General features: G+C 41.8%; 3 protein-coding genes across 4 annotated transcripts; 1 reads left to right on the top strand and 2 right to left on the bottom strand.

The window, feature by feature from the left end:
* Positions 1 to 8788: 8788 nt before the first annotated feature.
* On the top strand, positions 8789 to 12238 carry LOC306737536 (fibrinogen-like protein 1; the record flags this gene model as incomplete). The annotated part of the gene is made up of 7 exons (XM_079219269.1): positions 8789 to 8845; positions 9928 to 10096; positions 10711 to 10870; positions 10973 to 11070; positions 11141 to 11229; positions 11708 to 11913; positions 12004 to 12238. The coding sequence occupies 7 exons, from the start codon at positions 8789 to 8791 to the stop codon at positions 12236 to 12238; spliced, it is 1014 nt and encodes a 337-aa protein (XP_079075395.1).
* On the bottom strand, positions 12212 to 37489 carry LOC306737800 (microtubule-associated tumor suppressor 1 homolog A-like). 2 transcript variants are annotated; one of them, XM_079219593.1, is made up of 12 exons: positions 37457 to 37489; positions 26066 to 26184; positions 25111 to 25458; positions 19848 to 19914; positions 16813 to 16936; positions 16569 to 16659; positions 16043 to 16148; positions 15776 to 15849; positions 15060 to 15158; positions 14688 to 14804; positions 14419 to 14516; positions 12212 to 13759 (listed from the first exon to the last, which is right to left on the bottom strand). In XM_079219593.1, exons 3-12 carry the CDS (start codon positions 25249 to 25251, stop codon positions 13546 to 13548), a joined length of 1131 nt encoding a protein of 376 aa, XP_079075719.1. In that variant the 5' UTR covers positions 25252 to 25458; positions 26066 to 26184; positions 37457 to 37489; the 3' UTR covers positions 12212 to 13545. The 2 variants fall into 2 exon arrangements, with proteins under 2 accessions (XP_079075719.1, XP_079075718.1); XM_079219592.1 differs by lacking the exons at positions 25111 to 25458; positions 26066 to 26184; positions 37457 to 37489 and adding an exon at positions 21065 to 21184.
* On the bottom strand, positions 36468 to 48544 carry LOC306737534 (uncharacterized protein; the record flags this gene model as incomplete). Its single annotated transcript, XM_079219267.1, has 6 exons — positions 36468 to 36532; positions 37457 to 37624; positions 38646 to 38870; positions 39610 to 39810; positions 44439 to 44664; positions 47813 to 48544. 6 exons carry the CDS (start codon positions 48542 to 48544, stop codon positions 36468 to 36470), a joined length of 1617 nt encoding a protein of 538 aa, XP_079075393.1.
* Between the last annotated feature and the right edge of the window lie 13333 nt (positions 48545 to 61877).

The raw sequence follows: 61877 nt of genomic DNA, 5'->3' as shown, positions 1-61877 counted from the left end.
ATTATGCTGAAATCTGATCAATAAAAACATTGTGTAATTAATAATTCTGTTTAGTAAAAAAGGATAGTCAGAATATCCCCAACCATGATAAGTTATAAAAGTAAACATGGTCCACTCCATGCCTGTACGGTAGACACAAGCCATCAATGTATTGGGTCTTTCAGACAAGGGGTTATTTTTAACGGGCCAGGGACCTGGAGCTGAGTTAACAATATGAGTCTTGCTGCAGAGGAGTGAGACACACTATATTTCCAAACACACAAAAGGGGTACGGTTTGACCTTGAAGTGACCAAATATAGCTGCTGAACTTTGACAGTACTGCACACAAGATGGAAAGAAAATGAGACGTGGTCCATGTCAAAAAAATAAATAAATCCTGTAACAGGTGAAGAGAATTTAATGATTTATATGTTGTACTACTTTACTTTGACTAAAGTTTCATGTCCCACTTATACTAAAGAATGTGTCTCGAAGCTGAGCGAAGCTGAGAAATCGTAACTGGTCAAGTTCTCAGTCGCTCTTGACCTTGGCTAAACAGATTAGATACAGACAGACTGTCTTTGCTGCTGATGTCAGCTAGATGTCTGAATTACAGACGGACTCAGCTCCCTTTTTCACTACTAAGACTGAGACAAATATGAAAGTCAGATAAGGGGGAGTCTCACAGAAATGGGATAAATATCCATTGTTCTTAGAGAACGGGGCCCACTCTCATTCTGGGGGTGTGCTGGCTGTGTGCAGACTGTATGCAGAGCAGACCATCAGGGGAGCTGAGTCCAAGGCCTTGTAGGTATGCATTTCATGTATGTGTGTAATTGCTAAATAAATAACCTTAACTGTAATATAACCTGTTCTGTCAATTCTTGAACACTCGAGGAATATCCTGACGAGGAGGATTCCTTTTCACAGGGTTCTGTTAAGGGCCTTCAAATAACAAACACATTTTGGGCAGTGCAAGTGCATTAGTTCAATGAATGTGTTGGATTCAAGTAGTTCAAATAGCTATGACAAGAAGCTAATTTAATTTAAGATATTTGGGACTGAGCCACAGAACATGGAGCTACATCATTTATTATTGTGGCTGTTATCATACAATTATTATTATTATTATTTATTCAGACTAGTGATGATCTTTACCTTACAGACCTAGAGTCTAGATTTATTCAGTAGGTGATATTTTTTTGATCTCTCGATGAACTGTCATGTATTGTTGTCAAATTGTTACATATGTAGTTTAATATAATTATAAAATATAATAATAATAATATCAATATAATTATATTGCTATTCTCACCTGAGCAGACCACTTGCACAGTGGAGGAGGAAGGCCACTTCTTCACGGTCCCACAGTCCATCAGTGCGTGTTCAGAGCCGTCACAGTCAGAATAAAAGCGCCACGCAAGCAGAGGTGCAGTATTTTCAACTTTCCTGGTTGAAACAGCGGAGCCGCAGCTGAGCTGTCTGCACACCACAGCTGCCTCCTTGAGCCTCCAGGAGTGCAGGTGGCTCACTGGTCTCCACTCTTTGTGATGCTCCACCTCCAGTCTACCAGCGCAGCGGCTGTTTCCGTCCACCAGCCTCACATATTCGTTCTCTGCAATTAAATCATCAGCCACAAGCAATGTACAATCCATCAACACCCACAGGATATGAAAAATACAGCATAATGCACAAAGATCTGCTGTTCAGACAGGCTCCCACAGCATCCCAGATCCGGTTTGGTCCCGGTGCTGACCGTTTGTGTTAGTAAGTTATTATCTTAAGAACTACTACTGAGAAAATAAATGGCTAGAAAATGGCTTTAAACCAACGTTCTGTGGAGCAGCTACAGACGGGCTCTTCTAATTAACAGGATACTTTGTCTGTAGGATTGATGAATTGAGGTTAACCTTTCACATTGAGAGACACAGTCTTTGGCCAGGAGGACATTTCTGAACTGACATAGTTGTAACGGCATTGATAGGCCCCTCTGTGGGCATCCTGTGCAGCAGGAAAGATGAAGATGGCTTCCCCATTAACAGGTGACTGGGTCTGCTCAGTGGGGTGTTCGCTGAATGCACCAGCTCTTAGGCTGATGGAAGATACATTGTAAGGCGACTGATGGAAGCAAGAGATGGCAAAGCGATGGCCCTTTAAAATGTGTGCAACATTGTCAGAAACACGCCCTTGCGAGGAATACACGGTGATACTGGGCGCACGCGGACGTTCTGCAAAGAGATACAAAAGTTAAGTTAGATTCTTTGTTAATTAGCCAATATGCATGAATGCTGAAGTTGTACATTTCTGCAATTGCAGATTCATTACCTATACAGGTCAAGTAAGTATCGGCACATTCGCTCAGTTGCTCTTCTGTGGCGTTGAGTGGAAAGGAAGGACAATCTATAAGGCGCTTCTCTCTGCCTTCACACCTAAAGACCGGATTCCAGATGTGTTCTGTATCTTTCAAAGAGGCATGATTCGTCCTCCCATTGTATTGATCAGGAAACCCACAGGCAATATCTCTACAGGCAACTAGTGCATCCGCTGCGTTGAAGACAGACAAACATACTGAAGCCCACGACTGACCAGACTTCACCTCTAGCTTGCCTGAGCATCTGTCGGGCCCTTCCACAAGTCTCACAGCCTCTGGGGAAAAAGAGAGACAGAGATTGATTTCATGAATTGCATAGTTTCCTGTCTGTATCATCTCATTATTGCTTGGTCTAATACCAGCAGCTGATACAGAGCAGGTACAGCACATTTATGGAAAGAGATTGCAAACTGTGGCAGTCACAGGTGGTAAACTAAAATGACCCTACTTTGGATTATATATAGACAACAATCTTTTTAATCATAACCAATGCAGTCATCTAGTGTGTGTGTGTGTGTGTGTGTGTGTGTGTGTGTGTGTGTGTGTGTGTGTGTGTGTGTGTGTGTGTGTGTGTGTGTGTGTTGTACAAATAGATACACACTATTACCTGAACAAGACACAGTAATGACTGATGTTGAAAAAGATCCACTCCACAATTTACAATACGTGGAACTCGTCCGAGCACAGCTAGTTGACAACTCCCACACATGCTGACTTTTTGGAAGACGACTCCTGGATGTTGAGATGACGTTTCCGCAGCCCAGCTGCCCACAAACCTCCGCAGAGTGCTCTGATCTCCAGAAATCCCACACATCACTCAAGGGCTTCCACTCTCCGTCAAGCTTTCCCTCCAGTGTACCTTCACAACGGTTTTCTCTGCTCACCAGTCTTACACCAAACAGATCTGGACAGCGATAAGAGAGTCATTGCACATGGGAGCTTTCACACAGTTACATTCAGTCTGCCTATGATTTGCATCAAACACTGCTAATGTGAACGCTTTTTTTAACCTGGATGAGGACCAAGAGTGAGGTCTCAGCATGAGTGTTGTGATCTCTCCACACAAGATACCTACCTCCTAATTTCTAGTGGTTTTATTAGCATGCCGGAAAACCCAAGCAATGATCTAAATTAAATAGACGTAATTTGTAGAGCAGAGAGAAACTGCATCCGTAATTGGGTCAAATTACATAATGTGAAAAGGGATCACTCGGTGACAAACACAACCAAACTTTAGAGTTCCCCACTGCTCTGTGGAACCGTTTAGTACTCCAGTTCATTGTTTTGGTTTTAAGAATCACACATTTGCATTATCAACTATTTCCAGCCACAGCAGGCATTTTTTTCTTCTTCAACAAACCACATTATAGACCGTTTTAACGAAATGGAATCGCTATGCAACAGCTTGTGTCCATGTTTACTTTCTGTCAGCTTATGTCTGCAACAGGACATGAACTACACCAGGACATGAACTACAACAGGACATGAACTGCAACAGGACATGAACTACAACAGGACATGAACTACACCAGGACATGAACTACAACAGGACATGAACTGCAACAGGACATGAACTACAACAGGACATGAACTACAACAGGACATGAACTACACCAGGACATGAACTACAAAAGGACATGAACTACAACAGGACATGAACTACACCAGGACATGAACTACACCAGGACATGAACTACAACAGGACATGAACTACACCAGGACATGAACTACAACAGGACATGAACTGCAACAGGACATGAACTACACCAGGACATGAACTACACCAGGACATGAACTACACCAGGACATGAACTACACCAGGACATGAACTACAACAGGACATGAACTGCAACAGGACATGAACTACACAGTGATGGCAGACGTTATCTTTTTTGTTATGATTCCCCAAAGAAGCCAAAAATGTAACGCAGCTTAACGGACAATCACTGCTGAGAGAGCAATGAGCCGGGCGAGAATGGTTGTTATATTCTTCATAACAAACTATAATTAATTATTAGTCTACTGTTTATTCTGTCTATACTGTACAATTTCCCAATTAATGTTACATTACAACAACTAAAATTGAAGTCAAGTATATATCGACCTCTATTGACCTATATCAAAATACGTTGATTTACTTAGAGTTACATTTAGAGACAATGCAAGCTTTGTATTGTATTGTGTTGTCAGTTTGGTGTTGCTGTGCAGGAAGTTGTGCGTTTTGTGCTCTGGTGGGGGAGTTTAGTTAATCACAGTCATTTTCTGCCTTCTTCCTGATATGTAATCCTAAAGTTGAATAGTAAAAGACGCTGAAATAAGGCAAGTATGTTCCACCACAAGAATAAGTTGACACTAAGGTCTTCCCATAGATCTTAAAAAAGGTTAGAAAGATGATAGATATATTATACATACGTGTGCATGAAATTCCAGAAGCTCGTCTGCAGCCGTTGTGGGTTGAACTAGCACAGTGCTGAAGACGAGCCTCGTTGCCTTCACACTGGAACTGTTTGGATAAGACCGGTCCTTCTCCTTTTCTAAAGGACTGCAGATGTGAACGTGGAGGCCCACAGACGAGCTCGCTGCAGACCACCTTTTGAGCCTCAGGGTCAAAGCCATCCTCACACACTGAGGCCCAACCCTGATCAGACTTCACCTCCACAATGCCTTGGCAATAACCTAACGACCCAACAAGCCGCACAGACTCTGAAAACAGAGGAGATCAAAGTATACCTTTAAAAAGAAATCTGTGTGGAATCCTTTTTTGCAGAAAATGATTGCTACACTGACGTCTATGAGTATGTTTGTATAGTTTTGACCATACTAGATGTTGGGATGAACATGGAAGCTGTGTCCCAAGTTGACAGTTTGCAAAACACCAATCATAGCTTTGCAAACGTAACAAGGCTCAACAGGCCTGTCAAGCTTTGGATTTGTTCATATGCATATGGCATTCCTGCACGGGGCTGCAGTAGCAGAACTTGTTATTCTACATTTAAAGAGTTGAGAGGGTGGTGTCTACAGAAAGTGTTTTTAACGGAGCTAAATGTTTATTCATGTTTATTTAGGGAGCTGCAGTTGGTAAAATATGTAATTTCCTGAGGTCTGCAAATGATACACATGTATAATAATTAAAGAATGCTGCATTTCTCGATTGGATCATGGGAGCCCTTGACATGTTATAGGCCTTATCTGAGCATTGTAATGTATGTATGTGAAGCATGTAACCAGATACAAGTAAAACAGCAATATATAAGTTACCCTTTAAATACTACATTTTAGAAAAATAATGCTCTAAAACCGTTATAAGAAATGTGACGTCAAGATACGTGCTACATGTTGTGTAGTACCTGAGCAGATCACCTCCAGACTGGAGGCAGAGTTATCTTTCCCCTGCACTCTCCTACGTGTTATTTCTCTTTGGCACTCCTTCAAGGTCGACTCGGTGCCTTGGCAGATGAAATTAACTTCCCACGCCGGTTGCTGGTGAGTTGTCCTGTGTGTTATGGAAATGACAGAGCCACAGCCCATCTGCCTGCATGCCACTAGCGCATACCTGACTTTATCTATGGCTTCAGCCTCTTCGTCCTTGATGTTCAGAGCTCTCCACACTCCCTGGTGCTTCATCTCCAGCCTGCCAGAGCAGAGGCTGCCTCCCTCGGCGAGCCGGGCATCAACAGGCACTGAATGAAGAAGATGGACAAGTGAAGCTCTGATTCAGTTTTATATTGCGCAGGAATCAGCAAACACTCCAGAGTCTTTTTTCAGAAATGTGAACATGAATAAGGAGTATTTGAGAGTAACGTAAAAAGTCAAATCTATTCATTATAAACAGCTGCCTTTTTATTTCATATTATACATATATTTACATTTAGTGGTTAAATGTGAACAAAACCATTCCCATAATTTATATAATCTCTGCGTATATGTAAATGCCATAGTGTCCATGTTTTTCTACGGCTGCACCAAGAAGAAGAAGAAGAAAGTATCCTTTATTAATCCCCTTGGGGAAATTCTTCTCTGCATTTGACCCATCCCTGGATGGGGAGCAGTGGGCAGCCCTGAGGGGCGCCCGGGGAGCAGTTGGGGGTTGGGTGTCTTGCTCAGTAAACCACCAGTTCATCAAATGAAAAATACTCTAAATGTCTTTTGAATCATTTAATACACCAAATAACTAACTTATTACGCTAAATTCTGTCTGCAGAATTTCTTTGAAAACGTTCGGACATTCAGTACATTCCTGCACGGGATCATAGGATTCAACATGTTCCACCGTGGGGTTAATCAATAGAAACATGTTTCGCAATGGATTTCAGGAGTTTAACTCAAAATTGCATTTTGAGGCCTTCAACCTTTCACCTATAGGTCACAACAGCTGTACTTTCTGAGATTCTGGTCATGTAAATGCTTAAATTAATTACGACATCATACTGTATGTAGGCTCATCTGGGATTTTGGAAATTTACATGAAAGGATTTTGAATCACGTGCCATGCTCTTTCTGTTCTACTCATCATTTTCCTTCCTGATGCACAGACGTGAATAAAAGACTAAACTGATCCTACGTTCACATCAAAAGCGTCTTTGGTGTGAACGTAACATGAAAGAACAATGACTGCTTAGTCCAAACGGCCTCAGCAGTCAACGGTACTCACCAGCAGACTGGCTCTGATGTTCTGGTTTAAGACTGGAGATCGTCAGCAGAAGAAAATACCAAAATACCTCTGATCTGAAAATTAAGCTATGCTGGATGGAGAGCATTTTTCATTTAGCTCTGGTTTCATGTAAACACAAATATGAGCCTACACTCACTCTTGGTAGCTTGCTACTGCAGGTCTGGACTCTGCACTCTTTGATGCACGAGTTTGTTTGCACAATTGTTTCTGTATGATCCTGTTGCTTCACCAACATGATCATACAGATATTTGCTCCAGCATTAAAGGTTTGCTCTCAGCTCGACACAGCTTTGCAGGATCAATCTAAAAGGTTAACTATGGCTGGGAAAGTGATTAAATAAGTGTATAAATCTGTAAATAATCGTAGGTGTGCTTTTCCACCTGAACAGCTTCGATACCCACCTTTGGTCCACTTCAGGCAGAGTGTGTATCCAGCCAGCTAAGGAGACTCATTGTGCTTTAAAAAAATATATATATATATATATATATATATATATATATATATATATATATATATATATATATATATATATATATATATAAAGAAATGCAAATTCACTTTAATATACTTAAATACTGCGTTGTATGTATTAAATAAGTATAAATGAACGTGCCACATGCGCCTCCTCAAACTTAATTGCCTCTGCCAGCAGTGTGCTATCATGGCTCTGTGGCTGCGTCAATGGACACAGATGGGTGGGTGACTTCCTTGCACATGCCTTGAACAAAGCTACAAAAACAACAAGAAGGACGAAAAGATTAACATGGTTATTGAACAGCAATAAATAAATACTAAATATAAAAGAAAACCAGCCTTTTCCCAGTATTGCTCAGGCTTTCCTTGTTAGGCACCTTCCTAACCGGCCAGAGAAGAGAGGTGGTGTGAGTGTGCTGGTGGTGTACTGGGCAGCGTGTTCAGTGCTGGGGATTCTCACACCACTTGTTGTGGGCGTGGTTTTGTGAGTCTTTGCTGCTTCCTTTTGCGTGCCTCTGTGTTGCTGCCACCAGGTCCCAGGGCCACCTGAACGTTGGCCCATGAAACACACAGAACTGGATTCAAAGAAACTCAGCGGGTGTTTTCTGTTTGATATCCATGAATCCATGCTGAAATGAAGCATGTTTGGCCTTGTCCAGCACTCCTTCTGGGGACATGGGTCCCACGGCTTTCCTTTGTCCTACATTTTTCACAATTTTTGAATTGTCAATTTTGTCTGTAAGGTTAAAACTGCCATCAGCACTTCTCATCTAGATTAAAACAACAACAGAGAACCGGATGTAAATACCACAGCTGTGCATGTCACACTGTGGGGAGGATGAAAAATGCCATGTGAAATATATGCTTGCATATTTCAACCTAAAACATACCAAAATCAATAAACAAATAAACATTTATAAAGTTGATTGTTTCTGTATTCATTACAGCTTGTATTTATTAGCTCATTTTATTTCATTGAAATGTTGAAATGTTATATATATATATATATATTTACCCTATATGTATTTTGTAGATGCTGTTAAGTAGGAGGCATTAGACATAAACAGGAGACAATGACTATTTACTTCAACCACTAGATGGAGGCAATTTTACAAAGTGTCAGTCCATGTGCAGTCGAATAATCTCCAGCCATACAGAGTCATGTGAGAAAGAGCAACAAACAACATCAAACATCCAAACAGGACAGAGGGGAAGTCTGTAAAACTCTAAAGACAATGTAAGACCAGAGTGTCCGGCAGTTTGATTCAGTCACCAATCAGATCACTGATTATGGGAATGCTGAGGATATTAATGGCCTTTCTTCTTCACATGGCTGCCACTCTGGCGGTAAGAAACACCAACTCATACTCATACTGTACTATGTGCACATATTTTGAGTAAGATTTCTGCCTTCAAATCAAAGATTTCTTTTGTGGTTGACCATATTAAAAAGTATAATTTACAAAACAGCAACAATCTCTTTTCTCAAACCATGTTCCAGTTACCTGGCTATCCACAAAACCCACGATGGACCGTTTTTAGGACTATTTATTTGGTAAATTACTAGTTCCAAACTGGTCAGAGATTATCCAAAGTAACAGGAACTTTGTTTCTGGAAAGATGTGTTGCTATTCATGTTTTTAATGTAGTTTTTCAACGTTAAATCAATTGCTGAAGACAAAGCACACATGGTCAGCCAAAACACTCAAGTGGTACCTTTTTATGTACATTTCTTTCTGTGCGATTCAGTACATTGATGCTGGTTTTATGTTCAGAGAGATCAATTCATGTCTGCTCTCAATAGTTATGCTGCTTTTGTGTCAACTGACCCATGTAATTACAGCTAAAACTGTATTTAGCAGCTTTACTGGGTAACTCTGGATCCTTGATTAAATTACATACTAAAAACATGCCTCTGTAACAATGCAAGAATACATCTTGAGGGCAGCCTTGACTATAATAAACCGTATAACACGTGCAGCCCTGTTGTTTTTCTGACCTCCATGCCTTTTTCACCCGTTTGGTCTGTGATTGTTTGAAAACTGCTTGGCCTGCATTGGCCATCTGTAGACTAAATCATGTTAATTTATCAGAAAAATGCTGGAAGCTACCGTCTTCGCTCTGTGACATATCTGAAACTTTGTTTAATGTGCTAATGCTGTCTTGGCCAGGTAACTCTTGTTAAGGACATTTTTAATCTCAATTATGCTGGTTAAATACATTTAAAATTGTTAAAAAAAATTAAAAAGAAAACTGCAAAGATTATAGATTTTTTTGGGTTATCACCAACTTATTTTTCCTGACCAAGAAGATTTTAGAGGGTTCATTTTCTTTGCGTAACAGTTGCGTTTTTTTAATCCAAGAAACCAGTTGTTGACTGTAACCCTGGTTGTGCCAGTTACTACATTGGTCTTTCTCTCTCTCTCCAGGCTCCTGTGCCTTGTGAGGAGAAGGTGATCCGTTTGGAAGCAGAGATCCGGGGTCTGATGAAGGTGATCAATGACCAGCATCGCTACATCCAGGAGCTCCACAACAGCCAGGCCCAGCAGCTGGAATACATACCCAACTCCCACCTGGGCCCCGAGAACCTCTACAGGGGTAAGGAGAGATTTCCATTTGTGCATTTTAAATCTTATATTGTGTTGATCTGTCCTACCTGCCCAGCTATACACAGCAAGTTGATTACTAGCTATACCGTAAGTCCCGGCAGAGTCTTCAGCACGAGCGTTAAAGCGATGCTAATTAGTGTTTTTAATTATTCAATGATCAGTTGTAAAGTAAAAGGGACTACTTGTAGTGGCAAACCCACAGAAAATAATCACCAACCCTGCAGAGCCATTTACCCTCTTTTAGCTCATTGTTTTGGTTTTCTGGCTTGCAAACTCTGGACCTGTAAATGTTAGCCCAAACTGTTTTGTAAGGCAATCATGCCAGGTCTTGGTGTGTCGTGTTCCACCTCCAAGTGTCCAAAAGAATATTCATAAATTACTTTTATCGAGCAGCCAATCAGCAGACAGCATTTTGCTACGTCAACACCTTGTCATGAGCCTGCAGCTGCTTCACAGGAATAAAAAAACCTTCCAGCTAAAAAGAATCTCTCAGAAACGCACAGACATATTTTCTTTACATGTTTGTTTGCATCTATTGTATCCAAAGCTATTCTTTATCTACCTGGTTTGAATATTTAACATTGTATATCTTTGTGCGTTCAGACTGCTCCGAGGTGTTTGCGGACAGTAATGTGGCCAGTGGGCTGTATGCGATTCGTCCAGACGGCTCTCCCACGGCACTGAGCGTCTACTGTGACATGAACAACGGAGGAGGATGGACTGTCTTCCAGAGGAGGAAAGACGGCAAAGAGAGCTTTGATCGGTGTGTGTGTGTGTCTCATATTGGAATTGACAGTCTGCATGTGTCGAAAAATTTGACATTGTAAGTTAATGTAAAATCAGTACGTGCCCCCGGTGTGTGCAGAGCGTGGGTGGAGTACAAGCATGGATTTGGAGACCTCTACTCACCCGATGGAGAATTCTGGCTGGGCAATAAACCTCTACACGATCTCACTTCACAAGGTGTGTCTGTGTGTGAACACGATTTGTTTGACATGATAGGACTGCCGCCTCTGAAACTTGTGTCTTCTAGGAAACTATGACCTGCGGATCGACATGGAGGACTTTGAGGGAAATCAGCGCTTTGCAGAGTACAAGAACTTCAAAGTGGATGATGAAAAGGTGAAACAGAGACACTGCAAAAAACAAACAATTATGACAGTGTAAAAATAAAAAACACCTAGTTTCATAGGTGAGGGTTGTAATAAGAGTTATAGCAACAAGTTGATTCATTCAACAGGATTTTGAACCTAGTTTGCATTTACAAAAAATGGAGTTATCTCATTCTGCTTTGTGGAAAATGATTTAAATTCTGCAGAATGTTCATACATTTCTGTCCGTAATCCACTACATTATTTTTGCATCTTGTAAAAACAGCTTGTAACCCTCTGTCTGTCTATCTGTCTCTCTTCTGATAAGCATTCTTTTTCAGTCTATGACCTTGCTCTCTATTCATTTCCCATAACAGGTAGCAATCTTATTTAGACTAATATGGAAACAACAGCGAGGACATCTGGCTCCAAAAAAAATACCAAAGCACTTTTGCATCATCAATGATTCATTGAAAACTCTTTTCTTTGACTCCCCTGTTTACTCAAAGGACCAGTACCAGCTACATGTGGGAGAGTACACTGGGAATGCAGGGGACGCCCTGGCTGACGTCCACGGCCGCCCCTCTGCTGGGAAGAAATGGACCGGTCCAGGCAGTGGGGTCAAATTCAGCACTTTTGACCAGCTGAATGGCGTCGACGCGGAAAACGATGCCAAGTGTATCAGACACAGCAAGTCAGGGTGGTGGTTCAGCAGGTGATAGAGAAAATGGCAACACACACACACACACACACACACACGCGATGGCCAAGTGTCTTAACTATTTCTTTTACGTCCTCATCACAGGTGCGATTCAGGCAACTTGAACGGTCATTACTACAAAGGGCCGTACCAAGCAATGGGTGATGACGGGGTGGTGTGGTACACATGGCACGGTTGGTGGTACTCCATCAAATCTGTGGTCATGATGGTAAGAGCCGCTGACCTCGAGCATCCGCCACCGGGCAACGCACCGTTGCCGGAAAAACTAAACCCTGGCAAAGCGGCAGGAGACATCATTGACATTCCTCTTGGCCAATAGGCTGAGAGCAAGTGTTGAAGCAACATGCTAGAGCTTATTAGAGCTGAAAACACATTTGACTTTATTCACATCCATTGTAAGATGAGAACATTTAGTCATCTGGGTGGAATCAGTGTCATCTCATCCTGTCTCACCTGTTTTACTTTTTCAGAAATGTAAACCATTGCATTTATTTGAAAATTAAACAATGTTGCTTTGAGCTAATGTCATATTGTATTTATTCTATGTCCAAAATAAATATGAACATAGTGAATTGAGGCAAACTGGGTACATCTGAGGTTTTTCAGGACAGATACCAGACAGACAAAATTATTCTGTAAAACAGAGGCCAGTTACCGGCCAGTTCAGGAGAGTCTGGGGGTTTTCTCTGTGGAAATGATCACTGGAGGGTTTTCATGTGACCCAAAGCAAAGACAGATATTAACAGCCACTAGTTCAGATTTGCCTTGTTTCCGTTTGGGCACAATGTAATGTAGAGGCTGGGGGAGGGGTGAACACTTCTTCTACATATTTGGCTCTGAGATAGTGTTGCTCTGAACTGGGTTGCCCAGATTAACATCCAGAGGTAATTACATTCCACATAGATTAAGGTAGATGTTGTGAGGAGCTTACATGGAGGAACAGATATTCATTGGATCAAAGGATATATCAGTAGGTCAGTTCCTCAGATGAACCAACTGAATACGAGTTCCTGTTTGCCCAAGACGGACACCAATTTAATCCACTTCTTCCAGAGGTCCAAAGCAAATAAGTGATTGAGCTTCGCTCTTTGGGGGGAAAACGTCCTCTTTAAAAAGAAGGGAAAAGGCAAAAGAATCCATGCTAATCCATCGAGAGGTACCCGTTATTTTATGATTTGCCAAACCCAAACCACTTTGAGTCTTTCCACAAACCCACATATGCTACAAATCCAAGGTTTTTCTCATCCACCTCTTAGGAAAGAGCGGTATAAAAGAACAGGATGAGCAGGACTTAAACAGTACAACATCGTAAAAACAGGTTAGGATAGTCCTAACAAGAGTGAGGCGCCTTGTACAGACCCTGAGGTGTGCCAGTTATTAATGCTTTCTTCAGAAAAAGAAGAAAGGTTTGTTGGAGAACCAGGCATTTGGTAGAGAGCAAGGACAGTCGCACTCAGACTTAAGTGCATCGGTGCCACTGCAATGTCTTATCACTTTCAAGAGAAGCGTCTTTTATGCAATTTAATCCAAATGTACAAGTTCTTCATCCAGCAACACTGCTGTGACTGAAGTCTTTCTCTTGTGAAGGTTACGAGGACAAGTATGAGGTCACAGGAGAGGGAGGGGTTATCTGGGCGATACGGATGCAGTTGTGGGGAAGGAGGCAGAGTTCCGTGGTGAGCCAAAGGGCGAGGTGGGCGAGAGGCGGCGGGGACTGGACAGTAGGTCACCGTTGTGCAGCTTCCACAGCAGCTCCTCGTTCTCCATGGACAGACGCTTGTTCACCTTAGACTCTTTCTGCAGCGTCTGCTGGAGTTTGACCTGTTCACTGGACAGCTGCCTGCAGGGGGAGACACAGAGGCTGTCAGAGTCCAGGCTCAGGACTTACAACCATTTGAAAGGAATCTACTGAACTTGGATTTCAATATCTGTAATAAATACTTCACGAAGGTCTACTTTTTTTAAAGGCGTAAACTGAACTCTCAAATAATAACCAACAGAGGTCAACCGTCCATGTGTGATGCAACAAAATATACCCCTGTTATCGCAACACATTTGTTTTGGTCTGCTTTAACTGGAAATTATCTTTACATCCCAATAAATCAAGTGTTGTGAGAAAAGGACAATATCAGCTAACCGTGGTTGTCGCAGGACTGCAATAAGCCCATCCAGGGGTCTGTCTACCTGCTGGTCTAGCTTCCTGCGCATGTGCACTCATTGCGCTTCACCAAATCTTCCAAAGCTGCTATGTTGATAGCTGTGAGTTCTCACAACAAAAACTATAGCCATGTTCGTTCTTTACGTTCATAATGATCATTTGGGTTGAGTTAGGGGTCTCATTGAGTCATGAAGCAGAGACAGATGATAACTAAGCGAGTAGTGGAGGAAAAACAGGAGGCAGATAGACTTAAAAATCCTGCTATAAGAGCAGACGGTAAGACTGATGCCTCTGCAGAGAGATGAGTCACCATCTCACACACTAGCAACTGGAGTACGTACTTGGAGAGAGCAGAGTGTTTGTCCATCCTGGCCTTGTAGTCCTCGTTCTCCTGTTGGACCTTCGTCAGACACTCCTCCAGTTTCCCATTAGTTTCCAACTGTGACACAAACAGCCACACAAAAAGACCGTTGGGTGTATATGCCTACAAGCCTCTGAACAGTGTAAATGTGTCTGGACTGAATGTTTTGTACATCTTCAATTGACTCTTGTGAGACTGAAAAGACCACCACAGTGGTACAACCCAAGATGGTAAAAGACTGGTGCCTACCAGTTTGTCCATCTCCATGAGCTTCTTCTCTTTCTGGTGCAGCTGGTTGTTCTTGATCTCCAGCACCACCTTAAGACTGTCCAGCTCCTGCTCCAGGTACACTGTGTGGGAGTCCTTCTGCACAAACAAACACACACATGGAACTTGAATGCTCTTTGTGGGGGAAAAGCATAGCAATGTTGATTACAAGTCGCCATGCGGTCATGCTTATCATGTCATTGTTGTGAGCTGTAAGTGTGTGACCAGCAGTGGGAAGCAGAGACACAGATTCAGACCAACACTGTCTATCAATCTCCAAGACCTCCAAAATGTTTGTGTTTGAGTCATTATGACAGAGTCATTATAACATATTATAGATGTAACCATCTTTACCAGATTCTTGTTAGTGAGTATCTGCCTCCTCCTCTCCTCCTCTGCTTTCAGCTTCTCATTCAGAGCCCCCTTCTCTGCTGACAGCTCACAGATTTTCTCCTAGTAAGAGGGACAGAGGAGGACAAAGACAGAACAATTATTGGGTGAACACTGAGCTTTGGTTCTTACAAAGTTAGGACACCTCAGAGTGAAAACCAGTAGCAGGTAAACTCATCTAACTGCTGCTTCTTAACTGTGGACCTGCCAATATGAAGACAAGAAAGGAAAAGACTCAAGACATGCTCCAAGAAGTGACACATTCTAACTTTTAGAACTAACTTTGCTTTAAAAATCTGTGGCAGGCAGAAAGAAAATGTATATGATAAACCCATCCACCCATCCATCATCCAGTTAAGTGAGCAAACACATCGACTGGCATTAAGGAAAGTGGAGAGCGTAAGCATATCATTGCAAACAGATGGATGCCGGCGGAAATACAAAATAAAAGGTTATAAACGTCTGAAAAACTATTGAGCAGAATTATTATTATTATATACTTTTACGCAATAAAGCATTGCACAGGTTAATCAGAAAATGCTTTATTTAGCAACAATTTTACGAAAATAGGGCTCCGTTCTCCTTAATGGCATTCGATAGAAAACCTTTGTGTTTTTTTTTAAACATTACAAGTTTGTTTCATTACGGACGTTGTACACTTCAGTGTTAAGGTCTCTTACAGAAAGAGATGTGTCGGTCTCCTTCAGGGTTTTGTTCAGGCTCTCCAGGTCCGTCTGCTGGATCCTCTTTAGCTCTGAAATGCACATTAGGATAAAATGATTGAGAAAACTGCCTGACTAATCAGTAATTATCTTGAACATATTAATTCCAAAGCGATAAATGCCTGAACAGTTCAACATAAAAATCGCTTATTTTGTGTCGCCGGTAATAGACTATTCCAGATGTTGAGCTGTGAAAGGTGTTGTATGTATTGGTCCTGCACACACCTTGTATGGAGGTCTCATACTGCCGTTTCAGAGACTCCATCTTCTTGCTGTGACTCATTTCCTGGTTCGTCCTTTCTACTTCCTGTTGGCTCCTTAGCTCCTCCACCTAAAGGATGCAGGCGCAAAAACAAAGCCAAGTCAAACTAAGAAATGTCTGATCGAATCTCTTACTGCTAGTTCATTTGAGCTTCTAGTTCTGTCCTTGTCAGTATCTGGTTATTACACATTAGAAAAAGCATTGTGATCCTTCTATTACAACTGTAGTGTTGGATCACATCTTTGGATTAGACAGAAGGTTGAAAGTATCTGTGGGGTAGTTGGAGGTGTTGCTGCAGCACAAACACAACATGTTTACATGTAAATACTGTACATGATGAGCGTTCAACTCCATTGTTCCATAATAAAACTTTAAATTGGAGACATAGGATCAAAAAAGCATTTCACAGGTAACTCTTTGTTACGTATACTGTACAAGGCGAGTGACTGAAACAACACAGTGTGTGTGCGTGTGCGTGTGCGTTCCAACCTGCTGTTCCATCAACATGCGGCATTTGTCGGCCTCCTCCTGATACGTCTGGTGGACTTTGTCCCACTCTGTTTGGTAAAAACTCCTCAATCTGACACACACAGAGGAACATTACATTTGAGACATGCAGACAACAGTATAATCAGTGCAGGCTTTTATTTCCAAACAACAGTGTGGTAACACTGTACGGTGTGTGAGGCGAACTGTCCATCTGTAAGCACATCGGCAGAAGTGAACACTGCACCTGTCCTCCAGCAGCACAAGCTCCTCCTTGTGCTGTTTCTGCAGCCTGTGCAAGGCCTCCTCCGAGCTGACAAGCACCTCCTCCTTCCCCTTCTGGAGGCGCTCGCAGCACTGTGACGATGCAACTGAAGGAGACGAGAAGAGCAGGAGCAAATGTTGGTATGTGCTTCTGACTGAAAACACGTCACTGACCCGGATCAATGTTTCATATGAACCCATTTTTTCAATTAAGAATGTAAAGTAAGAAGAGCTTAAACTCAACTAGAATTAAACATTTCGTCAAACAATATCTCAAAAATAGTTTTTAAGAAAGCAGAAACCAGTGAAAGCAAACAAAACTAAATGGCACAGGGCTGCACAAACAGATATATACACTACATATAAGACCAACACATATTTGGATAAGGAGAGAAAATAATGACCTGGTTTGGATTCAACAGCTTATTACGCAACATAAGATCACAGTGAGAATCCTTTCTGAGGCCAGATGTGGAGTTGGTTAGCCATCAATCATTTAGCTACTATTTTGACCATTTACCATTTTAACAACAACCAAGTGTCCTTTTTGTGACACAGCAACACAACATCATGTCACATTGTTGTAGTCAAACTATACTGATGGGACATGCTGGTGTGCGGTTCTTCCTCAGCATTCCCTGACAACCACATTCCACTTTAATTACTCTTACAGCAGACAACCCTGAAACATCTGCAAGTCAGCTCAGAGGTATGCAGTACGACTCATCCTCTCTCTCACAAGCACATGCACGCTTCTGTCTTTATATCATCGCCATCATGACACGCCATTTTGATTCAAGTCTGTTTCTATTCTGAAATATTTGTTTAGCTTTTGAAGCTGTGATCTATCACTGCGTTATGTACTGGAGCAACAGGATTACATGGATGCCATCACTTTAAAAGGGTACATTTGATAAAAACCACAACCCTGCATGCACACACACACACACACACACACACACACACACACACACCCTGGAATAAGAAGATATAACTGTGAGCTTGTAGTTGGGACAGTTGTCGTTTCCCTCTGAATAGAGCTATAGTGCAAGTGAAAGCGCCTGTCACCATGGTGATGGAGACACAAAGCCAGCAACAGCTGAGAGCAGCTTAAACACAAGCTTGTTCTCTACCATAGACCGGCCAACACAAACTGTGTGTGTGTGTGTGTGTGTGTGTGTGTGTGTGTGTGTGTGTGTGTGTGTGTGTGTAACAGCAGGTGCTTGGCAGGTGTAATAAAATGACATCATTTCAGAACAGACCCCTCTTCTTCTCCTAGTATGAAAATGTCTACCTATTTTGTTTTTGCTACTGACAACCCCCCCCCCAAAAAAAAAAATAAAGATAAAAAGTTATACCATGGTGGAGATGTGTGTTTGCCTTTTCCAGGGAAAATATAGCAAATGGCGCTTACTTAGTGAGAGTTCTTCTGTCAACACAGGCGTATCTTAGAGGTGTCTGAATCACAGGAAAGAGCTTAGCACTTCCCAACTGATACACTATTGGAGGGCTTGCTCTCTATGTGCAGTCCCTGCAATTTCTATATTTATGTTCCTGTATCTCCACGTTGTAAAACTTCACAGGCAAACTAATAAAACCACCTAGCATTACCCAATGAGACAGGAACAGGTCGTTCGCATTCAGTTTGACTTGGAGACTATGAAGGTTTAACTGTGTGTGTGGTAACCACAGGGCTCTATACATAGCTAACATTCCTCAGCTCTGTGCGTAAAGAGATGAGCCACAGGTCAAACACGCAGTAAAATGAAATATTATAGTCAGAATGATGCACAGAGGGACAGTGGAAAGAGAGGGGGTGTTTTCAGAAGAAAGTGATGATGGTGAACAGAAAAAAGCTTACAGGATCTGCTCTGTTGCTGTATGTTTCTGTGTGTGTGTGTGTGTGTGTGTGTGTGTGTGTGTGTGTGTGTGTGTGTGTGTGTGTGTGTGTGTGTGTGTGTGTGTGTGTAAATGCTTTTACTCAATTTAGTCATGGTTATTCTTAATATAGAGATATGCATATGTATGTGTTGGCGTGTGCATATTTCCATGTACATGTGTGTGTGCAGACATGCATGCCTTCATGTAAATACAATGCACAATGTGTGTGTCACTACGGTGTGTTAGCTTGAAGGTGCGTGTATGTGTGTGATCTTATTTAATCCTGTTGTATCAACCAAACAGGCAGAGCTGCTATTGACATGATACACACTCCCAGCTATCTGACTAAATGCATGCATACTACTTTCAGTTATTATTTAGCACACAAATTGTACACGTAATTATTTCCAGTGGATTTTCAGTTGATGTGTTCTGATCCCCAAATAGCAACCAACAAATTGTAAAGACCATGTTTGTAACGATCAATGTAGAACTTATATCACCACACACACACACACACACACACACACACACACACACACACACACACACACACACACACACACACACACACACACACACACTTTTCTAATTATTGTCAAGGAAATCCAGCAGTGCCAGGTGATCTCTTGTCATTTCAAGTATTACTTATCCGCCGCAATTATGTTGAATGTTTCACTTGTGATAAATGATGGGTGTGAAGGGTGTATGTTGATACTCATACTAGTAGACTTGTGGCTTAAAGATAGACATTTAGAAATTAGTGAGCTCTTAACCACAAAGCTTTATTATGTCCAGTCAGATCTGAGAGGACTTCTCTACATGTCCTCTTAACAAATAATCATTATTTAGTTTGAAAACACTATTCAATAGTTCAACCAGACTGACAATTGCTCTAGGCTTGTATTAAACCTGTTTATTGTCATTTAACTAATGTCTTTGGAATTTGGAGCTTTGGAATGGCGATCGACCTGTCCTCGATACGCGTCGTATGTGCTGTCATATGCAAATGCAGAGAGAGAGAGAGAGAGACAGACGTCTCTCTCTCTCTCTGTGACAGAAATTCAGATCCTTGGTGGAGGTGGAAATGGAGGAGAGAACGATGGTGTGTGGATGTGAAGTTAGAACGTCTCTTACCCAGTTCGTCTCGGAGGTTTGCCAGTTCCAACGACAACCCCTTCTTCTGCTTCAAGGCTTCCTCTCGCTGCACAGAAGAGAAGATGAAGAGACTCTTCAGTCAAATATGAGCTGAAATTAATCTGTATTCAGTACACACTATATAGGGAATTATATGTGGAAGACTATGTAGTCCTCCACATAGAATTCCCTATATACACTATATGACCTGAATATATCTAACACATTCAGTACACACGGTACTGAATGTTAGATATATTCAGGTCATTCTATCGCTCCCCCTGTCTGTGCAGCTCTCAGTTAGTGACCACTTATTTCTACAAGGCACTGAGAGAGGGACACTTGAAAGGGTTAAATGCTTCTCACCATGACTTTGGAACGCACTATGTAAGTGAACATTATAGTCAACAGGGAATGACAACATTTGCCATTCTGTCTTTGAAAATGTGGACTCATCACAGATAATTGATGCAATCACTGGCCTTTAAGGTTCACTACAGGAAACATCTGTAAAGGTCAGCTGTCGTTGGAGAGGCAGGGTTGTGACCCAGAATGTAATAATGCAGGTAAAAGGCAAATATTAGAGCAACTTAATATTCTATCTTATCTTAAAATAAATCAAGGAAATAACATCCATCACGCCTGAAAACAACCAAATCTGAACTGCTCACATCTGCCGTAACTGACCTGAAAGAGCAACAGTCCAAAACACACTCACACTTGTACACATATGGACTTGTACACACCTGAACCTATTTCTCACATTTGAAAACATTACAATAACTTTCTAGCACACACATGAACACACACACATAAAAAAAAAGCTTTACAACGTGAGTATTGAAATTTACAATGGAAACCAAATGTCCATGCTCCCGCCTTCTTGCTTTCAAACACATACACACACACGTGCCCCGTTGTGGCCTTAGTGTGATCTTTTTGAAATGTTCCATCATGATCCAAATGAGTGTTATGTTCCTTTAAACAATTTGGACTGAAAACCAATAGCTAACATGATCAATGTGTAAAAATACACGCGGCTAGCTTCCCGTATAGTGACCCAATTGCAAAACTACCTCCTAATTCCTTCTTTGAGTTGATGACACGGCTCGGACTGAAAGACCAACAGAGGGGAAGAGAGAGAAAAGAGCAGCAACAGATGCATGTAAAGCAGAACCGAATTTACTGCAGTCAGTCAGTCAGACACACACACACACCTTGCGTTTCTTGCGGCGATGTGGGAGGGCCTTGCTGGGCTTTGCATGGGTTTTGCTGGTCGTGGAGCCCATGTCTCGGTTAATGAGGACACACACACAAAACACACACAGACACACACACCCTTGAAAATGCCTTCAGTCCTCTCGCTCACACACACTGATCACCAATGGAAAACAAACTCTCTCTCTCTGCCCTCCTGCTAAATGTGACGCCCCCTTTCTGTTACTGACTCCTCCCACTCTCTACCTGTTCACCTCCCAGTCCTCCTTCCATCTGTTTCTCTTCCTGCCTGATACTCTAAGATATATTTCTGCACCACATTTTTTCTTATCTCCCTTTCTCTTCTTCCCTATCAGTCATTCTCACACACACACGCACGCACGCACGCACGCACGCACACACGCACACGCACACGCACACACACACACGCGCGGACACACACACGCACACACACACTCTCTGCATCTCAGTCATACCTCTCTTGTCTTTACTCATATACTTTCTAACTTTCTACTTCTTTGTCTATTTAAAGTTTAAAGTAATGTAAAAGAACATTAATCAGTTAAATAAATTTAGCCTGTGGAATGTTACAGAAACAACTAGCAAAAACGTTTGTTTTACAGCACTGAAGACATAAACATATTTTTGTATTCAGAGTAGTAGTCCTATACCACAAAAACCTTTGTACACTTTAAAGAGGATTTGTTGTTTGTAAATTAACTTTGAGTATGTCTTGTTTGTTTTCAAAATTAATACTTATTGTAACAGAGAAAAGGGAAAATGAGGATTCAAAAGGAAAGAAAAAAAGCACCTGGAATACATAAATAATCTATCATTTAACTTTAAAAAGATATTGTCTAGTGTTAACATTTTAATTATACTCCCTACAGAGTATCAGGGTGTTAACGTCCTACAACTCTTGCTTCCATGTAAAGGTAAAGAAGTTGTGCTGAAAATGTTAAGACCAGCGAGGGTTTTCAGAGTTAAGTACACTTAACTACAGAAAACCACCCAAACTAAAAGCACAAACCCTTTGCTAGACCGAAGACCACCCAAAGCCCACAGGGGGAAATGTGCAGTTTATTTTCACCAGTCACCTTTCAAGTGTGTAGGACAGATTAGATAGCATTGGTATTCATGCTTTAGATAACCCCCCCCCCCCCCCCTCCCCTTCAGGGCTTGAACTACAGCTGCTGCATTCCTCCCCTCCTCCCTTCCTTCTCCTCATCCTCCCCCTTCATCTTCACCACCGTCCATCTGATCAATACCCCTTCAGGAATGCTCCTGCACTGTAACGCTCTGAAAGCTCTCTCTCAGCTGATCTTCACATGACAATCCAACACTTGCTGGGAAATATCCACAGAAATTGAGCATTTATCCTTATACATAAAACCCTTGTAATCAGGCCCCGATTCAAAAGGCTTATGCTGAGAGTTATATATGAGTTGATCACATGTTACTGTCCGTATGCAGGGCTGTTCCTGCAGATAACAGCTTATTGAACAGATAATGAACTGCTTTCCCTAAGAGAGAGACATGCAGGCAAGTCATATCTGCCACTGAGGAAAAGTGTGTGTGTGTGTGTGTGGTTTATTTTTTGTACATTTTCATTATCTTCAAAGAAAGAATAAAGTGCAGTTTCTTAGTATTATTTGTAAGTTTTATCAGTGTACGTGTGTGTTATTGCTGACTTTGTCACCACAGGTCAAAATAAGGATTCTGACTAGATTGGTCAACCATATGTAAAAGCAGTTTTCAGTAACTATAGTTACATACCCGTGACCTGCTCTTAATAATAATAATAAATATATATATATATATATATATATATATATATATATATATATATATATATATATATATATATATATATATATATATATATATATATATATATAAATATATATATATATATATATATATATATACACACATACACACAAGATAATATTTTACTTTACCTCGGATTTTCTTTTTCTTCTAAACATGAATAGTGTAGTTATCACTATTGAGTTGACAGAATATTGTGATGTCAACTCAATGGTGAGGAGTTTCATAATTTTCATGAAAAGCAGCTACTAATACACATGTTGTACGTATTAGTTTGACAATACAATACGCACAAAGTGCATGTTTATTTACACACAGAGGAAACAGGTGTAAGAGAATGATAGTTATTGTGTTTGTGTGCATTCACTTTATTTTCACATGCCATTAGGCTCCACAAATATACAATTCCTGGTCGTAGTAGTCAGACAGCAAATATTTACTGAGCAACCTATCCATGTGCGGGACTCTGTGAGTGATGGTCAATCAAAAGTCATCAGCTGTAAGGAACCAGCTCACTACAGAATAAACTGACCTCAGTAATGATACGGTTTACAGTGTGTGCAGGCAACAAAACACCCACATCTTTTGTTGGACTAATTTAATATTTCAATATCCAATCACTCGACAAAAAGGAAAAGATTCTATGCTTTGGCCAAAAACAGTGTAAGAAGTGTGTTAATAAAAAACAATCAGCTCAAACCTTGTAAAAACAACTTACTTTAAGTGTTTGAGCTACAGAGCTGCTGAGCCTGACTGAAGTCACACATCAAGCCGAGTAAACCGCGTGCCAAGTTTCACACAGGTTTATTCCACGCACGCACACGCAAACACACACGCACACGCACACACAATGTCTGTTGTTGTAAATGGCAGCTAGGTGTGGACTCTCCTGCTGCCTACTTAAAACCGCCATACTCCACTCCCCCTCTATATGCATGTCAATAAGCAACTTAAAAAGCAACTCTGCTCTATCACCAACGGTGTGAGTGGTGCTATAATTATAGGCTGTGGGTGCTTTGCTCTAATTCGCCAAAGGGGAAGGATGGTGTGCAGATAACTGATCGTTTCCCCTGATTTACCCCCTTGAGCTGCGCTAGACCATAAATTATTTACATGTACAAACATGTCCACCTTATCCTCCTTGAAAGTGAAGTGGTGCTACAGCAAAAGAAAGGGACCCATCCCCACTTAATGATACTGCAGATCCACCTTATTTACCAGAAACCCCACTATTATTTGTAGGGGAACTCTCAGAAGCTGGCTGCTTCTAACATATTTTAATTTCAACAGCAAAACTAAACTTGAGAAGAATCCCCTCATTAAAGCTGCACAAAACATTAGCTTGCGAACTAGCCTGCAGGTTTCAAAGGCATAGCAAATGATATTGGTCTCTACTGGATACATTAAAAGCACAGTGAAATCCCTGCATTTCCTCCCAGCTCACTTTTGATGTTTTGAAACCGGTCAAAGTTGCGAGCCAAAAGACTAACCAATGAGGGGTGTGTGTCTCTGTGTGCAAAGCAGACATGCTCAGACAGAGCATGTCAACAGTCTGAAGCTGTCCAGATATGAATGTTAACTAGCTAACAGCCGTGTGGCTCAGAGGTGGAGCGGGTCGTCTTCCAATCAGATGATTGGCTCCAGTCTAGTCGATGTGTCCTAGGCAAGACACACCCACGGTGTGAATTGGATCAGTTCGTCCTGAAGTGCAGGTGACACCTTACATGGTAGCTCCTCCCATCACTGATGAAAGGGTGTGAATGGGTGAATGACATGTAGTGTTAAAGTGCTTTGAGTTGTCGAAAGATTAGAAAAGAGATCTACAAGTACAGTCCAAGCTAAGTGGACTGTTGTCTTTACCCAAGTCTCACAACACTCAAACAGTTACTCTCACTGCCACCAATATGTAAAGTAGGAACTCCTTTGGTTCTTTCATGAAAAATGAGTCACTGCCCCGGCATATTTGCAGTGCAAATGCAGGAATTTGCACACTACTGAAACCCCTATGACAAAACATCACCACTGACAGCAGCACTGAATTATTGCCATTTTTGTTTGACACACAGCTACACAGTGTGCTATTTCTCTGCATTGTAGAGATAGAAAACATCTGTTCCCCCTCGTAAAGAACAGTAGATCAAGGATGGAAGCTTTCTACCGCCAGTGGTGTGAGTGTGTTTTGGCTGTTTGGTCAACATAGAAATAAGGGAAGTACCTCAGTGAAGAGTTGTTGGATGACTATAGCCAAAGCCTCCCCTCTCTTATTCCCCTGGACGAGCAGCTTCCTCAGCTGGTTGATGGCCTGGTTCTTCTTCTCTGCCAGTTCTTTGCTGTGGTTCTGTTTGGCGGTGACCATCCGGTCCGCCACAACAGCCCCCGCTGCACCAGGCTTGGATGCATTCTGTAGGCGAGATGCTGTCTTGGGGCTGGATCTTGATCCGGTTTTTGCTTTGAACCCAAGACCAGAGGCTCCAGTGGTGCCTGAGCCAGTGTTGGTGGTATCAGGGGCCGGCACAGGGAGAGCTGCAGTAACTGGTGCATTAGCATGCACCACATCTGGTACCTAGCAAGAAAAAAGACCACATATCTTATTCATTAAAGACTCTAATCAGAAGAATTGATGATTGGGGAAAGATATTATGTTATAGGTAAATAAGATAAGATGCTAAAATTATTCTGAAGGACTGGTCTTAAGATGAATTCAAATACAATTCTATTCTACTGATGTCCGCACTCAAGCAGTCAGTTGAGAAAAGACATATTTTTTAAATACTAAACCACATCTTGGAGACAGTCTTGTTATCACAAGAAGATAATATATAAAGATGAGCAAAATTAGCCATTATATTATAAACAAATGTGCATTTTGCTACTTTCTGTGGCTCACTGATTAATTAATTAAACTTTTATCATTTTCAAAAATGCCTGTGAAACTTTAGCACTTGTTAGCATGAACAGTGGCAGTTTCTTTGACACCACCTAACAGGGACAGCTCACATGAAGACAATCAAACATTGAAAGAATGAAGAAACATCTTTATTCCCGTCAAACAACACTCCTTATTACTAAGCAGGATCTAATTTTATCAATTAGATCCTGCTCAGTAATGATCTCTGGTTTAGTGTCTCGCCCATAAATGAATGTGTAAAGATCAAAATAGGAGGACATACCAGTTCTGCTGGAGGATGCTGCTTTCTCTGGTTGTTTCCTCCTGCGGGTGCTGCTGCCAGTGAGCTGCTGTTGGAGTTTATGGGTCTGGCTGGCGCCTCCCGGGGCTTGTTTTTGTCCACTGCAAGAGAACGGCAACGTCTTAACGTGTGGGTAGCAGGTACAACATTCAACATGGTGTCCACACACTCCCCATGCACACAGAATACTCATCCATTAACATACCACAACATCCAAACACAGAAAACAAAAAGAAACCTCGACACACACACACACTAGTCTCATACATCTGCTCTCATCGGGTAATAGAGAATACGCCCTATTGACTGTTCAGGGCTGAGGCAGATGCATCATGGGATGCGTGGTTATGGTGTGTGCGCCATGAGCTGCATTAAAGTGCATTACCAGAGACACAGCTATTAGTGTCTCTCTCTCTCTCTCTCTCCAGATTTACATTTTGAATTGGATGGTTTAGTTTTGGCCCTGAAAGCAGAATGAAATGAAATAATTCAAACTTTAATTTAGTTTACAACGGTGCAACTGGGCTCTAAATACTAATTAATTTTTCGTCTCAGTGGTTAAGATTAAAGAAATTCCAGCAAAAAGTATTTGGATTTTGGGAGACATTTGGATTATTCTATTCTTAGGCAACTGTTGCTTAGTAGGATCTGTTATCTCTTTCTGCCCTTTCAATTTTCAGTATGGTTGAACCATTGAATAGTGTTTTCAAAAGAATAACGATTATTTGTAAAGAGGACATACAGAGAAGTCCTCTTAGACATCTGACTGGACACAATACAGCTTTGTGGCAAGAGGTCACTAACTAACTATCTTTAAGCCACACGTCTACTAGTATGAGTATCAACATACAAAGGCCTCTCTCAATTCCAACCACTGACAAAGTGTTCTGTGCAGATTGCAGCCTTTGGGCCAGTAATGCAGTGTAACCTGCAGGACCATGAGTGTTGTGGTGTTATCTGAAATGACATGCTTTGAAGTTGAGTATTATTTCTGAGGCCTAAGACTGATGAGTTGAACATTTTACAAATTCTTGTTTGCAAAATGCAATCAGTCGTAGCTGAAACTGTCACAGACGACATCGTCAGATTCCAACGGAGATAATCATGTGTCATCCTTTTTGAGTGAGAACTAGTTCTGCACCCAATTTACATTTAAAATCTAATCCAAATGCGACTGAAGAGTCTGTACTCTGTCAGTGATCAGTCAGTCGGTCAGTCGGTCAGTCATTCAGGGCTGCCCCTGAAGTTAGATACTGCCACCTACTGGCAACAGAACGCTGGTCCGTATCAGTTGTTCTGTCAACATATCTGTGAACATAGCTTGCGGGTGAGGAACAAGAAAGGTCGTACATAATTGAAATGGATTGGACTACTGAACACTTCAGTATGAGAGCAATTAGAGAAATCACTAGCACACACTGACATTTGAGCAACAGTTGAATTAAAAGCCGACTCGCTTTAAATCAGTGAGTCGTCTTCTGCAGCATCCGAGCCTGCAGCTACAGCCTTAACGACACTTCTCTCGTTTGTATGATTGACTTTTTACAATCTCGTTGATCAGTTCAGTTTCATTGCAACAACCCACAGCTTCATAGCTCACACAGCTCCAGATGCATCACTAAAACACTGCAGGTGTTAACCAGATGAATATTCTGATGTGACGCATATTTACCATTTAGTTGGTGAGTGTAGAAATATGAACAAGACTGGAAGGTGAGAACATTTTACATGAATGTGTACTCATACACATTGGATGAACAGTAAAAAGACATTACATAATAGCTGTGCCTTTAGATGTACATCATTTTTTTCTTATATTTTTCCAACACATACGTCTCTATGGTTGTGTGAAATATAATATCATCAAGTGCAGTGAAGCAGTTACTCTGGTAATGTTAACGTCGGTTCAAGCATATCACAATTACACAATATTTAACCATGACTAGCTCCAAATCCACAAAACCAGCCGGAAAATGAAAACCTGAAATGATTACATCAGCCGGATTGTTGTTGGACTCTGGACGGAGCGGGCTGATGCTGCGCTATAGTTGGCCAGTTTGCATTCCAGGTGCGGTACTTAGCGAAGGGCCAATTGAAAGTTGCAGAAAAAAAACAAGCTAATGAATACATCTGATGAACATTCTACACCTGCAAGAATGAATGATAGGAGATGAAACATGAACACAATGGTAAGATAACATAGATGTCAACCAATGCAGTTTGAAGCATGGAAATAATGTTGATGTTAACAATGTAAGGGAGCTGTGAAAACAACACATCTCATGTTGAGTATCGGTCTCTTAATGAAATGTGTGATGATCTGTGTGTGTGTGTGTGTGTGTGTGTGTGTGTGTGTGTGTGTGTGTGTGTGTGTGTGTGTGTGTGTGTGTGTGTGTGTGTGTGTGTGTGTGTGTGTGTGTGTTTGTTTGTTGGTGGTTATGATGACGATGATGATGAAGACTTGTACCTGAAGTCTGCCAGGCAGTCATGCAGAGCTGCTGAGCCCACACTGAGAGAGAAACAACACTGTTAGCATGCACATCACGTTAGTCCCTGCCGTGTCATGAGAATCTCCTTCAGTACAGTAAGAAGATCCACATCACGTGATGAGATAGGGATTCATCACATGAATTAGCTGCATGATAAATGCAAGGTGTACTTCAGTACCTCAATGATGGGGAAATGTGAAAAGCAGCTGAGTACCCTATTAGTCTGTAGTTTCAATCATTCATGATCATAAGAAATATCTAACGTATTGGAATATTTTCTTTTTGTTATGGAGTGTATGTGAGCTATCTTATGATAAGTATCACTATCATGTCGGCCATCTTATTTGTAGCAGTTTCATGATCACTTGGTTGGACTGCCTGCTGTGTATTTAATCAGTTATAGAAACCACTCAGGGTGGGAAGTGGAGAAATAAAAAAAGGTGGAGGAGGGAAGGCTTTGCTTTGAGTCGTTGTAAAACAACAGAAACTGTGTCGTGTCTTCTCTCTAAAATAGCTGTATTGTGTTCAACCGCCTGCCAAATTATTTCTCTCTGGCACTAAACAAGCCAGCCTGCTGTTGATAATCACACATGAATAACATGGTCTATGGTCTAACAGGATGGCATCAACTCAAATGATAATTATCAACAGATCAGTAAAAACTGATATCATCATTATTTAGATTATGTATGCCCTCTCATTAACACCGATCCATTAGAGGGAGAAAAGTGAATTCACTGCATGGCCACATGATGCTGGCCAGATCAAACACCACCAACTCAGACTTAGACCGATTAGAGCTGGATTCTGTAGGTCTGTCAGTACATAAAACGTGTGCCAGCACAAACACATGCTTGGCAGTCGTAGCAATCCTAATTCCTTTAATCTGCTGTATTAAAATGACTCAAATTGATACAAATAGAATCTTATCCCTTTTAATGAAGAGGGAGATTCCAACAGAATTTAGCTCTGATGTGCACTTTGACTTCACTGGATTTGACCTTTTCCAGAGTTTAAATTGCCATCCTATAATCAGCCACATGAAGAATTCCAGTATGTTACAGTATGTCCATGGCCAGAGAAGTAAGTCTCAAACTTGTGATGTTATAAGCAAAAAGTTTGGAGCTGCTCCACACAAAAAATTCTGTTCCCCTGGGCCTCTCAGTGCCATCCATAACATCTCTCCAATTCATTATCTGCGGAGTAGTTTTAAACATTATAGTTGATGACATCACAAATTTGAGTTTCAGTATTTTAGTTTGAGGATTTGGGAGAGAGTTGTTTATGTTTACTAATATTTTTTTAACCGTTTTAGACCATAGGATAAACATGTATTTTTCAAAAGAGAGTTGTTCCCCTTTAACTATCAAAGTCAGGTGGAATACTTCAAACTTAGATTACAAAGTTGTTGCATGCAAAAATGTTAGGAGGGACATGTTTAAACCATGAAGGTTATAAAACAACTGTTACTCATTTCATATGAGGTTTCTAGATCAGATGCTGCTCCAGATGAGAAACTGCACATGACTCCACAGAAAACACATCTACCTAGTTTTACTGCAGGCCAAATCTACTGTACATCTCTGCTGAGCATGGAGACAATATCCCAGTCCAGCAGATACAACCTCTAGTCTTCATCTGCCACAACATTAGGAACAAATCTGATTAAAGCTTGCACGACTGGCCAGCCTCAGCTGCACCATTGAGCAGTGTGCAAGAGTGTCTCTGCCAAGCGTGTGTGTGTGTGTGTGTGTGTGTGTGTGGACGGAAAAATGTGGTGACTAAAGCCTGCTTTAACCTACATTTCAGGGCACTGGCAGGCAGCAGCAGGGAAGTGGGTCGGTGGAGCACACGGAGCACTGCAGCCTACAACAGCTCAGCAGGAATAGACCCAGTACAACTGAGGCGGTGCAGCTTAGATGAATATGTACTGAAGAACATATGGAGCTTTTTACCCTATCTTCAATAAAGAGCACGGTTTTCCGTTGATTTTATGTTCAGATTTGGTAATGCTTTCCCTTAAAACCCTGTCCTTGCCTTGGAATAGCCCCGGCTTGCGTTTGGATTTACTCTGCTTCTGTACAATTTGCATGCTTGGACTCAGAGATATATATTGTTGCTTTCACATATTTTCTGCGCTCCAGCTCTTCTCCTCACACTCATGCTGTGCGCTTGTGAAACAGATTTCTCAGATTTCTCCTAATTCTTTTTTTGCGAAATATCCTAATATTATAGCAAATAGTCCCTGCCATGTTGTGGTTGCGTTCGCTTTATTAGACTGTGACAGGCAGTTACTTTGGGAATTACTACATAGTTTTGGAATAAAAGGACAATTAATATATACCAGATATAGCTTTTACTATAATATCTGCACTTATGTCAGTGGAGCAAGTTACAGTTCAAAAGATCTAACAGCAGAGGAAATTTGCTTTCACAAGCTTGAAAAGCAGCCCGAGTTGAAGGGCTTAAGCTGGAGCGCAGCTAATCCGTGCAAGCAACACTGTATTCAAGTTAAAGCATACAGTTTGAGCAAAAGTACAAACCCAAACGCAAGCCGAGTGTAAGGAAAGAGTTTGGAGGGAAACTCAATAAGTTCTCAAATTGAAAGACCACACTCTTGAATAAAGATAGGAAAAATAAGAAGAGGGAGGAGCATGTTCTATGAGCAAAAAACAAATGCTAAAAATACTGGCAGTAGAACATAAGATGATTTGTATATTCATTGCTGCTGAACTATTTAGAGAGTTTAAATGGATAAAGATGATGAAGTAATTAGTGAGTAATTTAGCCAAGACACATGAAAGAACTCCAAACTCTCTTTCCCAGCGGTTCCTGTTCCAATCCATTTCATATGCACATCCAACATGTGAATATATTATATTCTATCCTCGGAATTCTGATCATCCAACAGAGGCCAGTGGATCATGCTACTGACTTTAGCCTCCTAAATGTATCAGCTTTGTTGATGTGTTTAAATGTTCAGTTCTTGTTCACTGTGATCAGTGGAGAATAAAGAGCTAACACAAAAGCCTAAGCAACCTCCTGTATAAAGTAATAAACACCATATAGTGAGGACAGACTCCCTGCCGTCCCCTGATGTTACAAGCCTTCCACAAATAAAAAGCCCTCTTTTAATGGTTAAATAAGTAAAAGCCAGATGTGGCTATTTCTGGTTTGTGTATGAGTGTGAGTGACATGGTCGTGCCTCTCTATGCATGAGTATCACGGCTAAAAGGAGCCTGCAGCCACGGCTCTTCATCACGCCACTGCTCAAGCTATCATGCGGAAAGCGTCCACACAAACACACATACAGACTTGTGTACACACACCTTGTGTTAAGACAAGTGACGTCCCTATTGTAACCCTATATATCCATGGCAGCTGTGGGAGCCGCCAACATATACAATACTGAAATCCCCCACAGTGGAGGGGAGATGAAGCCAACAATGGCTGCCAAACCCATGCCGGAAAATAAGAGGAGCCGGGCGAGGAGGAGGAGGTGCTGGTGTGAGAGGGTGAATTGGCCTTTAAGGCTGATCTGGGATCAGGCTTGCCATTCTCTTGACTAAAGATAAATGTAAAAAAAAAAAAAAAATGGGCAAGAAAGCTGATCCTTTCACTTTGTGGCAACCTCACCAAAGACAAAGTTGAAGAGGAGGAGGACAAATTGAAAAGAAGGATGAAGTAATATGAAAAAGTATATATACTAAACTAGGTTACAGACATCATTGATGCTTTGAGCTTATGAAGGCTATGGTATCAGGGATACATGATTAGTCTTGAACACAATTAGCTCTTTTGCTAGGGTGTGGTAGCATCCCACTTAAACCAAGCCATGAGTATAAACAGCAGATGAAGAATTGATGAAGAATGAGGATTCCTCTGAGCACATCATTAAGAGTAAGATCAAGGTGAAACAGATGGATGAGCAGATTGGTGTAAAACTGTTAAAAATCATAACTTTCTCTGATGTTTCTAAAGCTATCGAGAATGGGGTGGAGTAACAGATGGTGGCCTACAGTGATCAATCTGTTGGCCTGAACGTGTCGATTGACAAATGCATGTGTTGAAAGGATTAAAGCATTGATGGCTGGATGATGGGAGGGCATGGAGCACAGGAACATATCCAGACCTGCGTGGAAGACCACAGTGTTCTTCCTGCATCCCGAGAGCAGCTGAAGGTTTCGGAAAAGACCTTTGGCTGTCAGCTTCACATGGAAGTTGGAAAGCGACAGTCTGGGAGACCATAACATTGTCTCCTTTTGTCTTCCAACACTCTTCAAGGTTTGATTTAGACTGATGTTTCCAGTCTGAGTAGTGTTTTATGGAGGAACTTTCTCGGCTCCTGTACACTCACAAACAGTGAGTGTTGAAAGAAATTATGATCCAGTTTTTTTCTTCTTGTTGTCAAAATTCTCAAAGCATTTGAAAGAATAATTTGAAAAAGCAGTGTAGTTGCTCCACCTGAAGTCTAAACACTCTAGATGAATACAAATGTTCCTCTTTTCATCTTTAAAAGTAAGTGAAAAATAATTCCACATGAAGAAGAAAGAAAATATTTAGAGGTTTTTGCTGCTGGAATGTGTGCCTTGCTTCTCCATGACAGACACATGGAGATCAGGAAAAAAACTAAACAGGAATTGGAATTTAAAAGGGAAAAAGTTGCCTCTGGAAAATCAAAGCATTAAAAGAACAAAGAGCAAATAAAAGAAAGTCCATTGAGGTGCTTGCTGCCATTCAACACCAAGGAATTGCCAATGAAAAACCATAAAATAAAAGCCAAAGGACAACTGCTATCTGTAGACCAGCCGAAGGAGAAAATGGCGCCAAAAATAGCTTTGTGCTTCACTGTCGTCCAGGTGGTAGTGAATCATCCGGAGATAAAAGATGGAGAGAACGAGAGAGGCAGTACTTGCATGTGTGCGTGTGTGTGAGAGAGAGAGGAGAGAAAATCCTCATTGCGGTGATGATTAGTAGTCCATCTCTGCTGCTACGAGCAAAACACACAGCAATCCGTCCCACTGAGGTGTGTGTGTGTGTCTGCTCTCCCTTACAAACACATGCTGGGTCGTGGACAAAGACGAGCTTCTATACACTCCCTCTATTTTACTGCCGTTTCAAAACACACACACGAGGGGGAGTGGGTGGGATTTGAATAATCTCTCTCTCTCTCTCTCTCTCTCTCTCTCTCTCTCTCTCTCTCTCTCTCTCTCTCTCTCTCTCTCTCTCTCTCTCTCTCTCTCTCTCTCTCTCTCTCTCTCTCTCTCTCTCTCTCTCTCTCTCTCTCTCTCTCTCTCTCTCTCTCTCTCTCTCTCTCAATGAGAGAATTCATCTCACACAGTTGTGTGAGATGAATCATGTCATCACGTGTGATGAAACCAAAAGGGTGGGACCCTGCGATTCCTTGGGTTCTGAGTAATACACATACACGGTCGGAGAGCAGTGAAAAACACACTGGTTCAGGGGAAAAACATTAAGGCAAGACATTGCCATCAATTACTATGATGTTTGAATAAGTAAAACGTTGAATTATATTACTATTTAAGTCATTGTACCATGACATAACTTAAATAGCACTAAATAATATGCAACTCAACTTTTTACTACTTCAGAGAAAAGCATTGCAGTACTACAAACAGTGGCTTGCAAAAGTATTCATACCCCTTGAACGTTTCCACATTTTGTCACATTACACGCCACAAACATAAATATATTTTATTGGAATTTTATGTGAAAGACCAACACAAAGTGTCACAGAATTGTGAAGCACAAAGAAAATTATACATGTTTTTAAAAAATGTTCACACATAAAAAACTGATAAGTGCAGTGTGCAAAATTATACAGCCCCCCTGAGTCAATACTTTGCGGAACCGCCTTTTGCTGCAATTACAGCTGCAAGTCTTTTGGGGTATGTCTCTACCAGCTTTGCACATCTATTCTATATAGACTATTCTTTATATCCATTCTTCTTTGCAAAACAGCTCAAGGTCAGTAAGATTAGATGGAGAGCGTTTGTGAACGGCGATTTTCAGATCTTGCCACAGATTCTTGATGGGATTTAGGTCTGGACTTTGATTGGGCCATTCTAACGCATAAATATGTTTTGTTTTAAACCATTCCATTGTAGCCCTGGCTTTATGTTTAGGGTCGTTGTCCTGCTGGAAGGTGAACCTCCGCCCCAGTCTCAAGTCTTTTGCAGACTCCAACAGGTTTTCTTCCAAGATTGCCCTGTATTTGGCTCCATCCATCGTCCCATCAACTCTGACCAACTTCCCTGTCCCTGCTGAATTGAAGCACCCCCAGAGCATCATGCTACCACCACCATGTTTGGCAGGTTTCCGCCATACATAACGTTTTGCACACTGCACTTTCAGTTTTTTATTTGTGAAAAAAGTTTAAAATCATCTATAATTTTCTTTGTACTTCACAATTGTGTGACACTTTGTGTTGGTCTTTCACATAAAATTCCAATAAAATATATTTATGTTTGTAGCGAAAGAAAGTAAGAGGAAAACATTGCGGTACTGTATTTTCCTGACAGAGAGGCTGGTGACGATGCAGATTCAGATTTTACTCACAAAATATGTAATTTCAATATAATTATTATTAATGTACCTATCCAACTATCCACTACACACTACGACTACACTACTTTAGGAACAGGGAATTCGCGTTTTGCGTTGGAGCAGTTAAGATGCATTTTCACTCAAAAAAAAATCCTGGTAAAACTTTAATTTGCAAGGTACAGTTCACACTATACAAGTGGGGAAAAAAAATTTGAAAACCAAAACAACCTTCAAAAGTTACAACCCATGATACATTGTCCCCTGAGAGCACAGCTATGGACAATACAACCTGTACATGCATGTGTACATGTCAGAACCAATCAAGTGTATGTCCAATAGAGACGAAAAGAGCTAAAGAAAGCAACTGGGTCATTTAAAAGGCCACACTGCTAACCATAGATCTACTGTGATGTGTGTGAATGAGAGAGAGGCGATGAATCAAATGTGTGTGTGTGCGTGTGCGTGTGGTGGCTCCCCACATGCCCTAGAGAGACTTCCAGGTCCCTGCTGCAGAGGGCAGGCAGCGAGGCGCTCAGGTCCAGACCAGCGCCACCGCTTGGGGGGGAATGCAACCTCAGGCTTTCATTCACAGATGTATGTGAATATACGCATGGAGAAAACCAGATGTACTTTACGAAGTAAATACAACCAGGGCTGTCTGAAATATCTCCTGTTTTTTTTATGTGAGGTTAAGGGCTGATGGAAGTCCACAATGTGGAACTAAGCAAATGTCTAACAATTACAATTCAGTATGTAGTATTTGCTTTAAACAAACAAACATCAGATAGAGTCATTGTTAATGTCTAATATGTACCCTTTGGAAACACTCAGCCATTTTTAAAGACATTATTCAGCTGCATGAAATACTGGCTACCAACAGCCTCAATCTTCATGAAACCTTGTATTAAATGATATCAAAGCCGCTAATGCTACATGAACGAAAAGTAGAGATTTAACAGCCAAATCCTTCCTGATTGGCACAGAGCAGTGTTCTGCCAAAAAACCTCCAGAATACCAGTTAAAATGAAGCTCTAGCGTAAGTTCAGACAGGAAGACCATCCCCTCACGCTAGGCTCGTAGGCCTCTCACTCCTACTGCTCCCTCACCAGCAGCACACATCCTATACCGGACATCACTGTCAGAAGAGCCACAGACTCTACCAGCTGTTTGACAGCTGGGCGTCCAGCCAGCAGCGCAGAGTCACGCCCTCTTCGCTAGCCTATCAGCCTGTTGCAGTCTCCTTTAAATGTACTCTATCCCCGCTTCTAGCGTCCTGCTGCGGTCTCATGCGACCCGCCGCCTACCCAGCACCAGCCGCCTTCTCAGATTCAGCACGCCATCTGCATCTTCAGCAACTCCAGCAGAACCTCCAGCAGAACCACCAGTGTCTGGACTCCTCGGGGCAAACAGCGCGATCTCAATCTCCTCGTTGAGTTCAAGCGCCAAACAAATTCTGTGTAACTCATGAACGCATCATCTGGCATAATAAACGTTAACTACTAATCACTCACTGTCTATGCTGATTGAAATAGGTAAACGGCTTCAGGAGTTTAATGTCAACATCATTCAAGATGCAACCACACGTGCCAACGCACACAAATCACACACAGAAGCTGTGATAAAGCTGGATGCTTGCCATTGTAGCTATTGCCAAGAGTCCTGGGATTACTGTGGTTTTGAGACGCTGGCACACCTTTATAGACACACACTCTTCTCGCCAACCAAGAAGCAACCAGTTCTAAAAAGCAAAGCCAATACAGAAGCCTTAAACTTGCATTCTTTCGACTGGCCACCAGGGGCCTCTGCTTTTATGCAAAAAGAAGTCTGGTTGTATAAAAGTCTATGAGAAGATTATCTCAATTTTCTCTTGCTTAGTAATAAACATTGTAAACATGAGTTTATGGACTAAATCACTAGTCTCAAGTCTTCTTAAATACAGCATGATGTTCATTGATGGTCTCATTTAAGGTGACTTGGACCATAAAGCAGATTATGCTTTAGGCATGGCTTCCTTGTGATTGACAGGTCGCTGCCATGTCGTTCAATCTACGACTTTCACCTTTCACAGTTTGTTCAGTTCATAAAAGTTCATTTTAACATTTCGGTCACCTAAAAATGTCTTGTCGAGGGTATATTTTAACTTAGCTCTGCACTCTCTGATCATTTATGGTTGCAAAAAATTATGTCAGGCCAAAATAAAAGGTGGTGTCGGACAAAATGCCGAACTCAAGACGGTAGTCCACAAACCAATGCATGAAATCCCGGTAACAACTTCCACTTCTTATCTACAGTCATGTTGCCTCTCACATACCCTTACCTGTGCTGTTTAGTCGACTGAGTCTTGCTGAGCTGCTTCGTTGCAAGGGATTCTGGGATGCCTGCTTCGTCAGGCCCTGATTGGCAGCAGCAGCTATCTTTTCTGCTATTGGATGGGCGGCTGCTGTCTTTGCTGTGTTGTTATTGGTGACTGTTGGGGCCTTCAGACCTGTGAAGAGGACACAGAAGAAGTCAAAGCCCATCACAGAACTTCTTTAAATGGTTTTGTGTCACTCGCGGCCATATGTTGATGCTAAAACTTTCCAGTTGCAGTTAAGATAGCTGTAATTGTAAAAGCAATTGACCCTGATCGATGTTTCCACTCTATCCTGAGAGGTGCTGAGTCACAGAGTTGACAACTAAGATAGAAGATTTTAATTTAGAGAAACCAAATTATGACCAGGACGTTTTTGTTTTATTTAACAATCTTTTCCCATCCTTTTCTTGTTCATCAGTCTTCATTCAGTTGTCAATTTTTAGAAGCAATTTTTTTAAGCTGTAGTCACAATTTTTCTCCCTAGAGTAGATCCCTTGTATTCCCTCTGACTCAGAGGGGATACGCCACAGAAACAGCTGTCTGGTTCTTTCCTCCAATGTAAAAATGAAGTAACCAAGTCTTGTGTTATGAAGCCAAAGCCCTTGCAAAGTCATTCCCACCTTAAACACAAAGTATCACATATATACAAATACATATGTACACTGTATACACACACATATATAAATATCCACAGATCCACACAGACAAACACACACACACACACGAGGGGCTACCATGCAAGGTGCCACCTGCCCATCAGAATGCTAACTAAGATTCATACAACATTCACACACAGCACAGCTGCGAGTGCAATTAGGGGTTAAGTGTCTTGCCCAAGGACACATCGACATAGTGGGGATCGAACTGCAGATCATTTTGGTAGTTTGTATTTCATCAAAAAGTAGTGAACACATCTTAGTGCATGTACTCTTTACATGTACTGTGTGTATTCAAACAATGCAGCAGTGTGCACCCTTACTAGTTTAATCCAGCACATAATTACTGGTTGAACAAGAGAGGAGCATTGTTTAGAACCATTTTACACACACACACACACACACACACACACACACACACACACACACACACACACACACACACACACACACACACACACACACACACACACACACACACACACACACACACACACCTGTAGCGGTGGTCCTGGCCTGCGGTGACAGAGCTCTGCTCCTCAATACAGGAGGCTTTGGAGCAGCAGTGACGCCATTGGTAATGGTGTCACTGGGAATGTTTGTGCTGCTGGTAGCTGCAGTGCTGGAGATGAGGGGCTTTTCTGTGCGCTGGCTGCCCACAGGAAGTATGCTTTTGCTGAGCTGCTCATCTGACTTGGTCCCTGCTGGAGCTCCTGGAGATGCTGGAGGAAATAAGATACAGGAGATATTAAAGATACTGAGACTGCTATATATAGACGGAAGAGCAGAGCTGTTTCAAAGTGTCCTATTTTATTTTAATGTAAATGTCAGGAATCTTTTTAATAATGAAATAACATCTAATGGAGAAAATAACAAAGAAACATGAGTATGATGATACAGAGGAGACAAACTCAGAGTACATTAGGTTGATAATTCTGCTCTGCCATCTCTGAACTAGACTCTAAATGGACCTGTTCTTGTAGAGCTTTTTTTACACATTCTAGACTCTTCCCCTTCTCGCATCCTACTGTTAGAGGATGTGAGAAGGGGATGCGTCATGTAAATCTACTAGGTTTTATGAGGTACAAACAAGAAATAAAGAACAAGGACTGTCAAACGTTGATTGTGTGTTATACATCACTTATTGTACCCAATCTGATTTATCGGGAGAGATTAAGCAAATATGGAGGTATAAATACAACTGAAATTCCCTAAGGGTATGTTACATGTTACACTGGAAGTTTGCATAAGCATAGCCGGCCAATCAGGACTACCGGTACGCGAATAAGTGCAGGCTGCCGCTTCAAGAACCTCATTCGTCAGCCACAGGTCTACCCGGTCTGCAGAGCACGACCAAGATTTGATGCCAGCAGAGCAAGCCGGAGTTTAAGAATGGCGCTTGAGAAAGGGAAAGTGAAGTCAGTTAAATTGTGTATGAGCGAGAGAGGCCTACCATCTCACCTTTGCTTGTCGCTCCACTGATCTCAGTGCTTCCTAGTGACGAGGAAGTTAGGCTTGTGGGTAATCCCTTCACAGGAAGTTTTGAAGCGGCGGGCGCAGCAGGTCGTCTGACTGGCCCCGGTGCCTGCTGATTGGCTGTTGGTTTAGAGTTGGATGTTGCAGGACCCAGGACAGCTGCGGTGGTGCGAGGTTTTGGGATACCTGCGAGACAGAGTAATACACTTTGGAAATAATATTCGATCTAAAACAGTCTGATGAACTTTAATACCAACTAGGAACATAATATTTTGTATAAATCATATATTATTTGTATGCAACTGAGAAAAGAAGAGACTTCAAAAGATATTATCTAAGCAGTGAATAAAAAGCTGCACAAGAGTACATTCTAGTAAAGAAGAACCTAACTAGCACATAACATACACAGCTGTTTCTGTGAGCTGACCAATTATAATATAAAAGGCAGGTAGGTATTCATGACATAGACTATTAGCTTCACTACATCCATTTAGGAACCAACACTGACCCAGAAATGACCTACGTCTTTGACCAAAGAATAAACAAGGATCTAAACCTGTCGTTAGATGCAACGGAAGTAATATTAGTTTAATGTCACACTTTATAATATTCATTGCCTCATAGCTTCTGAACTACGAACAATAGGAGGAAGACTAAGGCCATGCGCACACGCACACACACGGCAGAAAGGGATCCGGAGGACAAGACACGCATATATACACGTGTGTGATTATTTAACAAAAGTCCCATGTGTGTCTGTTTAGTACAACTCAGCCATGAGGAAACGCTCTGCTTATATTGTACTTTTTTGCTATTATCATCATCTCAAAAATAGGACAAAAATCAGTCTTCAAGACCTAGGTCTGTTTTGAAGAGTTAAAAGCTTCATTCATAATGTTGGTATGTCAATGCTGCCCAGCTTTTTATTTTTTGTATGTCTATTCATTCCATTTAAACCTGGCATTTCTGCACTGATGTAATCATTTCCAAAATTCACAACATGTTTTTCTTTAACAAAACATTCTACTTCAATCCATATTTGTTGGAATTCAACCTTTCAAAAGACAACACTTGCTCTTTCGCTTGCTCACACTGACAAGTTATATTAATTAAAGAAAGTTGATTTGATAAAAAAAAAAAAAACCACTCATTTAATACGATGAATCACTTTCTTTAAATTAAGGATTGGAGATAGCCGCATAATTTGAATTTATTGAATTAGAAATGCAGACTTCATCTTTAATGTTGATGCATAATAAGTCGGATTACTATTTATTTTGTCATGGCCCAATTGTTTTTAGGGGTCATGCATGTTCAATATAATTACAAAGACAAAACAAAACTATGCATTTGAATACCGATCTGGACGTTGATTATCATGACAATGGTCAAAGCTTCAAATCAGCTTAGTTAAGAGTCACATGTGAGCATGCATGTGCTTGTGGGGACATGAATGTGATTACAGTCACATTTATGGGATTGGCCTTTTGTTATGGGGGGACAATTGTATGTCTCTATAACATAAATAATTACATTTTACAGCAAGGACTTGGGCAAAGGTAAGGGTTAGGGTTAGGCTGGTAGCTGCTGTGCGTGCGCCTGAAGGAATGTTGAGAAAGTGGGGTAAAGTCTGCTTCACTTTTAATATGAACATAGTCAATGAAATATTTTCGCATCATTTTTGCTGATTCTGCTGTATGCGTGAATAACTGAATGGCTCCTTGAAATGTCTTGACTGGAATGTCTTCAAGAATTATTTCATATTATATTTTTAACTCGTGGTATATTTAAGAACTTGTCTTCCAAATCAAAAGAGTCCAGTATCGTCGTATCAGCTTGGCAGTACCTGTGTTTCTCAGGACATGCAGCCTGATCTCCAGCTAAGCAGGGAGGCCCCGGCGGTCCTGCTACAACCAATAGATGGGACAGGGTTCTACGGTGTGGTGGTGGACACTAAAGTGTTTGGAATGGCCCCTTCCTCAGTAAAGACGTGAGTGTAGTCAGACACAGTCTCATCCACTATTCACAGAAGACTTAGGCTGTGTCTAGTGGTTTCACTGTTGCTTCCTTCTATAGCTCTCCAAAATGTGCCCATGGAGAGGCCGAGTTCTTCTTCCATTCCTTATACATATATCCTTGTAAAGGATTTTACTGCCTTGGCTAATTGCTTTTTCAGGGCGTTGTGAAATGTATAATCAGTGGACTATCAATGTTGAAAGAGACAGCATCTCAACAGCTATTGAACTATTCATTCAACAGGTCTCGTAAACTCGGTTTTGTTGATCATTTTGCCCATCCAACAGAAGAACATATGTTAAACATGTTGGGGAATACCACTTTTTTGTTTAATTACCTGAATCAGTGTCTCCTACAGCATGCACCACAGAGACTACAACAAACAGTTAACCTAAGTCCCTAACTAAACTGATACGGTCAACCCACAAGTAGTATCCTACTGCATGTCTGGCCCACTTTCTGTATGAGGACAACAACAATAATAAACAAAAAGTAATCTCATTCTTGAAAACCTGATTTAACTAATAGTAATCAATGAGCAGTTGTTTAGGACAAACCTGATGAACTGACCCTGGAACATAGGAACAGACTAAATACCATCACATAGGAATCAAGCAGTTGTTGGCAATCAAAAGACATTTTGTCTCTACGTCTATTCTCAAAGTTAACATTAGGTTACTTGGTCACTGCCCTCGCACATCTGACTGATGAATAAATATGCAAGCTATATGCCACTTCCTTTTGGGCCCACAGGAAGTCTCTGGCAGACCCGTTTTCTCCTGAATGACCTCATTAACACAGACTTACTGTTGTTCTTTTGTGCATCCTGCAGTTGCTGTAAATACTTTTCATTTTATACACTTGTACTTATTACTGTTGGTTTTGTATGTTTACAACCAACAATTTGATCTATTATTTTGTGGTGTACCCTATTATAAACTGCAACAAGCTCATTTATCAATAGACATAATTAAAGTTTCTTTCACCACCAACTTTCTACAAATGAGAGAAACAGAGAGAGAGAGAGCACACAAAAAGGCTTGTTACAAAGAGAGGGAAAAAAAATTAACATGTGTTCACCGCAATTACATTACCTCACATTAACACAGACATACACAGACACACACACACACACACACACACACACACACACACCCTTTAAACCTGTACTGCGACTGAAGCTAGCAGGAAACATCTGGCTTCATTTGTGATGTCAAGCCAGCCGAAGGAAAGCATCTGAATTCTGTGACCCAGGAAATCAATGTTAGGTAAGAGCTGGCTCTCCAAAGAGTTGCCTCGTGGTTACTGTTGATACACAAAAACCCACATATACACACTATTGTCTGACTCCGCCAGTCCAGACCCTTTCAGTGACTACATTCCTCCTGCTGTTTTTTATAACCAGTAAACTTGACAACATTCAGTGATCAGTTCTTCTGTCATGTTTCAGGGGAAATCCACAGACTGTATGATAATATCCCCTGCTTATAATACTGGTAAGGAAGGAAACTGGTGGCTCAGTGTCTGTGGACCATAATAGTTGATTGGAGAACTCATGGCAGCAAATGCAACAAACTTATTCAGACGTCTTCTTCGGGGACTAAATCGTTCTCAATAAAAGTGTCTCCTGCTCTGAAGATCTCAGCCCTATGCTATCTACAAGGATAATGGCTATGAATCAGAATAACAGGAAAAATGACCATATGCTGCTGCATACACGTGGCCAGCATGGGACACATTCAACTTTTAAGTGATGTGATGTGCGGATCCATGTATTGATAGGTGTTGTCAGACCGAACCCTAATCTGAACTCTTGATAGAAATGTAGACGGCTCAGTTTGCCCCCATGTAAGTGCATTTCTTTTATCTTATTATTAGCAGATATAATTGTTTACAGAAACCCATCATATCAAAGAACAGTTAAAGAACACGACAAACATAAATAGATCGTCTAAACCTGTAATGGAAAAGATTTGTAATCAAGTCAGGAACAAATTCAAAATGGCCCAATGCAGAGACACACACACACACTCAAAGGAATCCATTTATGGTGATCTCAGTCTGAGGTCAAGAGGCATCTGTTTGTTCCGGTGTATCAGCAAAGAGGACAGAAAAGCTTTTGTCGATCAGAATGTGATCTTTATATGGAGAAATCTGGATCTGGTTTTACACACGCACACACGCACACGCACACACACACACACACACACACACACACACACACACACACACACAAACAGCACAAAGCGACAGACAGAAAACAAGCACAGACCTCAAATTCCCTTCAGGATAAAAAAGGGGAGGAGAAAGGAAACAAAGAGAGAAAAAGGAAACAAAATGATTAAAGCATTCAAGAGGAAAAATGACACCCATGTGTTCTTTAACTTCCTATTTCAAAGAAATAGAGTATATAAGTTTTGCAATACTGCAGCTGAAACACACTACCATGTCAAAACAGCATGTGCTAGGACCTGAAAAACAGTGTGTGCGTGTGTGTGTGTGTGTTTGTGTGCGTGTGTGTGTGTGTGTGTGTGTGTGTGTGTGTGTGTGTGGAAGGTATTTTAACTCGCATGTCTGCAGTGTCAGCCTGCTCATTTCCTGAGTCTGCTGCAGAGACAATCACACAAGTCTATATGCCTGACAGACAACTGAGAAGCGTGTTGTTGAGCAGAGCATTCATAAAATCCATATGCAGCGTGCTGTTGTGCGTTTACATGTAAGGTATTATAAAGTAAATGTGTCTGCACTGAAATAGCTCATGTTTATGTTACATCTGTGCAGAAACCATATTGACTCACCCTGGCACTGACTTTGGCTCTGCTTTGTTGGAGATCCGCCTCCAGTGCTCTGTCCACCCTCTCCCATCGGGGAGCCATTACTCTGGGTTTGCCGAGGCCCAGGGCTACCCTGTCCTGGAGGTCCAGTCCCTGACCCTGGAGTTGGAGCCGGTCGCGAGGGCCCCTTATCCACTCTGGAGCCTCTCCCTTGATGCCTGGAATTGGGCCCGAGCTTTGAGGAGACTTTCTGTAGAAAGAGATGACGTTTAGTGACAGCGTCCCAGCCGAGTGGTCCCAGCTCCGAGCTGCGCATTGAGACCATGGTGTTAGCCATTCCCCGCTCAGAGTCAGAAATGTGAACTAGGGAGGCAGTGAAGGAGCAGAGGGGAGGAGTGAGGGAGAGTGTGTTAAGACAGAGGGGGAGGAGGAAAAGAGAGAGCAGGAAAGAAGAGGTAGGAGGGAAAATTGGGTGTGTGCTGCCTGCAACCACAAGAGGGTTTAAAAAAAGTTGCTATTGTGTTGTACAATCCCGTCTCTGACCAGGCCAATTTTCTTCTCTCTCCGTCTTACCCCCACCCCCAACCCTATGTGTTCCACCCCCTCTGACTCTATAAACACCAGCACACATGGTGTGAGTTTGTGGATGGGGGCCTGGCATTTGTCTCAGACTTTTAAAGCATATTCAACATATAGAGACTGCTTTGTTCTATATTTATTATCCATTTGTGATAACAGAGCAGTCAGGGACTTGAGAGTGAGAAATAAATGTGAGAATGTTCACAAAACCATTCTTACGTCAACTCAGGTAATAAAATCCCTTTTGCCTTGTCACCTCCAGACACAGAACCAGAGGGGATGAAACACTACAGAGTGTTCTTGTAATTTACAGCCTCCTCGACTTTTCAGCTGAGCCAAGCGGCTGAGCCCAAGGATTACTGTAGCATACCAATACACACTAAATCATGTGTTGACATGTGAGCTGGCAGCTGGATTGGGCCTAACTGATGCTCTGTTTTGTAATACATGGTGGATAGTGAATGTTACTACACACGTGTAACACAATTTCTCTGAATTTCAATAAAATAAAGTGATAAAGTTAAATTAGCCCTTCAGTTAATTTAATCATTTAGACCTCTGAACTCATGCCACTATGAACATCATGAAATCCTAATATTGAGGTAAATGACCAGTACATATTACAATAAAAAGGCTGATTAAGAAAACAGTTATTTGCACATACTGTATTTGTTTCTAAGACGCATGTATTGGTTACTGTACATCTAAACACACCCTTCTCTGAGTCTACCTATGAGAGGATATGCTGGGGCAGGTTTTAAACCGGTCCCTTTTCAAAACACATACCAGAGACAGAGCACGTAGCACTCCCTCATTTAAAACACACTTTAAGCACTTCTGACTCTGTAATTAAATTGTTTTAAACAAGAAAGTTTAGGCTATCAGACAACTATAGCTCAAAAGACAGATTAGCGTCAGTCTTTTAATTAGTTCAATTCAATTTATTTTGTATAGCCCAAAATCATAAATTGCAAATTTCCCTCATAGGGCTTTACAATGTGTACACATACTGCATCCTCTGTCCCGGGACCTCACATCGGTTCAGGAACCATCCCCCCCCAAAAAAGGGGGAGAAACTGTTGAGTTCTACTTTTCATAATGAGTAAACATGTTATTGAGAATGTACATGGGCATCATGGTTGGGAACCATGACTCGCTCATGTGTTCTGGTGCCACCAGAATGAAGTAGGAAACTCTTCCTGAATGCATAATAAAAAAGGCGAGGAATCAGAGGAACTGGTTGGAAACACGTAAATGAGAGTTCTGGGCCAAGGTCAGTGATAGAGGGCATCCACTCCTAGTGGAGGGTTGTCTTGTGTGTTCATGGTGAATGGTAAATGGACTTGCACTCATGCCTTTCTAGTCTTCCGACCACTCAAAGCGCTTCAGAAAGGGTACACTGATATATGGGAATTCACTCTGTCCCGATAACATGCACAGAACTGCGGGCTAGCCTGCTAGCTAGCCCTGCGTGGACAGCGCCGAGGCAGCGTTCGCACCTGAGGTGAGGGCAAGACGGGAGGAAGTAGCTGAGCCGGCAACCGTTAGGCGGTACACCGATCTACCCCACCACACCTTTTCATCTTCATTACTTCTTCACTTGTTGACGCTGAAGAAAAAAATGGGTACAGAACTACGATTGCAAAGCTGTTATACATCGCATGTGCGGATGTAAAGTGGGGCCCGTGGAGATAAGGAGGGTGCAAAAAAAATCTTCACGGCTGTGCATGTGTGCGGGAATAAACCCAATAGTGACAGCTCTTAAGAGGGTGAAGCCGATACGATGTAGAACCTTTATCTCAGGCCAGATTGAATCCTAGACTGATCACACAAGTCTAAGACAGGCAGCCTTAGTTTAAACACACTCTATAACATGCTCAGCACATAGTACTCACCCTGCTTGGATTCATCGTTTTCCCCACAGCAGCCTCAGTCTTTAAAGCCTTTCCAGTACCTTTGTGAGCATCTTCACCTGGATATTTAGTCTCCAAACCTCCAGCTGTATCATGTGGATGAGTCACTTCTTGGACAGCCATCCTGGGAGCTTCCAGGGGTCCTTCCTTATCTGCCTCAGACACCAGAGAGCTGGTTGAAGAAGAGAGAGTTCGCCTGCTGGCCAAACCTATTCTCTCTGGCTGAGCATTGGCATTGGCTGCTGTCTGGTGGTTATTTTGGGGGTTATTGCTCTTTCCTCTGATAGATTTCAGCACCAAGGCCGCTTTGACTGGACCTGCGGATGATTTTTGCTTTTTACCCCCATCCCCAGTTGTTGCTTCCTCCTTCCTAGGAACAGCTCTCTTTCCATTGGCTGGAGAAGATTTGTTCTGCTGAGCAGAAGAGAAATTATGAATGTTAGACAGAAGACAGCTCTACAATAATTGATACATGTGAGCATGTTATTAACACTACAATACCTGGTTGGGTGTTTTAGATGGAGACAGGTTGGACCGTGATCCAACTTTAGCCTCAACATCTTTCAGTACTAGTTTGGAAACTCTCCTTGCCTCCAGACTGGAAGCTTTGATGGCTGTGATCGCAGGTGTTTTGGGAGCAGTTAATATGTCAATGGTTGGTTTGGTTTTTGCTGCTCTGGTTGGCTGACTGTTGTTAGGTTTGGATGGTTTGGGGCCCTCTGCACATTTTTCAGTTTCCTCAAATTGAGGAGATGCAACTTCCTTAGCATCTTGAGCTGGATTTGTAAGAGAGGGGGATGAAGATAATATCTGATTGGTTTCACAGAGGTCCTCAGAGGGATGCTCTGTATGGCCTTCCACAGGTAAATCAAGGAGACATGCCCTCTCATCATCAACTACACTCACAGCCACAGTCCCCTCTGTCAACACAGCAGAGCCACCTGGGTTCATCCGGCTGTCGCTGGAATGATTGGTTGAGCTGCGGGTTATGCTGCTTTTCCGCACACCCATGTCAGAGCTTACAGACAGAAACAAAGTCTCCTCTCCATCGTCATCATCATCAGCAGGGATTTCTGTTGCGTCAGAGTCTGGTGTCGAGGAGCCATGTCTTCGTCCATTAATGCTTTGACTACTGAGGTCATCATTGCCGCTGTTCGTCGTCAGGGACAGTGTCAGATCGTCATTGTCGTTCCAGGTGTCTTGACGGTATTCACAGCTGTTTGCGTCAAGGTAAACAGACACTGAGTTGTCATTTGAGTCTGATAGCTCTGTGGCTGTTTGCATCTTTCTGACAGAGATGTCATCATTGTCATCTGGTTTACTTTCCTCCTCTGGTACCCATTTTGAAATGACAACATCTGTCATTTTGTCCATTTTGGTCATCACTGTTGTCATCAGGGTGACCTCAAACATGTCATAGTCCAGGGGGCTGTTGGTCCGGCCCCCACTGAGGCTGCTCAGACTCCGCAGTGACTCAGGAGAAGACTCCCCCAGACATGAGGAGGAAGTGGAGGAGGTAGAGGAGGAAATTGGGAAATCATTCCCATTGTGGTCTCCTGCACTGTGATAAGGAAGCTTTATTCTGGATCCATTTTCCCCCCTGACAGGGGAACACTCAGTGGGCTGAGAAACACTCATCTCTAGACCAGAAGGTACAATGTTATAACTCTCTTCTGATCCGTGATGTACAAGCTTTTATTTGCCCATTGGCTTTCTGTTGTTGTTCTTTTGGTTGTGCAACAACTATGAACAGTCCTTTTTATAGCTTTAATCTTCTTTATATTCTCTATATTGACTATTGATAGAATGTCCAATCCATTCTCCGTGGGGCAGTGTTGGAAGATTTCTACACCTATGTTTTGATAGTATATTTAGTATGTCCCGGAGTTGCAATCCATCCATTTATACATTTTAAAAACTGCACACATATGCTGCAGTATTTCCAAAAGGGCTGTAAGACAGTGTCCTTGTCAAGTGCAGAACTGTCATTTAGAGAAGTATCAAAATGGAACCCGATCCTCACGTCCCATTTTCTCTTTACTCTGCTGTTAAAGAAATCTGGAAAAACAAGAAAAAAATGTCAAGGCTAAATTGTTTTAAAGTTTTATTTTTCACAAAACAGCATAACTGTATCAATCAAATCTATTTAATTAATCTCAATTTGGGATAATCACCTTTCCTTTTCAACATTGTAAATATAAAAAAAATACTTAAAGTAAACTTGGTGGTGTTATACTTTATAAAGAAGATTAATTGTGTTCACATTGAAAAACCTGAAACAAATAAAACACACACACGTTTATTTAAGATATTTAGTAGGAAACTTATATTCAAGTAAGCAGTTTTAAACGTAACATGAGTATAAATATATCCTAATTAATCATAAAAGAGTTAATGTAATACATTTAACAACATTATCATTTCAGTATTTAAAATTTTTAATTACATCTTATTTTTTGCATAAGAGAGAAAGAGTTGAGAAACACTGCCTTCTGCAGGCTAAAATCAAGAAGTTATAGATATACAGTCAGGTCCATAAATATTTGGACATTGACACATTTTTCATTATTTTGGCTCTGTACACCACAACAATGGAGTAGAAATGAAAAAGGTGTGCTTTAAAGTCCAGACTTTCAGCTTTAATTTGAGGGTATTTACATCCAAATCAGGTGAACGGTGTAGGAACTACAACAAATTCAAATGTGGCCACCCTCTTTTTAAGGGACCAAAAGTAATTGGACAATTGGCTGCTCATCTGTTCCAAGGTCAGGTGTGTGTAATACCCTCGTTTTTTTCATTTACAAAGAGTAGATCTAGGTTCAAGGAGTAGGTCTAGAGTTCACTTCAGGTGTGGTATTTGTGTGTGGAATCTGTTGTGGTCAACTATCAATATGAAGTCCAAAGAGCTGCCACTATCAGTGAAGCAAGCCATCATTAGGATGAAAAATCAAAACAAAACCATCAGAGAGATAGCTAACACCTTAGGTGTGGCCAAATCAACTGTTTAGTACATTCTTAAGAAGAAAGAACGCACTGGTGAGCTCAGCAACCCCGGAAGACCACGGAAGACAACTGTGGTGGATGACAGAAGAATCATTTCCCTGGTGAAGAAAAAGCCCTTCACAACAGTTGGCCAGATCAAGAACACTCTCCAGGAAGTAGGTGTATCTGTGTCAAAGTCTACAGTCAAGAGAAGACTTCACCAGAGTAAATACAGAGGGTTCACCACAAGATGTAAACCATTGGTGAGCCTCAAAAACAGGAAGACCAGATTAGAGTTTGCCAAAAAACATCTAAAAGAGCCTGTACAGTTCTGGAAGAACATCCTATGGACAGATGAGACAAAGATAAACTTGTACCAGAATGCTGGGAAGAGAAGAGTATGGAGAAGGAAAGGAGCTGCTCATGATCAAAGCCTACCACCTCATCAGTTAAGCATGGTGGAGGTCGTGTTATGGCGTGGGCATGTATGGCTGCCAATGGAACTGGTTCCCTTGTATTTATTGATGATGTGACTGCTGACAAAAGCAGCAGGATTAATTCGGAAGTGTTTCGGGCAATATTATCTGCTCATATTCAGCCAAATGCTTCAGAAGTCATTGGACGGCGCTTTACCGTGCAGATGGACAATGACCCGAAGCATACCGCGAAAGCAACCAAGGAGTTTTTTTAAGGCAAGTTTAAGTGGAATGTTCTGCAATGGCCAAGTCAATCACCTGACCTGAATCCAATTGAGCATGCATTTCACTTGCTGAAGACAAAACTGAAGGGACAATGCCCCAAGAACCAGCTGGAACTGAATACGGTTGCAGTAGAGGCCTGGCAGAGCATCACCAGGGACGAAACCCAGCGTCTGGTGATGTCTATGGAATCCAGACTTCAGGCTGTCATTGGCTGCAAATGATTTTCAACAAAGTATTAAAAGTAACAATTAGATTTATGATTATATTAATTTGTCCAATTACCTTTGGTCCCTTAAAAAGAGGGTGGCCACGTGTGAATTTGTTGTAGTTCCTACACCGTTCACCTGATTTGGATGTAAATACCCTCAAATTAAAGCTGAAAGTCTGCACTTTAAAGCACACCTTTTTCATTTCAACTCCATTGTTGTGGTGTACAGAGCCAAAACAATGAAAAATGTGTCAATGTCCAAATATTTATGGACCTGACTGTAGATGTTCATTTGCATTACTGGCTGTAACTACGATGATGATGAGACAAAACCCGTACCATCTGAAAACCCGTACCATCTGAATGTAACACGGTTGCCCATGCATGTGAGCATGTGGGTCAAGGACAAAGAGAAAAGAGAGGAGCAGCTATATAAAGGCGATCAGATCCAGGACGCTGTTCCATCTCTGCTATCCACTAATGACAGCCGGGTCTCTGGGCGACACAAGGAGTGGACTCAGTTCCAGGTAGACAGACAGCAGTCAAAAGCCTATAACTGCTCAAGAAAACGTGAACAGGATATCTGAATCGTTCTCCTTTACAAATGTGTTTTAGAGGGGTGGATTTACAGAACAAACTACTCTCCATACAAACACAGATGTCATCCACATTAGTGACATCAATTTATTTTCATCTGAGTGAGCTTCTTTATTACGTTATTACAGCCTTGTGAAATAGTCAGACTCTTTCCTTCTATACAATTCCTACAGTCGAGTCAACCTCTGAACTAATCCAAAATGTATGAGCAAGGGTTGGGGCAAATCAGAGAAACAGCCAGACTCAGTCATGGCATCATCCAACAGGACTGCCACCTTGGCTCCCCCCACCAGTAGGCAGGTACTATGTAAGCAGACAGTAAATAGACAAAACATTGCATTAACACAAAAGGGTCAACGGACAATTTACCAGGTGGGCGTCACATATTCTGAGGTGATTGTCTCACAGACACCCTGATGTTGCTGTCAGCTTCACCTGCTCTCCGTCTGAGAGCAAACAAACAACCACTGTGAGTGTCACACACACAAATAATTTCTAATAATAAAATGTTCTAAACACACCTATCACTCCTAGTGCATGGCACATCTGTAAATGAGTGTATAGCCACAACTACTTGTACAATAAATAAAGGTAGGAAATCAGACCTCACCACAGGTACATCTTACTGGTTTACTGACAGGAGATTGAAGAGTAGTGCAATAATAAAAATCAATGAAGGTAGATGAAGGTGGATTAGCCCAACAGCTACCAAACTCCTGCACACGAAGGTTCTCATGCCAAATTTTCTGACAATCGCACCCAAAAATCGCAAACAAATCTGGCAGTTATACATATTTGTGACAAGTGTGACTTACATTGAGTCCTCTAGTGCAAGAAATCGGAATACTTCAAACATTGGAAACAGCGGCGTAAACAGTCAGGACTAGCCAACGTATATTAGAACTTGTCTTCACATGATCAAGCTGAGATGTACTGTTCATATTACCCAGCAATCATCTTTGTATCGGGTTATGAAAAAATGCCATAATTTATGAAGAATAAGCATAATTTTGTCAGTACATTACCAAAAGAAAAAAGAAAACCATGGGTTTGCCTTTTCAAGGACATGCTGTATAGCAACTTTTAACTTTAACTGAGTTCGAGCACGGTTTCTAAAAATTTAATTATACAAAATAAATTATGACATTCATTCATTCTCTGCTTAGAAAGACATTACTCCACTATATCTTTATAGATATAGTAGAGTAATATATCTGTTTTCAGCGTATCATTCTACAATTTAGAACCTGGCCAGATACAGGATGGTGACTAGACACATGTAAAGATAGAAGACACCACAGCTCCCCAAAAATGAAGCAAAACATCTTGACCGCCCCCTGGTGGCTGTCTGCAAAATCGAAGCTTGGTCAGTGCCCCTTGTCATCTGATACCGAAACACACAGGACTTTGGTTCAGGAGACTGCAGTTCGTGTCCCGTGCAAAACTAAAAGTAAACGTTGACATGTTGTCACTTCAGTCGTTATTCTCGTGACTCTTGAATCGCTAGTCACATGACTCCTTTGTCAGTCGTTATTCAGTCAGGTTGACAGCCACCAGTCTTTTCCTAAACCTAATTAAGGGGTTGCCTAAGCCCAACTTCCTGTGAAGACAAAACATTGTTTTTAAAAGACACTATGCATATAACAAGCACATATTTGGCACGCCGTTCCTGAGTAAAACTGACGATAAAAGGCTACCTAGACTAGAGCATCATAGCTTGAAGCTTAAGGCCAATGGTCAAGTGTCGGAATTGGAGTTTAGAGAGAGAATGTGTTGAAACAGCAATATATCCCTTATTTGTCTAGATTTGAGGTGGCACAGTGACAGTGGGATTGAAAATTTTCTACAAGTGGACAATTGAAGAGAAACAACTACAGGAGCTTTAGAGCATCATATCTACCACTAACAACAACTAACATGACTGGAAGGCACTAAACGTTTCCAATCCTATTATTACTAGAACAGAAGGACAGCCATACTCTGTTAACTGCTCAGTTTTTCATCCGTTGAAAAAAACAAAAACACTACACTGAACCTTCTCAAACTACCATCACATAACTTTTAAATCAAACAAACCTCATCGCAATATTTAATATATATATATATATATATATATATGCAATATTTAATATATATTCTGTACTTGTTTACTTGGTAGACATTTCTTTGGTGGGGGAGCACACAGCCGACCATAGAGCTTGTTAACACGCAGGAGGCAGCAGGCTCACCTTTCCTTCATAGAAATACTTGGCGAACGCCACCACTGCATCACATCAACACACAGTTACACAACAGGCATGACACACAAAGCTGTGTACGAAATACAGCAGTCAAAGTTACTCTCAGAGCTACACACACACAAAGGACACCCGATGCAGGAAAGGTGGTTGTCATAGAAATAAACAGACTGCTTAGTCATTCTGAGAGAAGAGGACTGCGACTGTGTGAGGGACTTAATAACCTTCCTGCCTTCAGTCAGGAAGGCAGTGTGAAAACACTCATACACACTCAGGTGTGTATGAGTGTTTACCGGACAGAACATGCTTGAATGTGCATTTCCTTCTATTCTGACATAACAGAAACAGTGCATGTGAAGTCGCATCAGGAAACGTGACACTGCTGACAGGTTGTGTTGTTGCGTGTAAATACACACACACACACACACACACACACACACAGAGAGAGAAAGACAGACACAGAGAGAGAGAGAGAGAGAGAGAATGATAGAATAACTGTGCTCCTCTACCATCCACTGTGCAGGTGAGAGACATCAATACATATTTATTTATGCCCTATTATGAATATTAGGATGACACTCCTTTTTGGTGAAAACACTACAGACAGCACTAAGCCAGTTACAATGCTCATGAGCGAGAGATCACTGGAGGGAAATGACATTGGGATCAAATAAGTGTCAGGAGAAACTATAACGTGATGAGTCCCTGTTGACAGAGAAAGAGGCGACATTAGTATAATGAGAGTGATCCTGATAGAGGTGAGAGTTGCATGGAGAGTAACAAGGTACAAGATGGAGATACAGAGCTGGTTGTTTGTCTGCCAGTCCTTTCAGGACTGGTCCTGAGGTTATACGGCGCAGTGTGGATTGAGGCGTTACATAACCAGCTGTCCACCACTATCTTTATGGATCAATACCTGGATACGAGGCGGTGGATGAGGACTAGTTTGGACAGTAGCAGTGACGTACTGTTGTAGTGATTATACAAGTGGGTAAACTAGGACACTTTTACTTCTACCCAGAAAATGAATGATTGCCAATCAAAACAAAAATTGACCAATTGCAACAAAGCATAGTAGAAAATAAGGTTGAAATGGGTCATTCATCACAACCCATATTATTAGGCCATACCACAAATTCATTATAGTTCTGATAAATGTTCCAACTTGTCCAGTATGTGTACTGTGCCCTGTAGTAGTGCTTGTGAGGGTGGATATGAATGTCATTGAAATTTAGCATAAAAACATGTGATCTGTCCATACATGGTCAGAAATGTTCACACAGTCCAGTAGCGTTTCTGAACCAAATTTCTGAAAAGGAGCAATAATGCACTGGAGAACTCGCTCAAGCTGTGTGCTCAAACTCTGTTGGCAATTGCTTAAAAAATGTAATTGGTTTTAAGAAAGTTTTGGCAGTGTATAAAATAAAACAAATCAGACAAATCTCAGTCATTCACTGATCCTACGATGCCTCTCTCTGCCTCTGTTAGATGTGATGCTGCTTTCTAAACTGCTCTGTGGTCCTGTGCAGACTGAGCCTGCTATGGGAACATTAGAAGGTAAAGCATCTGTCGATTGTAATAATCATCACTTGTTATAATCATCAATGTACGAGAATTAGTTCATTACTAAAGCTCACCATGCCTGCTATCCATTTAGGTCTCATACGTGAATTTAAGAACATTCAAATTTAAATGTATGCCTACTAGCTACTTTAAACAAATCTGCATTAAAATACATTTGTTTCTCTTGACTCCATTAGTAAGTTTGATTTTACAAAATAAATATTGTGAGCATGTACGTCTGCATTGGCCCTTTTAATTGCATTTAAACAAAACACAACTGTAAACCCTCCACATGCAGTTCAGTTTGAAACATTGCTTCAGTACGTACATTGTGAAGTGATTTAGTTGCAAGTTCAATCATCTCAACAAAGCATCTGGAAACAATCAACCCCACCAGAAGAAAGAACATACTGCTTTGTATACTCAGTTTGGCCCAAGCACCATCACATTTGCAATTACTATTTTCTTATCATGATCAAATATACAAAAAATTGCCCAAGGCTTTACATAAACCTGCAGGATTTCTCAAAACTGTACTGAAAATGGAAATAATGCACACTTGAAAATCGACATGGCTTTCAAATGTATTATATACTATTTTCACAAAATAAAATGTTTTTGCAGACACACGTTTATGTTAAATGGTTGACTTGTTTTGCACCAGCCAACATAGGTACACTTTGAGCTGTTGACTGGTGCAGAACAAGAACCTTTGCTTCAGAATATACGCGTGCACGCACACAAGCACACAGTTAAAACCCACAATACACACGGGCTGATCCTGTGCATAACTGTTGCCACAACTTACGCTCTGCTTCTTCTCAGACTTCACTGCCACGGAAAAACAATTCCAGGTAAAAAAATCATGGCAGCTCGACGCTCGCACTCCTCGCTTCAGACCAACACGCACTTGGCTGGCTGCCCATCTCGACACACACTCCTCACTGCACTGCACGTCAATGCATCGTATCTTATCTCATCACTTCTGTGCGTGAAAGGCGAAGTAAGACTACGCAGGCTGTGACGATGGTCGAGAGAGGAAGGGGACGAGCGAGGGAGAGAGATACACCTCCCTCTTTGGTTCTGAAACATGAGCATGCTGCTCAGTGCTGCATAATCAGAACCACACGCACACACTTTCCTCAAAGTCTCGTATGTTTACAGAGAGCGTGTGTGTGTGTGTAGGGTTGGGGGGGGGGGGGGGGGGGGGGGGGGGGGGGGGGGGGGGGAGGTACCTAGCCTCCACCACCCAAATAAGTAGGAGGGGCCAGTACTGATGGTCCAATATAAACAAGTAGCAGCTGTGGAACAGGGAGAGCTGGAAGCAGAGTGGACCCGACCGAGACAGCCGAAGCACAAGGCGGGTGCCCTCAGGGAGAGCGCACATCAGACCGACCTGAAATAAACAACATTAATAATCAAGCCAAGCATGTGGCCCTCTTTTGTACCTGGCCCACGTTGGGCGCCACTGTAACAAGACTCTGTTACTTTCGTGAGTCTCGGCCAGGTACAAAAAAATGTCCACTCGGCTTCCAGCTCTCCCATTCCACAGCCTCTACTGCTGTTTATATTGGGGAGAGACACACACACACACAGATTGCCCCCAGCTGAGGCCAATTACACCTCATGCTCACACCTGTTCCCTGAACCACCCTTAGCTCAGTTCCCTCTGCAGCATAGTGCAAACCCCACCCCACTGCCACATATGCTAATTTAACTAATATTGCTCCTTCATCAATGGGATCTCTGAGGAAGGGAGCTGCCATTTTTGTCCGGTGGGAGTGGCCAGTTTATCCAGCTAACTTAAGTTAGCCTGCTGGAGTAGGCTCACGTTTTTGGATGTGTTGCTACGGTGATTTTGCCAAACTTGCTTTTATCCGACTAACTCTGTTAGCCTGGTACGAGGAACGGGGCCCAGGTCCTGGAGCACCAGGGAATAAAAGGCCTACTCCAGTGTTGCTCTGGACTCATCCCTGCCGGCTTATGCTTGTTTATGTCTTAGTTTGGTCTTTCTGGTTTTTGCTGACAACACCCCACACTTCCTCATGCTCACCCATTCACGTTTACGTAACTGATGTTACTGACTGACACACTTTGTAGTCTTTTCTTTACTTAATTACAATAAATACCTTTAATTTACCATCATCCACTGTGTCCTTTCCCATATTTGTCATAGCCTCAGAACCGGGTTGTGACAAGTAGAATCAAATTGTGAAGATATTTACTACATCAGTATTTATGGTCATATTCTCAATCTCAAACATAATTTATGTCATGTGATTTGCTATTTACGCACACTTAAGGAACAAATATATTATTGGGACGACAACAGAAACGTGCAGATGAACGTTTACTATCCAATGCTTCACATTATAGACACTGAATGTAATATTCCTTTATCCCTGTTTGAATCCCTATATCCCAGGACAGTAAACAAGCATGTATGTGCATATGATCCAGATGGTGCCACCTCTGCCTTATTCTGAGCTAGGAAAACTGTGTTGTTTGAATCAACACAGAGCCGAGGTTTATGCGTTTTAGTTGAACATTGCGGCTGGAAGATTCAGGCTCAGTTTCTCCCTCTCTGCCGGCACAGCATGAGACGTTTTCCAGGACAATTAAACCCTTGCTTGAAACTGTGCCATGGGTAGGTTTCAGATTGGGGCTGAGGAGCAACTGCATCAACAAGCCTCAGACGGCAGGAAGACATGGAGCGGGCCAGGGGGCCACTCTCAGTGGGGAAGCATCACTGGGAACTGGGAAGAGCACAAAATTGGCACAGCCAATGGCCTAGCCAGTATGAAACTAGAGAATGTGCAAGGCTCTCATTTAACAAAGAAAAAAGAATAAACAGTTGAATGGCTAGGTGGCCTGCTTGAGACAAAAGTGAGTCTGCCATTTTACTGGACACTAGGAGTAACCAGCTTGCCCACAGTAGAGATAGGCACATTTCAACAACAAGGCGATTCAAAGTGCTTCACATAAAACCATTAAAAGCATCAAAACATAATGCAGATTTAAAAACAGTTCAGAAAACATTAAAACAGTCAAAAAGCAAACTCAAAAATAAAAGTTGAATACAAGTTGCAGTGCAGTTTAAGAAATAAAATGCAGTAGTGAGATGCAGTAATTGAATCTGGTTCAATTAAAGGCAACAGCAAACAGAAAAGTCTTCAATGTGGACTTAAAGGAGCTGCAGGTCTCAGCAGACCTGCAGCTTTCAGGGACCTTGTTCCAGATGTGTGGAGCAGAAAAGCTGAACGCTGCTTCTCCATGTTTAGTTCTGACTCTTGGAACAGAAAGGAGACCCGTCCCAGACGACTCGAGTGGCCGGGATGGTTCATAAGGTAGCAGCAGATCACAAACATACTTAGGCCCTAAACCATTCAGTGCTTTATAAACCAGCAGCAGGATTTTAAAGTCAATTCTTTGTTTGACAGGGAGCCAGTGCAAATACCTCAGAACTGGACTGATGTGATCCACTTTCCTGGTCTTAGTGAGGACTCGCGCTGCAGCGTTCTGAATCAGCGGCAGCTTTCTGATTGACTTTTTACAGAGGCCTGTGAACACATCGTTACAGTCGTCAAGTCTACTGAAGATAAATGCATGGACAAGTTTCTCCAAATCCTGTTGAGACATAAGTCCTGTAACCCTTGATATATTCTTCAGGTGATAGTAGGCTGATTTTGTAATTGTCTTGATATGGCTGTTCAGGTTGAGGTCTAAATCCATAACTACACCTAGATTTCTGGCTTGGTTTGAGGTTTTTAACATTAGTGAGTGCTCACGCTCCTCTGGAGGGAGGCTGGTGGTGGCCACCAGCATCGGGCTCTCCTGCCGGTGGGAAACCGGGCGTCGCTTTGCTTCTCACTTCATCTCGCCCGAAGGTGGTGGTCACCCTGGCTGTCAGCTCAATCAGGCCATCCAGAGTGGAGGGCACGCCTCTTCATTATTATGAATACACCAGTTCATATATGATGTAAGTTCCGAGCCACAGCTCACTGAGCCTTGGTCTGGAAGTCTATGGCATAATCAGGAACTGTCTGGTTCACCTGGCTCAGACCCAGCAGGGCACCAGTGGCATCCTGGGCCCAAGGATACCACTCCAAACACCTTGCAAAGCTCCGACGCGAAGGCCTGAAAAGAAGAGCCGACTGGTGCCAATCTCTGGGGTTCCCACCCCTGGCTCTGGTGAAGGGCCTGCTGGAGCTAGAGCTGCAGCTGGAGCTGCAGCTGGAGCTGCAGCTGCAGCTGGCGCTGCCGGCTTGGTGAAGGCTGTGGTTAGCAGTTGGACTTGGGTGACTAGCGCAGCCTGTTCCTGGACTGTAGCTAGCTGACAAACCTCATCTGCCGGAAAGGCCAGTAGGGCCGCTGGAGGATGTTCTCGACGATGGGGTAGGGATGCCGTGTGAGCTGGGTCCATGATTGGCCAGATTGTACTGTACAGGCTGTGTATGAACCCAAATGCATCACACTTGAAAGCAGGGACCGTTAGAAGTTACATTTGTTTCCCCCTTCAGCAGCGACAGGTACAAGGTAAGTGAAAACAAGTCCAGTGTATTGCAAGACCTGTGGCCCGCCAGGTCAAAGTTGACTCCCTGCCAGGCTTAAGCATTGGTGATTCTGTATTTTTAAGATGTTTAACTGTGTAAAGTAGGAAACTCGTTATACTTCACAATGCATGGTTGGAGCATTTCATCCTGAACGTACAGTTGTTCTTATGTCTTTCTATTTTTATATAGCGCTTTTCTAAGTACTCAAAGACGCTTGAGTGAACAAGGAATTGCAATTGTGTACTGTAGTATGTAATGGGGCAAACAACAATGTCACGAAATGACTTTTGAAAGACAGCAATCAGCACTTAGTTGTGTTACTTCTATTGATCAACAACCACATCAAAACAATGCCCATTTCATCATTTCTTTCCCCCAGTGATACATTGAAGGACAGGGCTTAAAGTAACAGCGGTGCATACCACACACAGAAAGCCCTCTATGCCAAGGAGAAGCTCTGAGTCTTTATTTAATCCTGGGCAGTCCTACAGGATGATGCAGAGGACAACACGTTATGTAACACTCTGCTGCAGCAGGAATATCCATTAGGCCAGGCTACACCAGGCAAACTTTGCTGCATGGACAGTCACTGTGCTATGGACCGTAGCATCGACTTTACTTCACAATGCCATTCATAAATGCAACAGTAGTGGGACATTAACATTTATTCTTGGCCTAAACAACCTCACACAATCATACAAATATCATACAAAATGCGAACACAAAGCCTACACCTGCAGGATACTGGTTGCACACAAACATGCACTGGCATGAAATAATAGTCACATGTCCTTGAAAGACCTGTTAGGCTGCTGAGAGTATACGTTTGCATTAATGCTGACATGTTGAAATATTCCAAAGGCAGCGCTTTGTGACAATATATAGATGGGGTGCAATTTTGCCTGGTATTTAAACATCAAAATATTGCTGAAACAGTGTACAATAATATATTCACTTTATCCATCCATCCATTATCAGCCGCTTATCCGGGGTCGGGTCGTGGTGGCAGCAGGTTCAGCAGGCCGACCCAGGCTTCCCTCTCACCCGCAACACTTCCCAGCTCATTCTGGGATCCCGAGGCTTCCAAGGCCAGCCGGGAGATATAATCCCCGGGGTCTCCTACCAGTTGGACGTGCCTGGAAAACCTCAAAGATACCAAGGATCAAGGATTTATATATATATATATATATATATATATATATATATATATATATATATATATATATATATATATATATATATATATATATATATATGAGATCTATACAGAGAGAGAGAGAGAGAGAGAGAGAGAGAGAGAGAGAGAGAGAGAGAATACGAGAAAGCAGCCTTGGCTAATTATTGCCATGAAACCACGGATCATATGTTTGCCGAATTTTCCCATAGGGAGTCCGTCAATTTTTAAGAATTGTTTAGTCCGTTTTAACGACACCTTTGCCCGTCAACGAGCAAACATGTGACCGTAACAATGTGGATAAGAGTCTGGCGTTACCTACCTTTAGAAAAACCACAAGTTAACCATTGTCGCTGATAACGTTTACTGGGAAAGCTGGATTTCAGACCGTGTAAAGTCACTCACGGACAAAACTGTAAGTGATTAACTTGATCTTACTGCTGTACCCTGTGTGGCTATGAGCAACGTGCTGATACACCCCCGACTATGAGTGCATTTACATCCGATTGCTAACGCAGATTCTCCGAATTCCAACAAAGATACACTTTTAGGTCGCAACAGCAATGGTCCATTGACTAAATCCCTTTTAGATTAACCGTGATTGCTCCTCGAGTTCGATCAGTTTACGTCACTCAGTCACGCTTTATGTTGATTTTATTGTATAATGTGTGTATATTATATAGTGTATATTGTCACATAAGTTCCATTCCATTGTGTTTATTTTGTTGGATTTGTTTGTTTTGTCCTTCTGGTGTATTCAACAGCGATCGACTCACCTGCCCGACCAAAGGACATTTTCATTTCTAACACTGCCATCTGGTGGTCAACTAGAGACTGAAAGGTGGAGATTATGTGCACTTTAATTCAATTAAATTCATTTCGTATAGCCCAAAATCACACATTACAAATTATCCTCAGAGGGTTTTACAATCTGTACACATATGACATACTCTGTC

Source organism: Taurulus bubalis (genome assembly GCF_910589615.1).
Source record: "Taurulus bubalis genome assembly, chromosome: 6".
NCBI classification, from domain to species: domain Eukaryota; kingdom Metazoa; phylum Chordata; class Actinopteri; order Perciformes; family Cottidae; genus Taurulus; species Taurulus bubalis.
Note: the sequence above shows the minus strand (reverse complement) of the source record. Positions and strands in the feature narration are given on the sequence as shown.

Excerpts from the sequence above, each read along its gene's own strand:
- LOC306737800 (XM_079219593.1), bottom strand. The coding sequence starts at position 25,251 with ATGGTCACCGCCAAACAGAACCACAGCAAAGAACTGGCAGAGAAGAAG. Across the intron at positions 16,937-19,847 it reads AAACCTCCGAGACGAACTGG|TTGCATCGTCACAGTGCTGC; the intron begins GTAAGAGACGTT and ends CGTCTCCTTCAG. Across the intron at positions 16,149-16,568 it reads GCATGTTGATGGAACAGCAG|GTGGAGGAGCTAAGGAGCCA; the intron begins GTTGGAACGCAC and ends TGCATCCTTTAG.